Source organism: Pelodiscus sinensis, chromosome 6 (assembly GCF_052426305.1).
Source record: "Pelodiscus sinensis isolate ZL-2025 chromosome 6, ASM5242630v1, whole genome shotgun sequence".
Lineage (NCBI taxonomy): Eukaryota > Metazoa > Chordata > Testudines > Trionychidae > Pelodiscus > Pelodiscus sinensis.
In genome coordinates, this window is record NC_143057.1 from 19,487,087 (window position 1) to 19,548,034 (window position 60,948).

The 60,948-nt window shown below is 44.0% G+C and overlaps 3 protein-coding genes across 6 annotated transcripts; all 3 read left to right on the top strand.

Annotated features, from left to right (window-relative positions):
• The first annotated feature begins 7,919 nt into the window (after nucleotides 1–7,919).
• LOC102450893 (interferon epsilon) lies at nucleotides 7,920–9,319 on the top strand. The gene is made up of 2 exons (XM_006129996.4): nucleotides 7,920–8,602; nucleotides 8,942–9,319. The coding sequence occupies exon 1, from the start codon at nucleotides 8,032–8,034 to the stop codon at nucleotides 8,599–8,601; it is 570 nt and encodes a 189-aa protein (XP_006130058.2). The 5' UTR covers nucleotides 7,920–8,031; the 3' UTR covers nucleotide 8,602; nucleotides 8,942–9,319.
• Nucleotides 9,320–24,235: 14,916 nt separating this feature from the next.
• LOC102451131 (interferon kappa) lies at nucleotides 24,236–25,073 on the top strand. Its single transcript, XM_006129997.3, has one exon. It carries the CDS (start codon nucleotides 24,306–24,308, stop codon nucleotides 24,867–24,869), a length of 564 nt encoding a protein of 187 aa, XP_006130059.3. The 5' UTR covers nucleotides 24,236–24,305; the 3' UTR covers nucleotides 24,870–25,073.
• A 13,758-nt stretch (nucleotides 25,074–38,831) lies between these two features.
• On the top strand, nucleotides 38,832–59,277 carry HACD4 (3-hydroxyacyl-CoA dehydratase 4). 4 transcript variants are annotated; one of them, XM_075931488.2, is made up of 8 exons: nucleotides 38,843–38,945; nucleotides 42,837–42,936; nucleotides 45,207–45,310; nucleotides 50,158–50,285; nucleotides 55,013–55,125; nucleotides 55,557–55,663; nucleotides 56,377–56,508; nucleotides 57,076–59,277. In XM_075931488.2, the coding sequence occupies exons 3-8, from the start codon at nucleotides 45,214–45,216 to the stop codon at nucleotides 57,156–57,158; spliced, it is 660 nt and encodes a 219-aa protein (XP_075787603.1). In that variant the 5' UTR covers nucleotides 38,843–38,945; nucleotides 42,837–42,936; nucleotides 45,207–45,213; the 3' UTR covers nucleotides 57,159–59,277. The 4 variants fall into 4 exon arrangements, with proteins under 4 accessions (XP_014432472.1, XP_075787603.1, XP_075787601.1 ...); XM_075931486.2 differs by having other exon boundaries at nucleotides 38,853–38,945; nucleotides 42,494–42,936; XM_075931487.2 differs by lacking the exon at nucleotides 38,843–38,945 and adding an exon at nucleotides 38,965–39,408 and having other exon boundaries at nucleotides 42,515–42,936.
• Nucleotides 59,278–60,948: the final 1,671 nt, after the last annotated feature.

Genomic DNA, 60,948 nt, shown 5'->3' on the forward strand with positions numbered 1-60,948 from the left:
GGGTTCCATCAGAGTACAGTTCTGTGACATAGCATGGACTGATTCGGACTGTATTCATTCTGTTTACCTTTATATTCACGCTGTTTGCCTTGTGGGGTGTATGTGATTCTGCTGTCCTATGTTGTTCTGTAATAACTCTATGTGTGTGTGCATGCCTCAGTTTCCCTGGGCACGCCACACTATCTGGACCAGCAGGGGAAGGCTGGTCATGACTCACTATGGCAAAATGTTCAGTCTCTCATGTCCTGAGAGGCAGGTGACAGTAAATAACACCTTGGGCCCAGGAAAGGGAGCAAAGGGAGAGACAGGGCTGTCAACAGTCTGGGGACTAGGGTCTGGGGGGATGGGTCAGCTGGTTTAGGATGAGAGTGGGAGCTTAGATCAGGACAGCGGGGAACAGGGCCTGGAGACCCTGCTCCCCAAGAGAAATGGATCCTGGGCTACGCTGTGTCCCTGTGAACCAATAACCCTTCTATTCTACCTGCTGGCTGAGAGTCACATCTGACTGCAGATGGAGGTGAAGGGCCCGGCAACTCCCCCACACCCCATGACGAGCTCCCCCTGGGATTTCCATTAAACAATAATCAGTGGGGGGCTGGTGGAAGGGACATATAGTCCATAGGATTCACCCTCAGCACAGTCCAGCCTACTCCCACTCCCCTCACCTTCATATTTCTAATTCCACGCAGAACAAGAAAAGAAGGGAATGGTGCTGGTAGGCAGCTGCTGACTCCATCTGCCCATGTGCATGCATCCTTGACCCCTTCTGGTACTGGTACTGGCACTGGCACAATGCCTCCTCCAAGTGTGGCTCCGAGGCCTTTATAACTAATGTTCCCGTGAAACTACCCTACCCTACCTCTATGCTAGCTCTCTTTTAATACAGAGATTGATTGAGAGAGATTTCTCTTTACATGCTTGACTATTACATGCTGTTACTCTGGGTATGTCTACACTGCATGCTTATTTCGGAATAAGCTATTTCAGAAGAAAAACTCTGAAATAGTTTATTTTGAAACAGCGTCTACGCAGCAAATACCAATCGAAACAGCGCTGAGCTATTTCGAAAGAGCGTCCACACGCATTGGTGCTTCAATCGCATTTAAAGCCCCACCGAAGCAGTCCAGGCAGGGCATCAGGACAGCACTCACTTCCTGTTGCTCCTTCCTGAGGCTTGTGCTTAAAGGGACCTCCCTGTATAGCTGTGTCTCAGGCTTCTCTCTTTTGCCTGACTCCCTGAGGGACAGCAAAGCCTTTTTACTGCCTGATGTGGCAGGGTAGGGTGTTCAGCTGGGGAGCACAGAGCGGTGTTCCTGAGCCCTGACACCACCCCTGCTACACACCCTGGGCCAGAGGGCCAGCAGGGGTTACCCAGGGGCAGAGCTGGTTCCTGCATTGGGAGAGCAGGATAAGGGACCTCTCTGAAGGTAGGGAGGTGAGGTGAGGTGAGATGAGGTGGGGTGGGTTCGGTTCTAGAGTGGCTTCTGCTGTGGAGCTGGACTTGCTGGAAAGCAGTCGCCAGCTCCTGGGTTTCACGATGCACCTCCAATTGCAGTTTTTACATGCTGCTCTCATGGTCCTGCAGAATCTAGACCCATAGCTCCCTCCGGGGCACATCCTCACCTCTCTCTGCATGCTGCTCATGCAGCACAGCCCCTCTCACCCTCCCCCGTGCACCACAGCTTCCGGCACCTGGACACCAGTTCTGACTGGTAAGATCAGATTGTCAGGGAGCAGTGGGCAGCACTGGTGTGTGTGTGTGTGTGTGTGTGTGTGTGTGTGTGTGTGTGTGTGTGTGTGTGTGTGTGTGTGTGTGTGTGTGTGTGTGTGTGTGTGTGTGTGTGTGTGTGTGTTGCTGATCCCATCCCCCTTAGTGATGGCTTGTAGTGGGAGGGTGTCCCAACTTGGAGTTGCAAGTAAAGCAGGCCTCTCCAGAAATCCTGTGAGCAGGAGCACCAGGGTTCTCTGAGGCAGCCTCATAGGGGCAAGTTGAGTGGGGCACTTGCCTTGGGTGCATAGCTGTCTTTGTTTGTGCCTCGCGTCACGTCAGCACCCCCGCTGCCCTAATTTTCTTGCCTCAGGCACAAAATTAGCTAGTTACAACTCTGTGTCTAGGGAAAGTAATGGAGCTCACCTGATGGGCCTTTCCCAGTTTAATCCGATCCCTGGGCAACATCCTGAGTGTGGTACTGGCTCCAGAGACTGGCTGAGCTCCTGGCTGGAGGGCATGGTGGTGTCAGTGACCTGCTCCTTCTCCTCCTCTCCCTCCCCAGCTGCAGGGCTGCCCTCCGGGAGGGTGATGATGGGCATCTCCAGCCCAGAGTCCACAACAATGGTGGTAGTGGTGGGGAAGTGACTGACTCGCCTCCCAGGATGTGGTGAAGCTGGTAAAGGAGGGGCAGGTCTGGGGTGCTGCCCCTGAGCAAGAGCTGTGTTCCCTGACCTTTGTGTTGGTCTGCCTGAGCTCCTTGACCTTCATAGAATCATAAGACTGGAAGGGACCTCGAGAAGTCATCGAGTCCAGCCCCCTGCCCTCAAGGCAGGTCCAAGCTCCGTCTACACCATCCCTGACAGATGTCTATCTAACCTGTTCTTAAATATCTCCAGAGAGGGAGACTCCACCACCTCCCTTGGCAATTTATTCCACTATTTGACCACCCTGACAGTTAGGAATTTTTTCCTAATGTCCAATCTAAACCTCCCCTGCTGCACTTTAAGCCCATTACTCCTTGTCCTGTCCTCAGAAACCAAGAGGAACAAATTTTCTCCTTCCTCCTTGTGACACCCTTTTAGATATTTGAAAACCGCTATCATGTCCCTCCTTAATCTTCTTTTTTCCAAACTAAACAAGCCCAGTTCATGAAGCCTGGCTTCATAGGTCATGTTCTCTAAACCTTTAATCATTCTTGTCGCTCTTCTCTGTACCCTTTCCAATTTCTCCACATCTTTCTTGAAATGTGGCGCCCAGAACTGGACACAGTACTCCAGCTGAGGCCTAACTAGTGCAGAGTAGAGCGGCAGAATGACGTCACGAGTTTTGCTTACAACACACCTGTTGATACAACCTAGAATCATATTTGCTTTTTTTGCAACAGCATCACACTGTTGACTCATATTCAACTTGTGGTCCACTATGACCCCTAGATCCCTTTCCGCCATGCTCCTTCCTAGACAGTCACTTCCCATCTTGTATGTATGGAACTGATTGTTCCTTCCTAAGTGGAGCACTTTGCATTTCTCTTTATTAAACCTCATCCTGTTTACCTCTGACCATTTCTCGAACTTGCTAAGGTCATTTTGAATTATGTCCCTGTCCTCCAAAGAAGTTGCAACCCCACCCAGTTTGGTATCATCTGCAAACTTAATAAGAGTACTCTCTATCCCAATATCTACATCATTGATGAAGATATTGAACAGTACGGGTCCCAAAACAGACCCTTGCGGAACTCCACTTGTTATCCCTTTCCAGCAGGATTTAGCACCAACAACTCTCTGACTACGGTTATCCAGCCAATTATGCACCCACCTTATTGTGGCCCTATCTAAGTTATATTTGCCTAGTTTATCAATAAGAATATCATGCGAGACCGTATCAAATGCCTTACTAAAGTCTAGGTATATGACATCCACCGCTTATCCCTTATCCACAAGGCTCGTTATCCTATCAATTCATGCACACCTGGTCCTGGGTGTACCTTCATGCACATCTGGCCCCTCTGACCCAGGTTGTCGGCCATCCAGTCATAGAGCTCAGCATGCCTACATTTGATGTGGAGATCCTGGAGGACAGTTTGCCTCCTCTCCCCAAATCTCATTGAGATCCAGGATCTCCACACCAGTCCAGGAAGGTGCCCTCCACTTCTGACCCCGGGCAGGAGCTTGGGAGCTGCCTGCAGCACTGCCTACAGTGGAGGGCTCAGGAGGCATGCTGGGGTTTGCCATGGCAGCAGGGAAGGCAGAGAGGGATGCTGCTGTGTGGCACAGGGCCTGTGTTGTGCCACAAGCCCTTTCCCCTGTGGCTGTAAGGGCTGTAGGGGAAGAAGAACTATAGAGTTCTGATGAGTATGGACAGAGTGGCCACCAGGGCACCTGTGGGAAGCCCTGAAGGCCAGTTTTTTGAAAATAAACTATCTGCCCCCTCTACACACTCTATTTTGGAATAACTATTTCAGAATAGGCGTTATTCCTCACAGAATGAGGGTTACAGAATTTGGACTAAGACTCCCATTATTTCAAAATTATTTCAAAATAATGGGCTTGCTGCGTAAATGCTCACTTTGTTATTTCGAAACAACATGAGCTAGTTCAAAATAATGCTGCTGTGTAGATGCGCCCTAAGAATTTGTTAATATTGATCCTTCTTAATTGGTTTCTCTCTTTTCATCTTCCTCTTTCAGGGCCTGATCCTGCTATGAAAGGTTATGCTCCCAGAAGTCTCACTGAGGATTGTGAAACAGGGTGCATAAATTTATGACAGGACTGGAAATATGATATTTTAGATGCACACTCCAATGCTTTCATGTCTTGAAGGACACATTGTCAAAGAGTGATGGCCTCAGATTTAGATTACATGAAAAGAATGTGCATTTTGCTCCCATGGGAGGGTTTTAACCCAAACCAATATAATTATACATATGGTCATGAGGTTGCTTCCTTTTTCATTTCAGTGAAAATCGTTTTCTCTTTTGCATTAAAATAACCTAACCACTCTCCTACAGTGTTGGAAACTCCAAAGTATCAATCTCAAGCTGAGACATATGAAGAAGAAAGTGAAGCTAACCAAAGGAATTAAATTTGATTGACTAGACCAGTTTACTTTACCAGTCCTCACTAAGCAAAATGAAGACGTTTAAAACAAATGATAAAAAGTGTAAATGGTGCCAAGTCAATTAGATTTTTAAAATAATGTCCTTTTTAATAATATAGGTTATTAATAAGAAGGTAAAAGTAAACATTTTATGATGAAAACCTGCTTCTAATCAAAATAGAAAATTCACCCATTGGTGTGGGTCTTCCTTTTACAAACCTGCACACACTTTTAGTGAGATTTTACTCTGAAAACTAAATATTTTTAAACGAAAAGCATCACTATTGGTTCAATCATTAGTGTATCTGACTCCATCTCCAACACATTCAATTTTCCACTAGAAAATATGTTTAACATCCATCAATGAAAAACAGTAGTGAGCTGCTCCACCCCTTTGCTCCTGTAGAAGCTGAATATCTGCAAGACTACTAGGAATAAAAGTTTAATTTTGGTCACTACAGTTCACATAATGTTGACAATTATCATTATTTGTAGCACTGCAATTACATGAAACTGGCCAAGTCTGCACTGTTGTAACTTGTAATTATCCCTGTAATTGTACAGCTAAAGGAAAACAGTTAGCTGTACAATTAAAAGAGGGTCTTAAATTCAGAAACTTGACTAGTTAAACCATGGCGAAGAAGAAAAGAAAATATTACTGACAAATCTAAAGACTGCCAGAGGCTCAAAGACAAGTGCACAGGAGCAGGTTGAGAATAGGTGTTCTATAGAATATATCATGAACATTATCTGGAAAGAGGAATTCTGTTTCTCCTGCTACTTCTACACTGCAAGGTTTTTGCCCAAAACCCATAGAGCATCCACACCTCAAATGCACTTTTGTGCAAGTAAATCAACAGTAAAACGGCAGAAGAGAGGGCTTTTTCTGGCATAGGTAAACCTCCTTTTATGAGGCATAACTCCTTTTTGTGCTACAGCTATTGTGCAAAAAGGCAAGTGTGGATGCCCCAGAGGGGTTTCTTGTGCAAGAAAGCACTATGGGAAAAAGCACAGGTGTTCTGATGGCCATTCTGTGAATGGCCATTGGAGCTTTCTTGCAGAAGACAGTCCATGCAGTGTGGGTGCTCTCTTGCTCAAAAACACCTCGCTTTTGCAATGTGCTTTGATGTGTGGCTATAAAGCTTCTTGCGCAAGAAGCATGTAGTGTAGACATAGCCTTGGACTTGCTGTTATTATGCTAGGGCATGTCTACACAGCAGGGCTAAAGCCAAAATAAACTACTTAACTTCAGCTAAGTCAATTGCATAGCTTAAGTTCAAATAGCTTATTTCAGCTTTTGGTACTGTCTACACAGCAGGAAGTCAAAGGAAACAGAGGTGTTAGTGCCATTATACAAGGCATTGGTGAGACCCCATTTGGAATACTGTGTGCAGTTCTGGTCTCCCATATTTAAGAAGGATGAATTCAAACTGGAACAGGTACAAAGAAGGGCCACTAGGATGATCCGAGGAATGGAAAACCTGTCTTATGAAAGGAGACTCAAGGAGCTTGGCTTGTTTACTTTAACCAAAAGAAGGCTGAGGGGAGACATGATTGCACTCTTCAAATATATTAGAGGGATAAATACCAGGGAGGGAGAGGAATTATTTAAGTTTAATACCAATGTGGACACAAGAACAAATGGATATAAGCTGGCTAGTAGGAAGTTTAGACTTGAGATTAGACGAAGGTTTCTAACCATTAGAGGAGTGAGGTTCTGGAATGGCCTTCCAAGGGAAGTAGTGGGGGCAAAAGATCTATCTGGTTTCAAGATTAAACTAGATGGGTTTATGAAGGGGGTGGTTTGATGAGATAACATGATCTTGGTAACTAATTGACCATTCATTATCAGTAGGAAATAGGTCAATGGAGGGATGATAGGAGTTACTATAGAGAATTTTCTGGGTGTCTGGCTGGTGAGTCTTGCCCACGTGCTCAGGGTTTAGCTGATCGCCATATTTGGGGTCGGGAAGGAATTTTCCTCCAGGGTAGATTGGCAGAGGCCCTGGAGGTTTTTCGCCTTCCTCTGTAGCATGGGGTACAGATCACAGCTGGAGGATTCTCTGCATCTTGGGGTCTTCAAAGTATTTGAAGGCTTCAATATCTGAGATATAGGTGAGAGGATTATTCTAGGAGGGGTGGGTGAGATTTTGTGGCCTGCGCTGTGCAGGGGGTCAGACTGGATGATCATAATGGTCCCTTCTGACCTTAAAGTCTATGAGTCTATGAGGAAGAACACTCTTCCTTTGACTTCCTTACTCCTCATGAAATGAGGGTTACAGGAGTCAGAATAAGAAGTCCTCCAGGTCAACATTATTTTGACATTAAGTCAAAATAACTGCTTGTAGTGTAGATGGGGACTATGTTATTTCAGAATAACACTGTTGTATAGCCATACACCTACAGAAGGGGTGTGTCTATGAGCTCTGTGCTGGCATCTACTTGAAATATCTGAATATACTGTCAGTTATTATTAATTTGCATTGCTGTGATGTTCAGGGTTCTAAGCAGAAAACAGTTCTTGCCTGGAAGAAGAAGAAAAAAAAAAAAGCTAAAAAAGACAAGACATAGCATACAACAGATGAGTCAAAGGGGATGGGTAGAAAAAAGGAATAATATTAAAAACACATTTTTATACCACATTTATACATAATCCTCCTGAGTCATTCTGGCCAGCAAAGGACTAGTCTTCATGAGCTGGCCCAAAACCTCTCCAAGAGTGTTTACCCTTCCATTATTCATTTATGTACTCATTAAACTACTTTGATTAGTAAACATTTAAGGGGATTCTGAATTAAGATTAGGAGGAGCTAGGAACACAGATGGCCCTTTTATAAGGGACTTTCATGTGTTAGCACAGCTCAGCTGATCTATTTTCAGTATAGGAAATGTTTCGGATCAAATGGAAATTTGCTTTGTCAATAACAAGTAATACCACACAATAGTCAAATCATTATGCTTTTAATAATTTGATCACTTTTTTTAAAAAAGGAAAGAAATACTGAAAAGTTCAAACTAACAGAGAACTATTAAAAAGCAGAAAAGTGAAAATAAAATTCCTAATTAGTGAATGAGAATCTTCAGATACAGAAAGTGATAAAAGAAAATTACAGAATACTTAAATTCAGAGACATGGGTGAAAAAACAACAGCACATCAGACTACGAAAGACTTGCACAATCTCTAATCTTCACCCAGAAACAGGGAATCTAAGACAACATCAGCATGAGTATCCTGAGTTTCCTGCATATTTGCCTTGTCCTGCACATCTCCACCAAAATCTCATTTGTGGACTGTAACATGTTTCTCTTCCAGCAAAACAAAGTGAACCAAGATAGCTTAAAACTTCTGGAGAAAATGGGAGGACAATTTCCTGTGCAATGTCTAAATGAAAAATCAAACTTTATATCCCTCCAGAATTTGTTCAGCTCCACAGAATTCCAGAAGGAGAATGCCATGATGGTAATCCAGGAGATCCTCCAACAGAGCTTCACTATCTTCCGCAAAATTCAAATTCAGACTGACTGGGATAGGAGTTCCATAGCTGCATTCCAAAATGGACTTTATCAGCAAATAGAGCTGCTGAAGACATGGTTTGATGGAGAAAAAAAGATGGAGACAACCTACCCTCAAAATGAAGACCTCACAAGGCTGAAAGTGAAGAAATATTTCCATGTGATAGACACTTTCCTGGAAAAAAGGCAATACAGCCGGTGTGCCTGTGAGATAATCCGCGAGGAAATGAGGAGATGTTTTCTGTTTATTGACCAACTCACAAAAAGACTTAAAAACTAAGGTATCATACAAAACACTTTTTCTAAAGTAACTAAAAAAATAGTTTAGGGGAAAACAAGTAAACATGCTGTGCTTTCATTTTCTAAAATTATTCTATAAGTTCTGTTGTATCCTTTATTCTATAGGTTCAGTTGTGTCCTTTATCTGATATTCATCACATAAAATAGAACCAAGGATAGGACTTTATTTAATAGGCTTATGAAATGGACAGGGGAATAAAAACTGGCCTACTTTAATCAAACACCAATCAAGATCAGGACTCACATATACTTATCATTTTCTAAATATTTCACTATTGAAGTATTGTCTATGTTTGATCCAGTTTCCTTTTCCATTGCAGCTGCTGATGGTGGACACTTTTACTACTGAAACAAGAAAATCTGCTGAATAAAACTGGACTCTACGCTGGAATCTTTTCGGTCTCCACTGCTTTTTCTAGTAGTTACTTTTACAAAGTTAAAAGTTTGTACCTTGAATTAAACAACAAGATGTATTTTAATATAGTAATGTTTTGCTCACTTTTTAAATGCAAAAAGTAGGATGCCTTTAATGGCTTTAATTTATTTTCTTTCTATACTGTGAAAATATTTTCAGATTTATCATAAATATTTTATTATATAAATATATATTTTCATAATTTGTCCACAGATCAATGTTTATTTATATGTGTACTTATTGCCTTATTCATATTTATAAATAAAATTACTTTATTCAAACTATAATCTACTACAGAAATTATTTGAATTAATGACATAAAAATGATGATATCTTAAAATACTTACATATTTACCATAACAATTACCTCAGAACTGGTTTGCTTTAAGTTCACAACAATTCCTTACCAATTGTGTGGTAATCAACCTTTCCAAATGGTATTAATGAAGACAGACTTGCTCTGTTAGTTAATCTCAGGAATTCTCAACCATTTTCACAGTATGGAAGAGGGCTTTTCAAAGTATTGAGCTGTTTTGTGTACTATGAACCAGCTTCCCTGTCATTGGTGACTATATTCACAGAAATCATAAAAATGTGGGCATGAAGGGAACCTTGATAGATCAGCTAGTTCAGTCCCTGCACTGAGCCAAGATTATTACCAGATCATCCCTGGCAGGTGTTTATTTAATCTGTTCTTAAAAACCTAAGAAGACAGATTCCACAACTTCCCTAGGGCCATGTAGAGTGTAAGTTCCACGCAGGTGTGGAAATAAGGCACTGCCTTGAGTGATGAGAATTACACTGACCTAAGCACCAGGATAATTACTGCTGCTCATGGTGGCTGGAGTAATTAAGCTGAAGGGAGATCTGTCTTGTTTGGCAGCTTGTTTGGTGTTTGGCTGCTTAGAGCAGTGGTCACCAACCTTTTTACACCCAAGATTACTTTTTAAATGTCAGGGTAAGCCCGGATCTACCCCATCCCTTCTCCGAGACCCCACCCCTTCCTTGAGGCTCCGCCCTCTCCAAACCTTTCTGCAGATTACCCGTTGCTAATGGAAACTCACTGTTAATTACATAACTATGCCAGAGCCATTTTGCTAGGGCTGCAGCTGGGGAGAACAGTTTAATTTAAATTATTAAACAGATTAAGCATTTTAACTTCCTTGTGTTAGTTTATTAAACGTCTTTCTAAATAAAGTAAAATATAATGTCCGACAAAAGGTTTCAATGTTTTCTTTATTTATGGCAGGGGTGGGGAACCTTTTTGGGGTCAGGAGCCACTGACCCACAGAAAAATCAGTTGGGGACCACACAAATGAGAAGCAAAAAAAAACTCCTCCAAACCCCCAGCCCTCAGTGATGTGGCCTCCAACTGAGACACCTCACTCCTCTGGCACTCCAGCCCCCACAGGATATGGGGAAGGCACAGGGAGGATTGAGGTTCAGGGCTTCCCATAGGGCAGATTCACTTTTCTGGGGTGCCAGAGTTAGTGGATTTTGTGGTCCCCCTTAAGCTCTGGGGTGGGAACAAAAATGAGGGTTTCAATGTGCGGGACAGAGCTGCCAGTGAGTGCAATAGGGATAAAGGATCTGGGTGGGAAGTGGGTGCAGGAAAGGGGTGAGGAGGACAGGGTCTGGAAGGGAGTTTGCAGCAGGAAAGGGAGTTGGGAGGGTTGAGGGAGTAATGCACAACAGGTGAGAGGGTAAGAATGCAGCCAAATACCTAGCTGGGGAAGGAGGCAAAGTGGGCAGTAAAGAAAAGTTCAGCATCTGCAAATTGTATCCCCCCCTCACATCTTCCCTCTGCTCCAGTTCACTCCCCTCAGCCCCATGATCCCCTCCCAGCCTGATCCCCTGCATCGCCCCGTGCCCCTCAGTGCAATCCCTGGCCCCTCCCATGCTTCCCTCACATCCCTCTACCCCGAGCACACTCACTGGCAAGACAGCAGCGCTAGGACTCACGGCCTCACTGGAGTAGTGCTGGGGCAAGGAGAGGCAGGGCTGCGGGGGGGAAGCAGAGTCTCTTCCCGACTCGGCCCAGACCTTTGCCTGCAGGCAGTGGCTCTGGAGCTTGGGATGGGGCAGGCAGAGCCCGGGGCTGCCCAGAGCTGGCTCCAGCCTGGCCAGGTGCAGCGAGCTGCTGGGGAAGGGACCCTCCAACCCCGCACACAGCCCACAGGGAACAACACGGCGTAACCTGGGCCCCAGTGCCACCCCCTCCTGGAGTAGGAGGCAAGAGCTGGGGATGCACACGTGTGCACACACATACACCTCCCTCCCAGCCAGCAAGTTAACACAGAGGTGCTGCCGGGCAACTGCACCTCTTTGATCCAGCCCAGCTGGAGCGCCGCGTAGCCTTGGCAGATTGAACACCATGACCAGCTGGCTGCAGCGATTGACTCTTAAGGGTGCTGCAATTGACTGGTCAATTGCAATTGAGGGGTTGGTGACCACTGGCTTAGAGCATTGTACTAGCAGTGCTAACAGCAAGGCAGCTGTGCCACTGTATATTCTGTATAGTGTAGCAATAGCTTAAGGCTACATCTACACTGCAGGCTTCTTGCACAAGAACTGTTTTTCACAAGAGTTCTTGTGCAAAAGGTCTTGTGCAAGAGCATGTCCACACTGCCATGTGTTTTTGCACAAGAGATGTGCTTTTGCGCTAAAGCATCCATGGCAGTGTGGATGCTCTCTTGCGCAAGGAAGCTCTGATGGCCATTTTAGCCATAGGGGTTTCTTGCGCAAGAAACCTCTGTTGCCAGTCCACACTGCCCTCTTGTGCAATAGGGCTTATTCCTCATGGGGTGAGGAATAACTCTTGCACAAGAAACCCTCTTTTCTGCTGCTTTACTGTAAATTTACTTGCGCAAGAACATGCGTGCAGTGTGGACGCTCTGCAAGCTTTTGAGCAAGAACAGCCATTCTTGCGCAAAAAGCCTGCAGTGCAGACGTAGCCTAAGTGATTCGTTCCAGTGCTTAACAACCCCTTACAGTTAGAAAGATTTTCCTCACATCCAATCTAAATCTGGATGCTGCACTTTAAGTTCATTACTTCTCTTTGCACAGAGGACAGGATAATTTATCACCTCTCTCTTTATAGTAACTGTAATGGGGTCTGTCCCACTAACCCCATGGGTCCCACTTTCCTCTCCCTGTCTCCCGGCCACGGCCCCTTGGTCAGTGCAGCTGTCGCCTCTTTTGGCTCAATTGCCCCACACAGGGGCTGAGGGGGGCCCGGGCCTGCCCTCTCTCCAGGCCCCAGCCCAGGCCCCTAAGGTGGGGGTGTCTTTTCTGTAGCCACCCACCTGGCCGACGGGGCTACCGCCGCAACTCGTCAGCCCGCAAGCGGTTCTCCGTCTGCCCGCCCCGGTCTTCCTCCTCAACCCCGTGCTCCCCGGCTCGCCTGCAGCTCTCCACTGCTTTGGTCCGCCTTCCTTCCTTCCCCCGCGATCCTTGCCCCATTTGCTTTACCCTTCTTCTGGCTGCCACCCCTTCCCCTGCGCTGGCGTCCAGCGTCGTCTTTCCTTCCCCGCCCCCGTCAAGCCCGACTGACCCGCTTCTCCTGGCGCATGCATCGGCGTTGCGGCTCCCGGAGCCCAGGACGCATGCGCAGCCCACTGACAGGCTGACACTCGCCGGCTCCACTTCTGCCGCCAGCTTTTCCCCGCCGCGGGAAGGGGTGGAAGCGGCTTGCCCCTGCCCATGCGTGGGGGGGGCCTTTTGGGCTCCATGACCCCGTCACAATAACCTTTTATGTACTTACAGACTCTTCCTCCTCCCTCCCCCCTCACTGATCTTGCTCTTCTCCAGACTAAACAAACCCAGTTTTATCTAACTGACCTGAGAGGTCATGTTTTCTAGACCAGAAGTTCCCAAACTTTTTGACACGGGGGACCAATAAATCCATTCACGAGCTTTAGGAGGACTGGAAACATTAATTTACATATTTGCATATTCATTAAGCAAATGATTACTATGCAAATAAGCTGTTTCTGGTCCTCCCAAAGCCCCCAGTGCCAGCTTTAGAAAAGCTTTTGATACGGTCTCCCACAATATTCTTGGCAGCAAGTTAAGGGAATATGGATTGGATCAATGGACTGTAAGATGGACAGAAAGCTGGCTAGATCAGGGTTTCCCAAACTTTTTACTTTAGTTGGAAACCCGTTTTTTTTCCGTACTGTTTTTTGCAGCCCAAAAATCTAAACGCACATAAAAAAAGAATGAAAAATGAATAAATTTTCAGTGTTTCACCCAGCTGCATTGTCCACCCAGCCTGGGCCAGGGCTTGGGGGACCTGGCTCCAAACGGGCATTCTGGGAGGCAGGAGCAGATTGGGGGTAGGGTATCTGGATACGACGGAGGGTGCAAGGAGGGGACTTGGGTAGGAGTTGGACCTCCCTGGTCTGGCACCCCCTGGACCTGACTGGTCCCAGATGAGGGATTTTTTGGATCAGGGGGGTCATTTCAGGGCTCTTGGTTCCCGTCTTAGTCTCCTTTGCACCTCCCTCCCCTGCAACCCAACTGAGCTGCCCACTCCCGCTGGTTCCCTGCACCTCCCCCAAAACCATCCCCCACAATCCAAGGGAGTGCAGCACCAGTTCCCTGCAGCCCCTCACAGCTCGTCTGAGCTGCCCTTCTGTTCCTTATGCCTTCCCTCATCCACCTCAGCCCAGTCGAGCCCCGCACTGGTTCCCTGCATGCCTCCCCCGCAGCACAGCTGAGCCCCATTTCCCTGCATCTCCCCCCAAGCCCCGCAGAACTGCTGAGCCCAGCTCTGATTTCCTGTCCCTCCCTCCCTCCCCTTGAGTCTAGCCCCGGGTTCCCAGTACCTCCCTCCTCCTGCAACCAAACTGAGCTCCGCACCTCTTCCCCCCCCCCCAGCTCAGCCTAGCACCCCGCACCTCTTCACTCTCGCAGCCCAGCTGGGCTCTGTTTCTCTGCACCTTCCCCCAAATGGCGCAGACATGCTGAGCCCAGCGCTGACTCCCTGCCCCTCCCTCCCCTTGAGTCCAGCGCTGGGCTCCTGGCACCTCCATCCTCCTGCAGCCCAGGTGAGCCCAGTGCCCCGCACCTCTCCCCCCCCCGCCACAGCCCAGCCTGGCGCCCCCCTAGCATGGTGCCAGGGGGCAACTACCTCCTCTACTCCCCCCGCACTACGCCTCTTCCAGGAGCCTGAAACATCCAGCTGCATCCCTGCCCAGGGCTTGTGGGACCCAGCGCCGCACGGGCACTCAGGGAGCCCAGAACTCCCCACCAGCCACGCTGAGGCCTGGTATTTTTTTCCCATAGACCAGTGCTGGGCTGCGGCCCATAGTTTGGGAAACACTGTTCTAGACCTTTAATCATTTTTGCTGCTCTCCTGAGGGCTTTCTGCAATTTCTCCACATTTTTCCTGAAGCAAGGTACCCAGGACTGAACACAAACTGGATTGAGTCCTTGTCAGTGCTGAGCAAAGTGAAACAATTTCTTTCATGTCTTGCATCCAACAGTACAGCTAATACATACCAGAATGATGCTTTTTTGAGGGAAGAGGGCTATTGTTTGCTCATAGTTTGTGATTCATTATTTTCTTCCTAACTGGTCTTTTCCCATTTTGTATTTGTGCATTTGCAAGTGAGCAGGCTACTTCTGTGTCTGTTCATTGTTACTATTCTTATTTATTTTAAAAAGTAGATTGCCTTTACTTTGATATTTTAGCCTTTTCTGTTAGTATTTATACTTCCTAATGTGTTTGTTTCTCTTAATCATCCTCTATTGCAACTTGATCCATTCACATGATAAACAACCAGAATACCTACTAATGGAAGATTTCGGTGCACAGCCAATTGCTGTGACTCATATTTTTCATGAACATAAGCAGATTTATTTTCTTTAAAGAGACACTAATTTAGGACCAACTTTAGTTTCTGATAAAAGAAAATGCACTGGAAGCCCGGGGGATATACCCTAACGAATATGAATAGAAAGGTTGTCATGGTTTCATGCCTTTTTGCCTCTGAACCCTGCAATGATGTAAACTCCAAGACATTGGCCTGGCATTAAAGCGTGAAAATCAGAAAGTGAAACGTGACCGCAGAAAGCAGATTAAAAAACAGACGAGTCCCATTTCCCTGTCCAGACCAAGTAAAATTCAAAGTGTTGAAACAGGCAGAAACATTAGCACCCCTAGGACAGTATAAATGGTTAAAATCAGAATAATTAATTAAAGTCTCTTAATTTTAAGGTTGTAGGGTAATAGTGATAATGTATTTAAAAACACAATATTGTTTTATAATAATTTCCTTTTAAACATACTGTAATAGGCCCTGTGTTTAGACAGGCAAAAGATGTGTGTCTCAGTTGTGTTAGCTGTGCACGATTTAGCTTAACATGATTTAAAAACCCAGTCAAGACACAGACTAACATTTGAAGTTGTTTTAGCTGTTTGTTTGTTTGTTTGTTTGTTTGTTTGTTTGTTTGTTTAAATGTAATGGGAGACTCTGCTAATACAACACCAACTAATGCTGTTTCAAATGCTCCACTCTCCATCTTGAGAGAGCTCTTCAATTATATTAAGCTAACTCTATTGAGATCACAGCTGAAACACATCATTTTGGCAATCAACGTATGTCTTAAAGGACACAAAGTTCGCTCTCCCATCAACATTTATTGATAATTGCGCAATCCATTTATCATTTTTCATCAAAGAGAATTACATAGAACTGACAAGCAGCTTAAGACCTCTGCATTCTCCAAATGTTCTCCAGGTATAGGATTTTTTTTTTTCAGGATTAGTCTTGGATATATGAGCACGTTTTCCAGTATCATCTATAATGCTCACTTGATTCTTCTAGAGAAGTGTTTTCCCACTAGCTTGACTTCTAAAATTACTCAAATGACACAAACAATGTCACGGTGACATAGACAAGAAAGACGACTTCATCATTTTGATTCTATCAGGACATTTTATGACTGTACAGAGAAATGGGATCTGAAATATTTCAACTGTTTTCACCACACAATATCATAACTATACCAGAAGGAATTTTCTTTTGTGGTAGCAGATATTCTTACCTGCCTTACAGTAACATCATATGATAGATAGTTCTGAATTATCTGAAGAATAGGGTAGCACAAATAGAAACAGTTACGAGGTATTGACAATTTTTTGTCACATAACTCAAGAAAGAAAAAGAAGCAATTCACCAGAAAACAGAGTCACAGTTCTTCAATGGGACAACCAGCATTTATTTCTAATGGGGACAGAAATGGACATATTGAATTTTAGAATTGTGATGTTTTGGCAATAAATATACTTAATTGTTGAGTTGTTAAAATGCATATATTATCTTTCTTGACTAGTGACTCATACAGCTATCCCTAAATGATGCTTTTGAATGTTTTTCAACAGTAGCAAGTATTTTATTACGAACAGATATTGCATGATGTGTTTTGACCTAATATTTTAATACTGGTTGAAACTCTCTTAACTGGGATTCTCTGGCTTGGCAACTTCCATGGTCCGGCAATGATGTTGCAGGACCAGAGATTCCTGGTGACGGGTCAGTGGCAAGGATCCCTGGGGGGGGGACAGCAGGACAGTGGGCTGCAGGGACCCTCCAGTGCGTGGCAGCAGGTCTGTCCAGAGGAGCTGGGAGACACTTTGTGGCTGCCCAGCGGGATCCGTGACACATGGCTGCCTGGTGGTCTCGGAGGCCCAGCACAGTGCGTGTGGCTGCCCGGTGGGACACACAGCCAGGGCAGCAATTGCTGCTCAGCAGGGTCAGCAGGGCTAGCTGGAGGTGAGGAGCTCGCTGGGAGGCCAGTAGGCCAGGCAGGGGAGGGTCCAGAAATGACCTCTCCTGGTCTGGCAAAATCCCTCATCCGGGACTAGTCAGATCCTGAGGGTGCTGGACCAGGGAGGTCTAACCTGTAGGGTCTGGATGAGAACAAAGATGAATCCCTTTTAAACAATCTACAATCAAGATGACATTCCAGTCAGGAACCAGAAACCTGAGAGAATATTCTATCCCTTTTTAAAATCTGCACTATATGTAAGGTGATAGCTTCTATTGAGGCTTTGAAGTTATTGGTTTTATTTAGCTTTATATGCTTTAGTCAAATCATTTATTACAGAACTATTTGAGGTAAAATTAATGAGGTAAAAGAAGGATTAGGATTTGTGTTCTCAAGCATCTTTTAGAACATATTTATCAGGGAACTTTGGGAAATTGACTATCTGAGCTTTGAAATATTTCCTCTTTTTTATTTCATCTTGTGATATTTCTATTGCTGAATCAATGGAAACAGTGGAATGAAACTGATGTGGGTACTGGAAGCCCTTGTTTTTCAGTTGCTTCCTTCCATAATTATTTGTATTAAGTTAAAATTTTATACCTTGAATTACACAGCTCTGCCATCCTGGTACGAAAGCACTACCTGATTGTATTGCTTTGTTTAATTTATTAAAATTAAATAAGAAGAATATTCGTGAAAATTTGCTAGAAAATAAGTTTCTAAACAGGAGGGCAAAGCAATAAGCTTCATAAAAATAAATCACTTAAAAACACCAAAAAAACAACAAAGGAGTTAATGAAAAATGTAACAGGCTCCAATCTTTACAGTTAGTCACACAGGGTATGTCTACACTACCCCGCTAGTTCGAACTAGCGGGGTAATGTAGGCATACCGCACTTGCAAATGAAGCCTGGGATTTGAATTTCCCGGGGTTCATTTGCATAAGCCGGGCGCCGCCATTTTTAAATCCCGGCTAGTTCGAACCCCGTGCCGCGCGGCTACACGCGGCACGGAGTAGCTAGTTCGGGCTAGGCTTCTAATCCGAACTAGCTGTATTCCTCGTGGAATGAGGAGTACAGCTAGTTCGGATTAGGAAGCCTAATCCGAACTAGCTACTCCGTGCCGCGTGTAGCCGCGCGGCACGGGGTTCGAACTATCCGGGATTTAAAAATGGCGGCGCCCGGCTTAAGCAAATGAACCCCGGGAAATTCAAATCCCGGGCTTCATTTGCAAGTGCGGTATGCCTACATTACCCTCCTAGTTCGAATTAGGAGGGTAGTGTAGACATACCCAAAGACATCTTTGGCGATTGTGTGTTTGCTGAAACTATGCTGCTTTTCCCCACTGAAATCTCATCTCCAGACTGAAAGGTTTCATTTCCAGCAAGATGATGTGAACTCAGATTGCTCACACGTTCTGAATATTTTAAAATGGATGGTATTTTTTTCAATAATATAAAACAGAACGACAAACTGCATGTTCCTTCAAGAGGTTTTATAGCTTGAATAGTCCCAGAAAGAGACTATGAAAGATGCAACCCAAATTTCTGAGTTCATCTGGCAACATCTAGAGGAAAAAATCTCTCACAAGCCGCCTCAAATGGGAGTTCACAGCAGACATTCCAAAATGGACCAAATCCAGTAAACTGACCAGCTGTGGACACATTTGAATGAAAAGATTGAGAAGGAGATAACTTATTTAAGACGCAAGGGCTTCCAGTTTACCAGGAAAAAAATATTTCCAAAGAATCAAGTATTTCCAAAATAGAAGCAATACAGAGCCTGCTCCTGAGTCAGCGACAATTTGAATGGAAATATGGAATTTTCTATTTATTGACACATTCACAGAGAAGCTTAAAACTAAGACAAACAAACATTTTGTTTAGATATAAACTAGAGTGCGGCGCCCCCTGTTCGCTACATTCACCAACCCCCTTTTTCGCTGGGGAAGGCCCAGAGCCGAGGTCACTTGGCCCCAGCTTTTCCCTCTTCCTCCCCCCCAATATCAGGGAGGGTCAGAGGCCACCCCACCCTGGGGAAGGCCCGGCCCCAAGGCTGCCCCACTCGACCCCAGCTCTTGGGCCCTGCCAGCTTCCAGGAGGGGCTGGGCCAAGGTTCTTCCTTTCCCCCCACACCAAGGAGGGCCCTAGGCTACCTCAGGCCCAGCTCTTCCTGCCTTCCCCCGGCCACTGGGGAGGGCCTGGCCCCAAGACCACCCGGCCCCTTGCCCCTCCCAGCTCTTTGCATTTTCTCCCCAGCAGCCGGGGAGGAAAGCCAAGGTGAGGTGGTGCCTAGGTCTCCCCGACCAGTTGCTGGGAGAGTGGGATGTGGGCCAACGCCATGCTGGGCCCAGCTCTCCCCCAGCTGCTGGGAGGGGACAGACCCAAGCCGTGCCAGGCCCAACTTTCTACACTGGGCCAAATTTCAGAAAAGCTTCCTCTTTTGGAAGAGCCCTTCTGCTAATGGGAGGAGGAAGACAGAGCTTCCGAAAAAGCACGTCTGCTCTTCCACACAAAAAAGCGGAAGAGGACATGCGTTCCCTGGACGCGGTACAGTTTTTCCGGGTTACCTCTGGTATCCCAGAAAAAAACCATAATCTAGATGTATCATGAGTAGCCAAATTTCTACTTGCACAAAACTGAACACTTTTGCCTACCCCTCCTCTGAGATCCTGCCTCGTCCCGTCTCAGCAGCCCCCTCTCACTCACTTCATTCTCTCCGTTACTTGCGCTCTCCACCGCCACTCACTTGTTCATTTTCACTAGGCTGGAGCTAGTGGTGCGGGGTGTGAGCTAGGGGTGAAGGCTCTGGTGTGGGGCTGAGGATAAGGATTTGGGGTGCAGGAGGAGGCAACTGGATGGAACTGAGGAGTTCAGTGTGCAGAAGGGGAACAGGGCTGGGGCATGAAGTTGGGGTGCAGGGGTGGGTAAGGCTCCGGCTATGAAGTGCAGGCTCTGGGGTGGGGCTGGTGATGAGGGGTTTGGGATGTAGGAGTGTGCTTTATGCTGGGATTGAAGGGTTTGTTGCTCGGGGGGGGATTCAGGGCTAGGGCAGGGGGCTGTGGTGGGGAGAGGGCTCAGGGGTGCTAGCTCCAGGCTTGTGGCGCTTATCTCAAGCAGCTCCAGGAAGAAGTGGCACATCCCCCATCCAGCTCCCCGGAAGAGGTGAGGCTACGTGTGCTAACCCCATCCTACGGTGTCGCCCTCACAGCTCTTATTGGCTGCAGTTCCCATCTATTGCGAGCTGCAAATAGAGCTATTGCGAGCTGCAGTTCCCATCTATTGCGAGTTGCTGAGCCCCCGGCTGCCTCTATGCATAGAAGCCAGAGGGAGGACATGTCGCTGCTTCCAGGAGCTATGCAGTGCCAATTAGCACTGCTGTGCTGCTGACCAGACTTTTAATGACCCAGTCAGCACCTCCACCAGGGTCCCTGAACACCTGGCAACCCTGCTTTATGTTTAAAAAAAGGGGGGGTTTTGATTATTGAAAAGGGCCACGTTGGCTTTTTTTTTTTCTTCCTGACATTGCATTTCTTAATTGATTGTAAGGGTTTTTCTTTTAATCAGCACATAGCACCTGAGCCCCGGCCACTAATCAGGGTCAGTGGTAATATTTCAAGTATTACAAGCCCCTGAGAGCTTCACATGTTTGTAAAAGGTTGCCAAAAATATTTTCGTTGCCTCCATCCTCAAAATGTAGCAAAATGTATACTCCCCCTTCCCACTCAAAAAAGTAAAAATACTTGCATTAGCCTATAGCCCAAGGCAGTACACTTCAGTCCTGGACAAGTGACAGTATGAAAGATAGATTTGATCCAACAGATCAGGCCCAGAACCTTGGTCAACGGATGTGTGTGGGGGTGGGGTGGAGTGGGGTGGGTGAGAGCTTTTGTGGTTTTTAGGTAGCTGATGATTTTGAGGCCCTTCATTTCTGGATGCCCAGCTTGACATTAAAAGTACCCAACCTTTAGGGCCTGTGTGGGGGGAAATTTCTGCTTAGAAGCTTTACACCAGGAAATGGAGATTCTAATTTTTCAAACGGGGCACCAAACATTTGCTTCTAACACTGGTGGGACTAAGAATAAAAAGATTCTAGAAGTGTTCATTTTTACTAAGTATGAACTTTCAGTAAGGCTTGCAGGCTTCAGAATTGATAAGCCATGTTTTTCTGTGTCATCTATGCAGTTTTGCCACTCTCTGGAGGCACAGATCCCTTTTCATTTATATGCACACTTGCATGCCTATCACCAGCACCCTGGAGTTTGAGGTATGTGTATACCCTTCTCTGAGTGGTGGGAGTGAGGCTGTACCCTTGTCCCCTTCACTGCATTCCTCTCTGTCCCAACTCAAACCTCCTCCCCCCCATCCCCTGCCATTGCACCCCTTCCTGTCCCACCTCCCCCCCCCCATACTTCTTACTGCATCCCTCCTTGTCCCACCCCCTCACCCATACCCATTACTGCCTCCCTCCCCATCCCACTCCATCTGACCTCCATCCCTCTGAATACATCCCTCCCTCATCCCAGCCTGCTCTCCACACCTACCCATCCCCACACTGTTCCCCATATAGCTCTCTCTCACCCATCCTCTCCATCTCCCAGAGCCACCATCCCCATGTCTCTCACCCCCACACCTCTGCATCCCATTCACCTCCCTGCACTGAAAGGGCCCTGCTCCACCCCCACTTGAGCCCTGGCTCCCCACTCCTTCACACCCACATTCCACCCTTTCCTCCAAGCCCCCTCTGCCAAGAGATATGACCCAAGGGATTAGCGGTGGGCCTGGCAGCAGGCACCACACACACTCCTCAGTGGTTGCTGGAAGTGGAGTGACCAGGTCCCAGTCATCTCCACTCTGCCTTCTCCCAGCCATGTTGCACGAGGGAGGAGTTGGGGGGCGGGGTGGAACTGCCCTGTGCAATCATCGATGGAAAGAAACAGAGCAGCACGGTGGGGAGCCAGCTGAGCAGAGCAGGCTGGGGCTGGGTCACTCTGCTTCCCACTCCTGACTATAAATGCAGGGGCAGGCATTACCCCTGATGACTGTGGCAGCCCCCATGCTAATCCCCCGAGCCACCCCGGATCCAAAGGGTGCCCTAAAGCATGGGGGCGGGGAGGTTGCCCCAAACCATCCTATGGATGGGACCACTCTGATACACTCCAATTATACACCCTTGTGCCCCCCTCATCCTCATGGTTCTGTAGCCTTCTGCCTCCCCCTGCATTCCCATCCGCCCACATACACTCCCTCCTCTCTCCTTCACTGCCCCCTGGCACCTTCATCCTGCCTGCAACCTTGAACTCTTTTACTCCCCATCCTCCCTCCTCCAGACTACCCTCCTCCCAACTGGGTGATTTAGGCAGCCCCTGGAAAACTGTATGAAAAAATGGCTTGGTGTAAGAAGATGCATGCATGCATAGTATGTGTGTTTTGTTTAGGGAGGTGCTTGTATTTTCGCATGTGTTTATAGCTGTGTGAATAAAAGCTACAGCCCAACTCTTTGACTTTTATTCCTTTTGCTGTCTTGTGCACAAAAAAATGGATGAGATCAAATGTGTGTATTCATTTCATAATACGTTTTTAAAGGAGAAGGGAACTCTAAAAGAAATGTATTATTTCTTAAAAAGTGAATGTTGTTGACTAGTAATTGCAGAAGAGCCAAGGTATCATACATTTCTCAGCACATTTGTTTAGCTATATTATAAATCCTTTGTTGCATACTCTTTCTTTTTATGTGCATACCCAGCACTTAGCAGCCTGGAGCCCTGATTTTAGTTAAGGTCTCTAGGCACTAATAAACAATGATAATTATAAATGATGTACAAGCATATGTATATATTACTGCATTCTAAATGAATTCATGTGTGTATCTTCAGGTGGGACTTTGTTTCTACAGATTTACTTATAAAGGTATCTGGACAGATGCATTTCTGAAGTTGTGGTCTATGGATTTGAATATGGATTTCAGGAGTAGGCTTTTAATGGACCCATTTCAGCTGTGAGAATGTCGTTCTAATTCCATACATAAAATTACAATAATTTTAGTGAACCAAACATGGAACTGGTTACAAAAAAAACTACAAAAGGGGAAGGAAAAGAATCATGAAAACCCTCAGGAAATTTCATTTTTTAAAATGATCCTTTTGGACTATTTTGCTGCCAGCTCCATTGAACTGTAGCAAATAAACTTAGCTTATGCCTGTTTGGGCCTTGCAGTGAAAATGAGCACATAAGCAAGGGTCAGAGAGAGCAAGCAATGGGAGGAGAAGATTGAGTGGGGTGGGGTCTCAGGAGGGGTAAGAGAGGGCCATCAAGGAAGGGGTGGGCAGTCGGCAGGGCAAGGGTGTTTGGATTCCTGGAATTAGAAAGTTAGCAACCCTCCTTATAACCACTTTCCAAGATTACAATCCTGCAGCAGCTTCACCCACAAACCAAAATTAACAATTTCTACCAGACACTCTGTACAGTGCAAAATCTACATACATCTTTCTAACATAAAATAAAATAATATAGACCACTAAAGATCTGTGTTACACATCTTTTGTAAAATCCTGGCCTCAGACACCAGGCTGTACATTGATTCAAAATATACTGAGGGCCTACTCCAAAGGGGCCTAAGCGGGCAAAATTCCTCAGAAGTCAACAGGAATTTACCTGCAAAAACAGGCCTTCAGATAAGACTGTCTGTTCTTGCATATTAAGCTATTAGGTGTTCTTTGAAAGTCTGAGGGGCTTCTCTCTCAAGCCAGTCTAACTCTGTTTAGCTAGTGAGAGGTGACCAGAATCTAACACAGGAGAAAATAGAAAGGAAGAAAAACAGCAGAAGAAACCTAAAATTGAGATTCTATCCAGATCTTGATCTGTCAAGATCCTAATATCAATGACATTACCACAAGATTAGTCTATACGTTTTAAACTGCATCTTTCTGCTTTTCTATTCCCACATCCTCATCAGATTAAATATAGGAAAGGAGAAAGGAAAGATACAGATGGGGGAACTGAGGCAGAGACTACTTAACTGGATTTCAGGCAGAGTAAGTCTTGCTAAATAGGGTATTAAACATTTTCATGTCCCAAGAGGGAAATAATAATCTTATAAGTGTATTTAAATAAGCTCTTCTTGTGTTAAAATATGAAGACCTAATGACATTTCAATAGTGATCTGGCAGTCCAATAGAGAATTGGCACGTGTATGATGGACTAGATGACCTAATGGGTGAAACCATAGTTGAATTTTCTGATCAAAAGAAAAAGGGAAGTGGCACAAGACAATGAAGTCGTTAAGCGTGAAGTGAAAGTGGTAAGTGATACATTTCAAAAACACAAGGGAAAATCCTTGGAAACCAAAAATGATGAAAGAAAACTTCTTTCACAGAATAATTAACTTCATAGCTATGGAAGAAAAATTCAGGAATCTACAAAAGATCTTCTTGACATCCAAGTGTCTCTGTCTGGGTTTATACTCAATCAAGCAGTGTGAGACATCATCATTATTATGGCCACTTTTTGTTTGCTGCAAATTAGCTTTATGTTGCTGTGCACCACCAACATCTCAGCTCTGGATTGTAATATTCTTCCCCTCCTGCACAACAAAATGATCCAGGGACATTTACATGTTCTGAACAAAATGGGTCAACAATTTCCCGAGCAATGTCAAAGTGAGAAAATGCACTTCCAGTTCCCTGAGCAGTTTCTAAAGCTTAGAAAGAAAGAGAATGCCAAAGTAGCGATCCATGAGATCCTGCTACAGATCTTCTATATTTTTACCAAACATCTAACCTTAGTCGCCTGGGATGGAAGATCTCTTGAAAGATTCCAAAATGGAGTTAATCAGCAAATTGAACATCTGGATGCATGTTTGACAGAGAAGATAGAGAAGAAACAACCCTACTCAAGGAGTGAGGAAATCATTAGACTGAAACTGAAAAAGCACTTCCAAAAGTTAGATAACTTTCTAAAAGACAAACACTACAGCCTGTGTTCCTGGGAGATCATCCGCTTGGAAATTAGGAGATATCTTCATTTTATTGTCAAAGTTACCAGAAGGCTGAGAAACTAAGGTATAAACATTTTGACCTGAGAATTGGAATCAGAAAAAATATTTTAAACTATCTAACTATACTGTGAAAATACTTCTAGTTAAATTTTACTGGTTTTCTGTTACTACTTTTATGTTGCCAATCAGGTATTTTTGCATATAAATTATTGCAAAGAAATATTTTTAAAAAATGTATTAAACAATAAAGAAATAATTGAAAACTGACCACAAAATAACCCACTTAATTTTCAGTAAGTATGAGTGCATAGGACAGTGGTAATTTTGTGGCAATTAAAATTTCTGCCATAGTGTTCTCTTCTGAGAAAAGTGTGCCATTAATTTTGGTTCCCATATCACCTATACAGATGAGCTCTTTTAATTCTGAAGGAACCACTCAGGCATGACTTTTTCAGGAATCCTGCAAGTCAAGTATATAAATAATATAATGGTACTTTTCTTCTATTTTTAAATTGTTTTTGTTTAAAATAATTCATTGCTCTTTCAAGATATGCTCTTTCAAATAATGTATCTGATATTGTGTCTAATTAATTCCAGTATTTGATTTGTTCATGTAGTTCAGCTTATAACATGGTGCACATCTACACTACAAGACTTTATTTTGAAATAATATCAAACTGGAGGACTTAATCTGACTCATGTTAACCCTCATTTCGCGAGGAGTAAGGGAGGTCCAAGGAAGCGTGTTCGTCCTTCGACTTCCTGCTGTGTAGACAGCACCAAAAGCCAAATTAAGCTATTATTTCAATTTAAGCTACACAATTGAGTAGTTTAATTCAACTTTAGCCCTGATGTGTAGATATGCCCAAAGAACTTGTCTGTAGAGGGAAAAGACCAAAAGGGTTATTACAGAAGACACTATTCTGCAATACAGGCAGTCCCCGGGTTACGTACAAGATAGGGACTGTAGGTTTGTTCTTAAGTTGAATCTGTATGTAAGTCGGAACTGGCATCCAGATTCAGCCGCTGCTGAAACTGATCAGTTTCAACAGCGGCTGAATCTGGACGCCAGTTCTGACTTACATACAGATTCAGCTTAAGAACCCCAGGCATCCCCAAGTCAGCTGCTGCTGAAACTGATCAGCGGCTGATTCCATGAAGCTGCCCGCGTGTTCCGCCGCTTTGCTCCCCGTCCCCCTGGTCTGCAGACCAGGGAGACGGGGAGCAAAGCAGAGCAAAGCCAAGGAGCACGCAGGCAGCGGACAGCCCAGACGCATCTGGGCTGTCCGCTGACTGCGTGCTCCGCCGCTTTGCTTCCTCTCCCTGGTCTGCTGGAGACCAGGGAGACGGGCCCCGTTCGTAACTCGGGGACTGCCTGTAGTTCCCTATAAGCGGACATTCTTATTCTAGCATATTAGTGTCTATCCTGGCAGCTATTCCAGAATATCTATTATGTTTTCAATGCAGACACTGACTTACATTCCCTGTGTGGACTCACCTTAAGACCCTCTTAGCCAACAACACATCTTAGTGCTCTAAATATATATATATATTATCATGAGCTTTCATGGGCAAAACCTATTTCTTCAGATGAGTTGATATATTGAGATCTTAGTGCTCTGTGTTTTGAGATATTCAAGCTGGCTGCTGAAATCTCAACACAACAACACTACTCACAATATTTTATTATTACTTATTTTTTTTGTCCATTACACTTTGTTTGGAAGTGCAAGAGTTAGTCCTTGGTACTCCAACATATTTTACACACAAGCCACGTGGGCCTGAATACAATAATTACAAGGTAAATGAGTTCTTCAAAATGCTAAACTTTCCAGGGGTGATCACAGTTTTCACTCAGTAAGCTGATGTGTGTTACTCAGGGAAAAGCACATCTTCAGCAATTCAAGAAATCAAGATGCAAAGTTGTAGTGGTAAGATTCAATCTGATAAGTTCGACTGTAACAAGGAAGACAGTGATACTCCACAATTACAAAGGGTGCATCTACACTGCACCGTTTTTCCAGAATAATGGCCGTTATTCTGGAAAAACAATACCAGCAATTGCGTTATTTTGCCAGAAAGTCAAAATAACGGACGGCTTTTTTGATGGCGGTAAACCTCATTCCATGAGGAATAAGCCCTTTGCCAAATGAGCTCTTTTGGAAGAGGGTGCGTGTGGATGAGGAATCGGGAGTTTTGTCAAAAAAAGAGGCCTCCGGGAAATCCCACAGTTGCCTTGCTGGTGAGTCCATCCACACTTATTGCAACTTTATAGTTCCTGTTCCCCAGCAGCTCTTAAAGCTGCAGACACAGGGGACAGGGCTTGTGGCAAGAAGCTGGCCTTCAGAGCTGCCAGTCACAATGCAGCTGCTAGTGCCTGACATCTGGGCTGCATATCCCAGTCACAAGCCCCCCCGAGCTCTCTGCCCATCCCAGTGAGCATGCACAGGGCTCCCAAAAGCCTGCCAGGGGCTGCAAGAGGCATGCACCATCCTGGTCTGGGATGGAGATCCTGACCCACCTTGAGGTATGGGGTAACGAGGAGAACCTCCAGGATCTCCACTCCAGACGCAGGAACAGGGACATATACGGCCGAATGGCTGAGAGCCTGGACACAAAGGGCTATACTGTGCTTGAGCAGTGAAGTGAGAGAGCTCCGGCAGGCCTACGCCAGAGCAAGGGAGCGCAGCTCGTGCTCCAGGGCAGGACACCACTCCTGCCCCTATTTTGATTACCTGAACCAGAGCAGCCCCTTTTCCGCCCCTAGTGGTGGGCTCAGGGCTGGAGACTCCCGTTATCACCCGCCCAGGGCTCCCAGCCCAAGAGGAGAAGGAAGAGGAGGAGGAGGAAATGGCCAGTGCAATAATCACCATCACCCTGGAGCCAGTATCCCATGCCCTGGGTGTGTCCAGGCATCCTCTGAGGCCGGGGAGGGAGCAGCAGGTGAGTAGTCTAATTTTTCACACACACAGGGTGAGGGTGGCAGGCACTGAGGGGCTGAGTGTGATCATCTATCAGCCTTCTTGGCCTGTCCATCACACTGCAGTCCACGCATGTGGATGCACATGCAGCAGCAATTTGTGCCATGCAGCCCCAGGAGACTGCACCGGAACACCCCTGAGTTCCTGCTCACAGGCTCTGCGGAGGCCGGCCACACGGCAGACCCCCACTTCTGAAAGGAGACTTGAGACAAGGGCACGCACACATACAGACTCTGGAGTGCCGCACACGGGCATGTCTGCGCACACATGCTCCTGGGGACACCACTGCTGCAAGGCACAGGGGTATGTGCGGCACCAATGGAAGCCCAGGCTGCTCAATTGGTCCTCAGTGTGGTCAGCCATTTCCCTTGTCTGCTGTCCGTGGGATGTGTGTGTGGGGGGGAGGGAGGTGGGAAGCATGGGCCCCTGGAGATCTCTGGACCCCTGTAAGGCAGGACCCACTATCCAGGCCACACATGACCTTGCTACCAGGACATCACCATCCTTTGTCCCAGGAACTGTTGCTCTCAGCTCACAGATGAGGGCAAGGCCTCAGGGACAGTGTCTCCAGGGATGACCGACCACTTCTCTTTATTCTCCCCAGTTGGACCAGCCGTGACTGCGGGGCAATCGACATCAGCTGAGTCAGCCACCTGACCTCAGAGGGAGCTGCAGGTACTGAAGGGTCCAGGAAGACCTGATGAGGGAGCACGTCTCCATCCGCTGGGACATGAAGCAGACACTAGCCCAGAAGGTTCAGGATGACTTGCAGTGGTGGGTCCAGATGTGGACTGAGCAGCAGGGCTGCAACATGTGTGCAACCATCCAGGAGCTCCTGACCTACCCTGCACTAGTCCCAGTGCCTGCTCTCACTTCCTATGCCTGACCTGGCTCCAGGCCCCCCTCCTGCCTATCCCCCTATCCTCCCTGGACTCCTCCACCCCTGAGGTCCCCAAGGTCCCCGCCCACGAGGTGGAGGAAGCACCTAAGCCACGAGCCACTCCCAGCCCCAGCCCTGAGCCTCTTCTCCCCCCTCCAAGGTTCTCAGCCCCTTTCCCTCATCCCATTTCCAGGTTCTCAGGCCCCCTCTTCCCCAGTTACTTCTACCCCAAATAAATAACCAAACAGTTCTTTTTTTTCAAAACCAAACAGTTTTTTTGATTGTGTCTGCCAGGAAGAGGAGTGGAGGGGGGAAGGGAGGGGTTGTTGTAGGAAAAGCAGAGAGAGGCAAGGCACAGGCCTCTAGTGGGGAGGCCCTGGAGAGAGTTACTGGGGTCCTTGAGAGAAACTCTCCCTCAGGGTCTCCTGGATGCGCACACCCACCTGATGGTCATAGTGAAGGGGAGCAGGGGGGGGGCAGTTGGCCCTGGGCACCATGCTAGGAGGGCACCGGGCTGGGGTGGGACTGGAGCACACACAGCACAGGCCCACGTGACACAAAGCAGCAAGCCGGGAGCTGGGCCATATGCTGCCTCCCTACACACTGTGAGCCGAAGCAGCCAGGCCAGGTGGCAGGAGTGGCCATTTTAAAGGTAGGATTCCCTTCCCCGTCCTGTACCTCCAGTGCCTGGCTCTGCGGGATGGGGATTTGCTTGGGGAGATGCTGGAGGTTCCTGGCCAGGGCCAGGCCACAACATTTTAGCACCTGAGGCGGGGAGCTCAAATGATGCCCCCATGCTCCCTCGCTTAGGCCAAAACTTCAAAAGGTCTCAATTCTGCCTTCTCCCTGTTCTACTCCTCTCAGGGTACTGCTCTGCTACCTACACATGCACCAGCAGGAGACACAATTTTCTACACTTTGGGTCCTAGTAGCACCCTTCCCCCACAGTCCAGCACCTGAGGTGGCCTCCTCAGTTTGCCTCATGGCCAGCCCTGTTCCTGGCTCTGGGAGAGGGGTGGGAGCATTGGGATGGGGTGGCTGGGGTGCCTGGCTCTGGGGCAGGGGTGGTTGCATTGGGATGGGGTGGCTGGCTCTGGGGGAGGGGTGGTTGCATTGGGATGGGGTGGCTGGGGTGCCTGGCTCTGGGGGAGGGGTGGGTGCATTAGGGGTACTTATAATTTTTTTAAAAAGGTACTTTATAACAAAAGGAAAAACTTAAAAAACAATAGTCTAGTAGCAGTTTAAAGAGTAAGAAAACATGTAGATGATATCATGAGCTTTTGAGGGCAAAACCCACTTCTGCCCATGACAGGTCATGAAACCATCTACATGTTTTGGTCCTCTTTAAAGTGCTACCTACTAACTGTTCTTTTTTACATTTTTTGTTTTACAGACTAACTTGGCTACCTCCCCCAAAGCTTATTAAAAAAGGATGCGAAACGCTGCTCTGTACCATTTCTTTTGGCCTCCCTGTTTCCTTTCTCCTTTGGTGAGTTGGGCAGGTAGCAGTTTTGGTAAAAATATATCAGACGTGCACACAGTGCCTGCTCTGCCTCAGCTGGTGCTGGATAATCAGGGCCTCAATTCTAAAGGAGTTGGCATTCCTGAGGTGATAGATCCCCCCACGTTTTGTTGCGGATTTTCCAAAGAAAATGCTGGTGTTTTCTATAGGTCACCCACATCTCCCAGTCCTAGCAGAGACTTGGGATTAACATGGCTTTCTCAACTAAAAGTCTTATACATGTTCGGATGTTGTGATTGTGAACACCTGCGAGGCAGTCTGCCAAAGGCAAGGCTGGCCTTGAATCTTGATATCTATGGCTTCAGTTGAATGGCTTGTGTGAAATTTGAAAGAGCAGCTCAGAGGGACCTTTCTCCTTTAGTTACGGACAGAATCTCATGGCAGCCTGAAGGAAAAAGTCCTCATGGCAGACAGAAAGCCACGGTTACAGTATATCCTCAGCCTTAGGCTACTTATTGCTTCAAGTGCCTTCAAGAAAGTGAGGGTGATTCTTGTATTGTGTGTTAGTTTTATTTAAAAGTTTTTCTGAGTGTTATTTTAACAGGTAAATTAATCTCTTCAATTCATAACTCTTATGTAATTTATCACTATGTGATCGTATGAAAAACAATTAGGTTAACTAGGTAAGTAACTAGGCAGTTAGGAATCATTACAGATAATTACAGATTGCTCACAATAAATCTGATACGCTCAAAATCTTTTTTACCTTTTATTCATTATAGCAACAAGTTACTCGTTTGCTATAACGGTGGTTTTAAATGCTTGATTGAAATAGTGATGAAATTCATATTTAGGTTGTATAATATTTATTTCTCTTGTGCTTTATAAAACTTACATATTGTAAGAATTTGACATTTTTTATGTAAAAGACATAACATGACAGGACATGAACAAATTAAAGAGAAAAAATTATTTAACGGAATGTAAACCACAAAAACTATAATTTATATTTGTCTGTAGTTAGTAAAACAAGTACTTCATTAAACAATAAATATGCTAAGGGTGGATTATTTACAGTGTAGTGAGGAGGGTACAGGGTCAGGAGTTGCTCCCGGGTGCCATGCTAGTGGGTGCCAATTTAGTCCTTTTCCACTCCCCCATTATCCCTCTGCTCGCCTGCTCCTCCTCTGCCCACCGCCGCTGACTGAAGCTGCCTCCTCCCTCCCTCTCTGCCCCCAGCCTGACCCTCCTTCACCGCTTCCAGAGGTTTAGTGCATATGGGGCCTGGCCCCAAACTGGAGGGGGTGCGGTAGGATGCAATACAAGGTCCCCGCCTCCCTCAGGGTCGGGCTCAGCCATGCATCAGGTTCGGGGCCCCTCCACATGGGCTCAGCCATGCGGGGACGGGGGGGGGGGGCTCAAATTTTGCCTTCACACCCTCGCTATGCCTCTGTGTGCACAGCTGCTCAAAGGCCCCTGCCTCCCAGCTGGTCTCTGCCCCCGATCCCAAAAGAAACTCCTCCCCCTTCCTCTACACGCTGTTGTGGAGCACACAAACAGATATCACCTGGGGGATGTTCTGCTCACTCACATCCAGGCGGGTCACCTGAGCCATGTCTTCAAGTGCCTGAAGGTGTCTACATGCAGGCCCTGGAAAGGTAGCCATTGAACCAGTCCTCACTGGGGTCCAGATGTCCAGTGTATGGCTTCATCAGCCATGGCGTGAGGGGGTAGGCCGCATCTCCCACAATGCACAGTGGCATTTCAACATCCCTGACCCGGATGTGCTCGGGGAAAAAAGTGCCAGTCTCCAGCTTCTGGTAGAGGCTGGAGTGGGGGCTGTGATGCGATCGTTGCTTGGCCATCTCAGCCTGGCCCTCACGCTGCAGTCCATGTACGTGGATGCACGTGCAGCAGCAGTCTGCACCATGCAGCCCCAGGAGGCAGCCCCCCGAGCACCGCTGGACTCCTGCTCCCAGCCTCTGGGGAGGCCAGACACACTTCTGACCCCCGGGGGGGATGCTGTTCCACCATCAGCCACCGCTGGAAGGAGCTGGGGACAAGGGCGCACAGATGCCCGCACACAGACTGAGGAGTGCCGCACATGGGCATGCCTGCCTGCTCGAGGTACCGCCAGCTCTCAGGGACAGCTCTGCCAGGCACAGGTACGTATGCAGCCCCGATGTAAGCTAGGCTGCTCAAGGCCCCTTTCCCAGCTATGGTATCTCAGTGTGGCTGGACACTTCCCTTGCCTGCTTGTCCGTGGGACGGTGGAGGGGAGTGGAAAGCTTGGTTCCCTGGGGACCTCTTGGCCCCTGTGAGGCAGGGCCCGCTGTCCCGGCCACAGATGACCTTACTCCTGGGACATCCCCGTCCCCTGGCCTGAGGACTGTTGCTTGCAGCTCACAGATGAAGGCAAGGCCTCAAGGACAATGTCTGCATGGATGACTGACCACCTCTCTTTATTCTCCCCAGCCGGACCAGCCATGACTGGGGGGTGATCACCAACAGCTGAGCCAGCTGTCCAAACTTGGGGGAGTCACAGGCGCCGAAGTATGCACGAGGACCTTATGAGGAAGCACATGTCCATGCTCCAGGACATGCAGCAGACCCTGGCCCAGAAGGTCCAGGACGACGCCCAATGGTGGGCCCAACTGTGGATCGAGCTGGTGCAGCAGGGCCATAATATCTGTGCCACCATCTGGGAGATGATGGCATACCTGGTACCCGTCCGAGTCACTGCTCCTGCCCCCCGCAATGCCTTCCCCCCTGCGGTGCCTGTCCCCACTCCAGCCCTGCCTCTTGCTTATTCCCCTGTTCTCCCTGCCCTCCCCCCTGAGGTCACCAAGGTCCTTGGAGCCCAGGTGGAACTTCCAGCTGCACCATGTGCCACTCTGAGCCTTTCCTCCCTTCTCATATCCAGGTTCTCAGCCCCCCTCCTCCCCAGTTACATTTATTGAAAAAAAACACAAATTATTGTTTTTAGTGAGTGTACAGGGAAGGGGGAATGGAGGAGTTGTTGTGGGAAAGGCAGAGAGGGGCAAGACACAGGACCTTAGCGGGGAGAGTTACTCAGGTCTTTAAGAGAAACTCTCTCTCAAGGCATCCCAGATGTGTACCCCCATCTGATGGGTCTGCTGGATGGCAGCTGTGCCCATCCCTCCTAGCCAGACTCTGCCCCCCATCCTGGTAGGAAGCCCTCCCCTTTTCTCTCCCCAATGTTGTAGAGAACACAAGCTGAGACCACCTAGGGGATGCTGTGCTCCCCCATATCGAGATGGGTCAGGAGGCACCTGACCCTCACCTTCAAGTGGCCAAAGGTGCATTCAGCCTGAATGTGGTCCCTGCCAAGGCAGGCATTGAAACTGTACCTGTTCGGGTCCATTATATCCAGGTTTTACAGATTGGCTCACTGGTTCTCAGTCTTCCCACTCCACAGCATATTGCAGAACTCCTACTTGCTTCCTCCTAGTCTTTCTCCACTAACTCTACAGAATCCTAATTTGGGTGCCCCCATCCTCTGGCAGTGTGCTGGGAGGAAGATAGCTTCCACCCCTGCCCTCTCGTGGCGGGCTCATGAGCCAGCTGCCTTTCTTCTGGTAGCACATCAGCCCCTGCTGGGCAAAAAGTGTAATTGCAGGAAACCTGAGCCTAGCTTAGCGGGCTGCATGGAAAAGTAACAGTGATAAAAGAAATAATAAAAGGGAAAAGTCGGGGAGCTTCTGTCATTCCTTAGTTTTCTCTAGGGACTGAATTGACATCTTGTGAGTTCAGCTGGTTAAAAAGAATCCAGTGTTTTAAGAACTTCTTACTAGGTTAAGTATTATGATAACCTTCTTAGAATACAGGCAGTCCCCGGGTTACATGGATCCGACTTATATCGGATCCCTACTTACAAATGGGGGAGGCAACCCCACACTAGCTGCTTCCCCCCAGCAGACCAGGGAGACACAGAGCGGCTTTTCTCAGCAGACACCTCAGCTTGAGAATAAAAGGACTGAGGGAAGTGAGGTGTGGGAGAATAAAACTGAGCTCTGGAGAAATGTTTGGCTGGAGTTTCCCCTACAATATGTACCAGTTCCGACTTACATACAAATTCAACTTAAGAACAAACCTACAGTCCCTATCTTGTACGTAACCCGGGGACTGCCTGTACGCCCATAGGAGCGGTCACCATTTCTAGTGCGGAGAAGGCTCCAAAAGGCTGATTTCTACTGCTAGTTCAACTCATCCTGTTGAAAGCAAGAAATCTTGGTACAAACAGGTTCCGATGCAGGAGGCTCTTATATATTAGGGTTCCCACTGGTTTAACTCAACTGTGATGAAGTAATAGTCACATCTGTGATGAAGAAATAGTCTTGGTGGATTACCCCAGAGTATGACAAACTTCAGAGTAAAAGTGAGAGTCGTGTGACAAAAAACAAAGGGCTGTTGGAGGAATTATGCTAGAAATTTTAAGAGACAAGGCAGAGCTGGGAAGGCAAATCCCTTCCAGTTTTGGATCATTTAGCAACATCCAAGAAGAAAAATTAATAAAAATGAAACAGATGTTGCAGTAAACTGCAAAGGAAAAAAACTCCAAATTAGTGCCATTAGTAAAATCCAAATTAGTGCCATTCTGGAACCTCTGTACAAGCAGACCTCTTTGATATCGCTGGTAAGAGAGGTACCAAATTGCACTTTGACTATGGCCATAGTGCAACCCCCATGATCATACATTCTGCCTGGATGTAATAATGTTGCTGCTTTTGTAACAACCATGCAAATAGCTCTAAAGAAGAATGTTTATTGGTCCTTGACAAGCATTTGAGGGTAGAGGATGTGATGATTTCTCCATTTAAGACAAAATTGTGCTATGCATGGTTTTGAGGGTTAGTTCAGCGCTGGAGCAGTTAGGACAGCTCAACACTATTAAAACATTAACTCTGCATATATGTGCATGTTGGATGTACTTCCTCAAGATGATGTTTACTGTATTCCTTTGTTTCTGGGTGCAATTTAGGATGATAAAGGGATTGGAGCCTCAAGTCCTCAAATCCCTTTTCTTCTTCCTCCATGTTACTGTGATAGTGGAGATCATCCAAGACATGAGCTTATAACCTCCAGGTTTAATTGCTGGTAGAAGACTAAGGAGTGGGACCTGTAGCAAGGTGTTCTTCATTAAGGGACTGTAAATCGTCCATAGAATTCAATTTGTGCCTTTGTTTGCTGGAACCTAAATTTATTGGCCTCCACAGCTAATTTGTGTGCTGGGGGGGGGGGGGGGGGGAGGGCAACATTCTTAAAACATAGATGCCTAAAGCTAGGTTCCTATATCCATATTTGAGTTTCCAAATAAAAGTTGCCTGACATCTCTCTCTCTTTTTATTAGGGCTGTTTTTTATGGAGTATTTATGCATGAGCGCAGAGTGGGAGATGGGACCCTTTTAGACAAATTTTTTTTCCCCCCATTAGGTTTAACAGTGTAATTGGCCAAATAACTAGCAATCTCAATATTCTCTAACAAAATAAAGGTCTGAGTTCCAGAAAGGCTGAGCACTTGCAGCTACAACTGAAGCCAGGGCGGTGGTTGGTTGATTAATATTCAATAGTGGTAGAGGATAATATTTCAGGGGTCATTTATTCATATAGAGTTCATGTGCCTAAGCAATGAATGGAGCACAGTTTTTGCATTTATGTATCAGAAAGTGAGAATCAAAGCGCAATCTTTGGATCGGAACATCCTTTCCCATTGAAAGAGCTACAGGACATGGTGACAATGCAGGACCTCTGAAAAAAAATCAGGTCATAAATTTTCATTATTGGTGTCATTAAATTCATCTTCCTCTTGTTTCTTATAAAATGGTTTAGTCAGGATTCTTTTTTCCACACTGCCACTTAGAAGCAAGACTGGATTTTCTTGTGTAAGTTATTTGCTTTAGCTTTTACTATTAGCTGTGTTCCTTAAAATATCTTATCTTGGCAGGTCAGAGGCTGCATAGCTTCCTTTGTACTATAACTTGAATACTGACTGTTTATAGTTTGTCTTCCTTGATGGGGAATATTTGGAAATTATGGTCTAACAAAAACGTTTCTTCAATTACTAAAAATACTTAGAATATTTTCTAGTGGTTCACTGTAAAAAAAATACCTTACATCTTCTTTTATGTTATTTACTTTCCTTTTACAGTGCTTTCCATTCAGGCGCCTTCACAATTTGGTACAGCCCTGAACTCCTTATTTGGATAAAATTGCCACTGGATCTTTATAGACTTTACACCATTGGTTTAGTGATGACAGTGAATCCTGTTGCAACTTCACATATATATTCAAGAGGATTTGCTATAATGAAAAAGACATATCTAGGCATCAGCTGGGAAGTCTTGGTAAGAATTAAGGAATTAAAAAAATAGAGAGGATACTATTGAAAGGGACAGGCACTGGTGGTTTTTTTTGTTGTTGAAATTTCTCCATTTTGTAAAAATAAAACTTGTCTTTTTCCCATTATAATTGATATTGAAATGAACTCTAGAAATTTATATTAGATTCAGATTCTAAAACAGCAATATAAAACAATAATTTACAGGTGTCACCAGGGATGTTCTCAGAGTAATCTGCTTTTATTTACAAAAGGGGAATGCAGCCTTCTTTTCTACAACACAGGATAAACCAATAACAGCAGGCAGTTCCCTTGCTCAGAAATCATCAAGATTGCTGCTTTATTGAGTTCTTTGCTTTAGAAAAATGATGGGGAACCTAGGCATGAGTGGGTCACACGAGTGGCCCTCCATCTCAGTGGGCAACAAGATTGTTGTAACCAAGACAGTATGCCAGCATAACATGGTTGCATACCTCGAATTTGCAAGGTGTGTCAATTGAACGATAGGAGAACTTTGACTGGATGCAGAGGAAGCATACAGCTCTTACAGTCAATATAGTGTGCCATCAGCACGCACCTCACTTCACATAACCTGGCCTTAACGTGTGTGCCACTTTAGTAATACCAGTAGACCCAAAAAAAACCCCAAAAAAACCCTATGCAGATGGAAATCAGCAGAATCAGGCAACCCTGCACGCGGGCAACAGTCAACAAAATGCCTCGTGGCAAAACATAGAACCATGATAGGTCACATGTGGCTCGGTCTCTTCTCAACTTCTCCTACCTTTCTTCTGCCACAAACAGAAGTGCCACTTGCTAAGTCCTATGCACCTATGAACTCGTGTGACTTCTAACCATGGCAGGAGACTCTCAACATGTTCCAGGATCAAGCTCTAAGTTAAAATGTTCATCTCAAAACAAACTTTTTGGTTTTTTACTCTGGGTTAAAAGGTGCTATTAGCTGCAATGAAGTGAATGTTGGATCCAAAGACAGTCATAGACCTCATTAAAGCTAATGGATGTGCCAAATGGTTTCACTCTGACCTGAAATATAGAGTGTTTTCTTGGGCAGTAGCCCCCCACCCCCTTTTTTTTTTTTAAACATCTTGTTCTACAGAGCATATAAGAGACCATGTGGACTGAGCTTTTTTCCCTGATTGCAAAAGCAGGATCTAGGATATTGGTTTGTACCCTGTGTTAACCTCTGTCCACCCTCTGAGTGGACAAAGGCAAGTCAGTAGCTGTACTCTCATCCCCCATATTTGAATTACAATTTAATTGAATATCCTCTTGTACTGTGAGATGTTCCTTCCTTCCCTTCTCTTGGCCATTCATCAGTTTGTGTATTTTTGTCATGTTTCCCTTCTGATTTGTCTCCTCAGTTTCAGAACTTCCAGTTTCTCTACATATGTGAGATTTTCCACATCCCTAACCACTCCTGTAACTTCTTGCTTATCCAGCTCTAATTCTGCAATATTTATAAGTGGATAAATTAGCTAAAACATTACAAAAACACAGAGTAAACATGGTAATAAGCTACAAATTAAATTAAATCAAATAGGATGAAATATGTATAATATGGATATCATACCTTCTGCAATGCATCTTGTTGGCCTCTAAAGTGATAAGTAATATAATCTAATGGGACACATGTCATTCTCTCAATTACTCCATCACTACAGATTGCTTTGTCCTGTGTCTCATTGCGTGTGTCCTTGTTGTTGGTATTTGGATATATTTTGTCATGTCTATTTAATATCTTCTAAATTATTTTAAATGCAAATCCCAGTCCCTGGATTAAATACATGAAATTCAGCCATCAGATCTTGTTATACAGGATTGCATCTGGCCAAACATCCAAACATATTCACAAATCCAAACTATAGGCATAAAAACTGCAGTCTCTATTTTCAGCAGAGTAACAGAAACTGCAATATGTAGCATAGTTATTTGTTTAGAATCACTTAGAATCTCAGGAAAATTAAATACCAACAGTATATCTTATCTTTTGAATTGATGGATAGTTATTTAATTGGATTCTTTATTCTGGGGAAAACTATACTGTGATAATCTGCATGTAATTCATGCTTACTTTCTGCTGGCCTTTGAAAATGCCCTCCTGACTAACCACAAAAACTACTGGAACTCTTCCGAGGAGCTATTCATAATAAGGGCAAAAAAACAAAACAAAAACAAAAAAAACCCCAAACAGGCCTGGGCTAGTGCCTGCAGAAGTTTGATAAAATGAACGAGGATCCCTTGAGTTAGTGGTTCCTTCCTTTCTACTAGGAAAGTATCTACTTCTCTGTACTGCTGCTTGCAGTGACGTTCTTTGGACTGGGGAGGAGGGGAAGGCGGGGCTCTCGCCTAGTAAACAGCTGTTGCAGCTGTGAAGAGAGGGAGACAGACTCTGCAGCAGTGACCCATCTGCGCCACAACTAGTAACTCTTGATCAAAGGTAAAAAAACAAGCCATTCAAACTGTTCAACTGCAGAGAAGAGGGGAAGGCAAAGGGGGCTGGGATGTTGTGCAGGAGGGAAAACTCACTTTTGTGCTGATTCTCAATTGTTGTTACCCTCCTTCTGAGCTGTAAAGCTTGTGGTGGGCGGGGGGAGGAAATGCTGAACTAGGAGCTCAGACCAATGTGACTTAAAGGAAACAAGGGCAGCAGAGGTGGTTTTCTCATAGGTTTTCATTAAAAAAAATCCTCACTCTGGTTTCAATGAGCTGTTGCTTCATCACGTGTCTATTTCATTGGGTGACAAGCCTCCCCTTGGGGGCACTGAGGAACTGCATAGGAGATAGCTTTAAGAAGATCTTTAAGCTGTTATGAGAGGCTCCCTTTGAAGAGGAAGCAGCCATGGCCTCAGTCTCTGCCCTAGGGCAACCACAGCTACCTACGTTCAGAGTTCTCACTAGCTGTATCCTTTGAATGTACTACTGTATTTAGAATCGTAATAGAGAGGAGAGACAAGGCAGAACTGGGAAGAAATATCAACTCAGTATCTTAGATGCCTGTATACAGATGCAAGAAGCGTGGGTAATAAGCAGGAAGAACTAGAAGTGCTAATAAATAAACACAACTATGACATAGTTGGTATCACAGAGACACGGTGGGATAATACGCATGATTGGAATATTGGTATAGAAGGGTACAGCTCAGAAAGGCTAGGTGGGGAACAAAAGGGAGGAGGTGTTGCCTTATATCAGTGGTCCCCAACCATCTGAGGCTGCCAGGCACCAAGGGGCATGGCTGTTCGCCTGCCGGGCCCCAGAGGGCGGGGACACTTGCATGCCCGGGGCCGGTGTCCCCCCGCCAAACGCTGCGCGCCCGGGGCCAGTGCCCCCCCCAAAGCACCGCGCACCCAGAGTGCAGGTGGCTAATTTGCGGCGCTCCCGGGGCCAGCACTCACCGTGCGCCATGCGCTCGGGTCCGGCTCCGGCACCATGCATGCACCACGTGCCCAGGGCCAGGACAGCCCCGAGCACTTGGCGGGTGCACACAAATGGCCCCGCGGGCGCCATGGTGCCTGTGGGCACCATGTTGGGGACCACTGCCTTATATATTAAAAATGTACACACTTGGACTGAGGTGGAGATAGATACAGGAACCAGATGTGTTGAGAGTCTCTGGGTTAGGTTTAAAAGGGGTAAAAAACAAGAGTGATGTGTTGATAGGGGTATATTATAAACCACCTACCCAGGTAGAAGAGGTGGATGAAGATTTTTTTAAACAAATACCAAATCATCCAAAGCACAGAATTTGTGGTGGTGATGAGGGACTTTCAACTATGCAGACATATGTTGGGGAACTAACACAGTAGAGCATAGATTATCCAATCATTTTTGGACTGCATAGAAGACAATTTTTTATTTCAGAAGGTTGAAAAAGCTACTGGGGGGGGGGGGTTGTTCTAGATTTGATTTTAATAAATAGGGAGGAACTGGTTGAGAATTTGAAAGTAGAAGGCAGCATGGGTGAAAGTGATCATGAAATCCTAGAGTTCATGATTCTAAGGAATGGTAAAAAGGAGAACAGCAAAATAGAGACAATGGATTTCAGAAAGGCAGATATTAGTAAACTCAGAAAGCTGGTAGGTAAGATTCCATGGGAAGCAAGACTAAGGAAAAACAACTGAAGAGAGTTGGCAGTTTTTCAAAGGGACATTATTAAGGATCCAAAAGCAAACTATTCCACTGTGTAGGAAAGATAGAAAGTATGGCAAGAGACTACCTTGACTTAACCAGGAGATATTTCATGATCTAAAAATCAAAAAGGGGTCATATAAAAAGTGGAAACTAGGTTAAATTACAAAGGATGAATATTAGCAAACAATACAGGTATGCAGGGGCAAGATTAGAAAGGCAAAGACACAAAACAAGCTCAAACTATCTAGAGACATAAAGGGTAACAAGAAGACATTCTATAAATATATTAGAAGCAAGAGGAAGACCAAGGACAGGGTAGGCCCATTGCTCATTGAAGAGGGAGAAACAATAACAGGAAACTTGGAAATGGCAGAGGTGCTTAAAGACTTTTTTGTTTTGGACTTCACCAAGAAGTCTGATGAAGGAATGCCTAACATAGTGAATGCTGGTGGGAATGGGGTGGGTTTAAAAGATAAAATTAAAAAACAAGTTAAAAATTACTTAGAAAAAAGTTAATGTCTGCAAGTCACCAGAGCCTGATGAAATGCATCCTAGAATACCTTCTCTATCAGCTCCTTGAGCATCTGAGCTTTTAGCGATCATTATTGAAAAATCATGGAAATTACTGTTTCTCCCTCTTCAGGAGAGATTCCAGAAAACTGAAAAAAGGCAAATATAGTGCTCATCTATAAAAAGGGAAATAAGAACAACCCAGGAAACTACAGCGCAGTCAGTTTAACTTCTGTGCAGGAAAGATAATGGAGCAAGTAATTAAGGAAATCATCTGCAAACATCTGGAAGAAAATAAGGTGATAGGTAACAGCCAGCATGAATTTGTAAAGAACAAATCATGTCAAAGCAATCTGATATCTTATCAAAGAAAGCTAACAAGGCTTGTGGATAAGGAAGAAACGATGAATGTGCATACCTAGACTTTAGTAACGGTGTGTCTATACTGCAGAACTTAATTCAAAATAAGCTATGCAAATTGAGCATCTTATTTTGAAATAGCTTATTATTAATATATGCTTTATGCCTGTATATTTTAGCAGGAACTAGGACACCACTGGTTTGCAAGTTATTTGTGCTGAGGGAAAACAGATCCAATATCTAATGCAATCTCTCAATTTCCGAGACCTGGAAGAGTGCAAGAAAAAAAAGCAAATTTTTTCTTCTGAACAAGTTGGAATCCATCTTCTCACTGGGTCACGACATCATAGAAATCTCAATGTATTTATGCAAATTAACAATTATCAAGGTATAAAAATCGCAACTAAAACACTGCCCATAATAAACTCGGTAGGTTGGGTTTGTTGCAAATTGCCTAGTGAAGTCTCTATATTCAATTCTCAAAACAGGCAAGTTATTGAAATACAATAAAATTCTCATAGAACCTTCTATTTGATCTTCAAAGTACTTGACAAAATTAAGAGATTTTTTCTTAGAACACCCCTGCATATCATTTCTATTTTACAGACAGTGAAACACAGGCAGTGTGAGATTTTGTGACAGAGGCAGAAATAGAACAGCTATCTCCAGGCTTCCCTTCCTGTGCTTTATCTAGTAGGCCATGCTCTCTCTCTCAGGCTGATCCTATGGCACTATCTAATGTTGATGGATTCCTTCTGTGAGCAAAAAAAAAAGGCAAGAAATCTGATTAAAGCCACCCACTTTTTACATTGACCCTTTAAGTGGAAACAGATGATAGTGGAGTAATGTGTTACCTCTCAGAACATTTCTTTTGCTCCTCAGGAATAAAAAGGTGCTGCAACTCATGGATAAGAAATGTCTTGGTAAAGCAATTAGACTTTCAAATATATTTATCATTACATTTAAGTGATCTTTCTTCCTTGACAGATATCCCCTCTTTCCTCAAAGGCCCTGCATGGCAGAGACCTTCCAGAGGGTAAGAGGTCTAGATAAGACTCCTTTTGGAGCTACTCAAAGGGACTTCTTGTTTAGTCCCAGAAGTCCACATGGAATAATGAAAAGTACTTCCAACAACCAGCCTAAGAATGCTTCTTACACAACAATGTTCTCAGCCACTATTGACCTGGTGTATGAAAATCCCCGACTCCAATGTGCTCCCACATAAGACAACGTGGAATGCCATCCTTAGGTCAAGCCTTCACTTAAATAATTTTAAGCTTTTATTTTGGGGTGCTGCAATTAATGACTAACATTTCTCTATTGATTCCAGTTACAACATAGTGCCTTGTGCACTTATCCGGCTCATCAGGATGAGTTTTAAACCAAGATGACAAGTATACTGATCAAACATTGGAGAACACTAGTGCATAGTTAGTATTTATAAACATCCTCTTAGTTACCATTTGTTCTCACATAAGTGTTTTAAGACTTTACAGGATTTGTAGGCTCAGAAGAATACCCCAAAATTCTTGGAATCATTTCAAAATATATTGAGGACAAGGAGACGAATGTTACAAATTATACATATAAGAGAGAATATCAAAGAATATAAACAATGCAAAGCCCAGGTACTAGAATCAATATGGCTACGTCTACATTACAAGTTTTTGCGGCAAAAAATATGCTAATGAGGGACTCAGTTGCATGAGTCACGATCATCATTTGCATATTTTCTGCGGATCCATTTTTGTGCCGGGGCTTTTGCGCATAAATCCCTTTTCCCACAAGGTCCTTACCTCCTTTTTTGGAGCATACTGATCTTCTGGAAAAGGGGTTATTTGTGCAAAAAGAAAACATCCACACTGCTTGTTTTTGCACAAAAACCCCAGCACAAAAATGTATCGGCAGAAAATATGCAAATGAGATCACAACTGATGCAAACGAGTCCCTCATTAGCACATTTTTTGCTGAGAAAACTCGTAGTGTAGATGTAGCCTACGTGATTGTACTAAGCAGTGGAGAATTTTGCCAGAACTTCTCCAAATATCTAACAACATGTTCACACTTTTCCTATTGTTATAATATATGGATCCAATTACTGGTTATCAATGATAATTGACAGAGCAATGCCTCTTTTCTGCTTTTAATTTACTATTTTTCCATTTTAGGAATTTATATTTTTTCTTTGTTCAGTAAGATGCACAACAGAGATGGTTGTTGGTCACTGTTCAGTCCTGAGGTTTTTGGAGTGGTATCTATATATTTCTATTGGCTCTGTCATTATTAAACTGTATTGGACTTTTCCATCATGCATCTGTACAAACGTATCTTATATAGGCTGCATTGGGCTAATACTGGAGCACCTCAGGGTAATGGAAAATAGAAATAATACCTTCAATTTTTCTTCCTTCCTTCCTTGAGTGGTTATGTCAGAGAGGAAGAAAGACATTACCAATGGAAAAATGTGTCAGATGAACTTGAATTTAATTTTGAATTAGGTCATTCGGTGTCTGGGTCATCCTAAGACCTTGCAAAAGCAAATCCCACAATCTAGGTCTAGCTTCTGTGCGAGTTCAGCCTCCCATACTCACAAATCTGCCACTGTTGGCTACATGATTCTAATAAAATGTAACTGTTGTGAAAGGTCTTGGTGATGATCAGAGGGGAGAACTTCTAGGAAATCAGGGCCAATCCCAAGTATATAGGAAGATCAGTGGGCAGAAAGCCTGGAGAAAAGAACACTGGAGTGACATTCTCATAGGGTATGTCTACACTGCCACCCTAGTTCGAACTAGGGTGGCTAATGTAGGCAATCGAAGTTGCAAATGAGGCTAATTCGAACTACCTACTCCGTGCCGCGTGTAGCCACGGGCACGAAGTCCGCACGAACGGGGATTTAAAAATGGCGGCGCCCGGCAAGATGCAAATGAAGCCCGGGATATTTAAATCCCGGGCTTCATTTGCAACTTCGATTCCCTACATTAGCCACCCTAGTTCGAACTAGGGTGGCAGTGTAGACATACCCATAGTGACCTTTTGGGCTTATTCATTGTATACTAGTTGGAGCTTTTTCTGGCTATGAGGATTAATTCCGAGATATGAGTTATAAGTGTCAGGCCTGAAGGACGTGAATGATTACCACGGCCTTGAGCTGTAGTAGGTCTCCCCCATCATGAGCTAGTCCTGTAGTTAGTGCACTAACTATGGATGGGGGATACAGACTTTGTGTGTTCTTAGGAAAATATCAAGGCTATGTCTACATTAGCACTTTCATTTATAAAATTTGTGTTGGTCGGGGACTTTTTCACAGCACCACATCAGTGGGAGATTCTTGGCTGCTGTCATAACTACGGCCACTCATTGGTAGAGGTTTAATTACACTAATAGGAGAACTCTCCAGTCGATATAGAGCAGCTACCCAGGAAACAGTGTAGATATAGCCTTAGCCTCTCTGTATCTCAATTCCTCATATGTAAAATGGAAATAACAGAATTTTCCTATGTCACTAGAATGCTGTGAGGATAAATGCATGAAAAGTTGAGGTACTCAGAGACAGAAGTGATGGCAGCCATAAAAGCACTTCAGATTGATTTGTGTTAAATTCATGAACCGTGAGGATGGAGCACAATACAACAAATAGCAGCATCATACAAAGTAATGCATTGTGGGTTTATTTATTTAACTATTTTTACCTTTACAGCTGTACCATGAACACTTATCTCTTCACCTATTATTTAATCCAATTCTGTGGACATTCCTGGATATTTACAAATATGATTATCAGGTTCTTGTCTTTTGGGAAAGGTAAGGCCATTCATTTTATATGGCTTCATTATTTTACTTTAAAATCCCTAATTGGGCATAAACTTCCAACAAACTTAGGACTCTGTGTTAAGTTATAATTTCAGTAAGATTGATGGAATATTACATCATTCAATGTAGATGAGCATTGGATAGGCTGAACAAAACAATATCAATATAGCTACACTATATTTATAGTTTTGCTGCAATGTTGTGGGGTTTTTTTTTTTTTTAAGAACCTTTAATATCAAGCAGTATTTGATCCATCTTACCTTAATATTTTGGAAGATAAGACTTCTATTTGCCTCTATGTTGGGATGAAATTGAGGGACATAGAAAATGACTGGACTTCAGAGTTCAAAAGGAAATGAAAGAGTGGTAATATAAAGGATAATGTCTTCCACAAACTATAAAAATCCAGATAGCAGATATTTTGTGAAACGCCTTATGTCAGGGACACAGATATTGTTACAAAACCCTTACTTAACCTTGGTGGGTCCTGGCCTTTGTGGTGGATTGCTTGCTTCAAAGGCTCACAGCAGCTCTCAATTTAGACACCATTCCTAGAGCATCAGCTTGCTTTTTGTTGAGTTCCTCTCATCATTGGCCAGCATGAATAACAGAGAGAAACAAAACTCCACAGTCTCAGTGGACCCTCCAAATGATACAGGGCTGGATGAACCCCTTTCTTTCCCCCAACCTGTCCTGTCGCTGAGTGGAAATGGGAAGTGAGTGGTGGTGGGAACTTTCTACTCCTAGTTCCAGCCCAGGACCCTGTGAATGCAGCTGTCTGTAAATGTCTCCAACATCAGCTGCATGACAGCTACAAACCCCCGGGCTACTTCCCCAGCACCTTCCTTATCTCAAATTCTTTTTCCTGGTACTCACTTGTGCTTGCTCCTCATAGATCCTTCACAGCTTCTTCTGGCTCCTCACGCACTGAACTAACTGCAGAGGAGCTCTTTTCAACCAGTCTCAGCTGGCTCTGAATTGGCCTCAAGTGTTCCAACTAACCTGGTTCACTTGTCTCTGGAAGCCCTCTTAACTGACTGATTCCAGGTGCTTAATTGCCCTGATTGATTCTGGCAAGTTCCTGCTGGATCCGGACTAGCCCCTGTTAGTTCACCGTGGGAACAGAGACTTACACAATCTAAAGCTAATATACTTCCCTTCAATCACTTTCTTGTACCCCTCTGACCTGACCCTGTCACAGTATATAGCTCAAATCCAAAAGCTTTCTCTATTGCTGAGGAATGTTTTTTAAACCAGATATCCAGGTCCTGCACAGATTTTGGGTACGTCTAGACTACATGCCTCTGTCGCCAGAGGCATGTAGATTAGGCTACCAGACATAGTAAAATGAAGCGGCGATTTAAATAATCGCCGCTTCATTTAAATTTACATGGCTGCCGCGCTGAGCCGACAAACAGCTGATCAGCTGTTGGTCGGCTCAGAGCAATAGTCTGGACGCGCGGGTGTCGACATCAAAGGTATTTGTCGACTACCCAGGTAAACCTCATCCCAGGAGGTTTACCTGGGTGGTCGACAAATACCTTTGATGTCGACACCCGCGCGTCCAGACTATCGCGCTGAGCTGACAAACAGCTGATCAGCTGTTTGTCAGCTCAGCGTGGCAGCCATGTAAATTTAAATGAAGTGGCGATTATTTAAACCGCCGCTTCATTTTACTATGTCTGGTAGCCTAATCTACATGCCTCTGGCGACAGTGTTTGTTGCATACACTTCACTAAAAAAGGTACGTGAGAGGTAGACTCTCTCATACTAGCCTCAATATCCCCACTATGTCCACCACTCCCCAGACATCCTTTTTCTGCTTGTCTCATGCAGCTTCAAAATGTTGCTGGCATGAGGCCATCTGACCAGGATGGTGACAGAGACTGTGAAATGTTAAGGGAGAGTAGAGAGGCTACAAAAATAAAAAACTCAATAATGTGGGATTTCAATTATCCCCATATTGACTGGGTACATGCCACTTCAGGACAGGATACAAACATAAAAGTTTCTTGACACCTTAAATGACTGCTTCTTGGAGCAGCAGGTTCTGGAATCCACAATGGGAGAGTCAATTCTTCATTTAGTTCCAAGTGGGGCACAGGATCTGATCTAGAGGTGAATATAGCTGGACTGCTTGGAAAGAGTGACCATAATATAATTAAATTTAACATCCTTACGGCAGGAAAAAACACCACAGCCTCCTAGCACTGTGGCATTTAATTTCGGAAAGGGGAACTACACACAAATGAGGAGGTTAGTTAAACAGAAATTAAACAATGCAAAAAGTGAAATCCCTGCAAGCTGCATGGAAACTTTTCAAAGACACCATAATAGAGGCCCAACTTAAATGTATCCTCCAAATTAAAAGAAAAACCAAAACAGTAAGAGAACCAAAAAAAGGAAGGAAAAAAAGGCATTGTTTAAAAAGTGGAAGTTAAATCCTAGCAAGGAAAATAGAAAAGAGCATAAACTATGGCAAATGAAGGCCAAAAAGGAATTTGAAGTACAATCTCAAAAAGTAATAGAATTTTGTAAAGTACATCAGAAGCAGGAATCCTGCTAAACAACCAGTGGGGCCACTGGACGGTTGAGATGCTAAAGGAGCACTCAGTGGGTATGTCTACATAGCAGGGCTAAAGTTGAATCAAGCTGTCAATTGCGCAGCTGAAGCTGAAATAGCTTAATTCGGCTTTTGGCGCTGTCTACACAGTAGGAAGTTGAAGGGAGAACACTCTTCCTTCAGCTTCCCTTATTCCTCATGAAATGAGGGTTACCATGAGTCTGAGTAAGAAGTCCTCCAGCTCAACATTGTTTTGAAATAAAGGCTTGTAGAGTAGATGTGCACTATGTTATTTTGGAATAACTTCAGTTATTCCAGAATAATGTTTCTGTGTAGACATACCCAAAGACAATAAGAATATGCAGAGAAATGAAATGAATTCTTTGCATCAGTCTTCACAGCAGAGGATGTGAGGGAGATTCCCAAACCTGACCTATACTTTTCAAGTGACAAATCTCAGAAACTGTCCCAGACTGAGGTGTCTTTAGTAACTGGTTTTGACAATCCAAATAGTAATGTCAGGACCAAATGGAATTCACCCAAGAGAGCTGAAAGAACTCAAATGTGAAATTGCAGAACTACTAACTGTGTTTTGTAACCTATCATTTAAATCATCTTCCATATCAAATGACAGGAAGAGAACTAATGTGACACTTCTCATTTTTAAAAAGGGGGTCTAGTGGTGATCCTGACAATTACAGCCAGTAAATATAACTTCTGTACCAGGCAAATTGGTTGACACTACAGTAAAGAACATAATTGTCAGGCACATAGATGAACATAATTTATTGGGGAAGAGTGAGCATGGTTTCTGTAAAAGGAAATCATGCTTCACCAATCTATTAGAATTCTTTGAGGGGGCCAACACGCATATGGACATGGGAATTCAGTGGATATAGTATATTTACATTCCAGAAACACTTTGACAAAAGTCTCTTATCGAAGGCTTTTAAGCAGAGTTGTTATAGGATAAGAGGGAAGCTCATCTCATGGATCAATAACTGGTTAAGAGCTAGGAAACAAAGGGTAAAAATAAATGGTCAGTTTTCACAATGAAAGGAGGTTACTAGAGGTGTCCTCCAGGGCTTCATACTGGGACTGATTCTATTCAACATATTAATAAATTATCTGGAGGAAAGAGGTAAACAGTGAAGTGGAAAAATTTGCAGGTGGTACAAACTGCTCAAGATAGTTAAGACAAAAGCAGACTGCAAACAGCTTCAAAAGGATCTCACAAAAGTTGGTGACTGGACTACAAAATGGCAGGTGAAGTTTAAGGTTGAAAAATGCAAAGTAATGCATATTGGAAAATAGAATCACAGCCATAAGTTTAATGTGATGGGGACTAAACTGTATGTTACCATTCAAGAGAGAGATCTTGGAATCATTATGGATTGCTCTCTGAAAACATACACTCAGTGTAATGACAGTAAAAAAAGGAAGCAAACAGAATTTTAGGAATCATCAAGAAAGTAATATAGAATTAGACAAATAATATCTTATTGCCTCTATGCAAATCCATGGTACACCTACACCTTAAATACTGTGTCCAAATATGGTTGCCTCATCTCAAAAAAAGTATCTTGGCATTGGAAAAATTTCAGAAAAAGGCAACAAAATGAACAAGGGCATGGAACAGCTGCCATATGAGGAGATTAATAAGACTGGGACTTTTCTTCTTGGAAAAAAAGATGATTAAGGGGCATATGACAGAAGTCTATAAAAGCATTATCGGCATGGAAAAAGTGAACAAAGAAGAGTTATTACTGTAACTCTTCCCCATAACACAAGAACTAGGGGTCATCAAATGAAATTAATAGATAGCAAGTTTAAAACAAACAAAAGAAAATATGTCTTCACACAACACACAGTCAACCTGTAGAACTCCTTTCCAGAGGATATTATGAAGTCCAAGACCATAACAGGCTTAAAAAATGAGCCAGATAAATTCATGGAGATTAGTTCCATCAGTGACTATTAGCCAGGAGGGGCAGGAATAGTGTCCCTAGCATCTGTCAGAAGCTGGGAATGGGCGGGAGGGGATGTATCACTTATTATCTGCTCTGTTCATTCCCTCTGAAATGTGGCTCTTGGCATTTGCCACTGTCGGCAGACAGGACACTGGGCTAGATGGACCTTTCGTCTGACCTAGTCTGGCTGATCGTATGTGAACTTTACTTTTTGACATGTCAGTGGTCATGTCCAAGGCTTGGTAAAGAAAGAGTTAAGAGATTTAAGTAATGGCACTATGTTTTCTTCTCCCCTGTGGTTGTAGATTCTTTGGCCGATACCTTCTATTCTATAGGGCTCATAATGCGCCTTTGTCAGTCGTTGTCCATATTAGAGCTCCTGCACATTCTAGTTGGCATTGAAGAAAACAGTTTTCTCCCAAGGTTTTTACAGGTAAGTCAATTTATACTGTACAGAAAATCCTTGGCTCTTTGTCATTTGAAATACACACTTTAACCTGACCTGTAGTGAGTGACTAGGAGATACTTACAGGGCAGAGTGCCCCAGCATGATCCCCAATGTAACTTTTAGCAATTCTAACTCACTTCCTTTCCCTCACCCTATAGTTAAGGGTGTGTTCATCAGTATCAAATCCCCGAATATATAGTGGAAAAAGAGACAAATATAAAGCAACCTCATAAAAGGATGACCAGTAGAGGTGAATCAGGGGAAGACTCCCTTCACAGGCAATTGTGTGTGCTTTCTAGAGCAGTGTAGGAAACTGGCTAATGCCAAGGGGTTGACGTCTCCTCACGTCTTTCCTGGAAGATGTGTATACCTCCAATTGACTTCAATGAGAGAACATTGTATTCACGGTATTAAATAGCTTGCGTACCAGGCCTTCTCTAAGGCTTTGGGGACACTAGTAGGAGGTACTGTCTCAGGAGAAAAAGGATCTGGGCCATGAGGAGATAGGGCACAAGCTTCACATTTAGGGACTTCCAGTGGCTCTACTTTCTATCTGCTGGGCTCAGCCTGCCCCCTCCTAACCAGTGCTTTAAGTCAGGAAGGAACAATGGGGATTCAGCACATGCCCAACCACAGGTGTGGAGGAAAGGCAATTGGAATGCAAAGTGGTGGTTGAGAAATCTTCAGGCACTGTTGAAATGCTGGAAAAGGAGGCAGGTTTGCAGGTGTTCCCTGAGGGGGAAGATCTCTTATAGAAAGGAGTGGGCATGGGGAGAGGAACAATGTAGGGACAAACAATGTTCTGATCTTCCAAAACAATAATGTAAATCTGATCAAATGCTGGGCTGGGAAGTAAAAAAAGAGCAGAGGTTCCATGCTTATACTGAAAGTTCAGTGGATTAAAGTTCATAAAGAATTAGTCCAATCACATGTCTAGACCCGATATCAACTGACATAAAGCTCCCATGATTGTGACATTTTATAGGGTTTTGTGTGCATACCTTTTGTTGTGGGAGCAGACACACAACACAAGAGACAGAAGCTATGGGCTTTGGCAGAGAATGAGAGAATTCTGTTACATTCTCCCCAGCACTCTCTTGTCGTCTACTTTGGAATTTATGTAAACATAGAGTTCTTGGTTTTCCTGTTTAGGAACTAAAGGGCAAGAATGCCACATAGGTGAATATTGAGAAAACTGACGCTCCTGTCAGTGGTGCAAAGTAGGGATGTTAGATAGCATGTAACTGAATAGTTGTGTAGCCACATCAAATTTTAGCAGTTAGACGATTATTTGACAGTCTCCGGAGGCACAGCTGGCAGCCATTGCATTCCCAGCCCCTCTTCTGGGGAGCCCCCTGCCATCCCATGCTGCTGCTTCTCTCTCAGAAGCAGTAGCACGTGGTGGGAGGCAAGAGCTGGTCCATGAGGAGATGCGGTTTAAAAACTGGCTTCCCGTGCAGACTGGCTCCTGCCTGTTGCCCTGTGCTGCTACCTCTGATACAGGTCTGAGCTCCCCATAGACAGAGGCTGCTTTGGCATGGAGCAACCCCTGTCTATGGGGAGCTCATACCCCCTGCGGATAGGACCTGCTGCCACGGAGCAACCTCTCTCTGTGGAAGGCCCAGGCTTGCTGTGGACAGATGTTGCTCCGTGGAATGCTGGAGCTGCCTCTGCCTGCAGAGAGCTCAGACCACCAGCTAACAGAGGCTGCTGCCACAGGGCAGCCTCTGTCCATGGCAAGCTTGGGCCTGCCATGCACAGAGGTTGCTCCACTGCAACCTCTCCTCCCCTCCACCATTGCTGCCTCTTTCAGCTAGCTGCTAAGCCTAAGACTTTTACTGCACAGAGGTCAGTCTTGACTGAGCTCACACATTCTCTGGTACTGACAGTAAATTCCATTCATAATAAAAGTCTATGGAAGTTCAGAGCACAAGAGCCCATTTGAAGACATGATTCTATGACAATACTATTGCTCTAGATAAACCATGTTGGGTGGTAGTCATGGAAGAAATAACTGAACTGGGAGAGGTGCTAGAGCCCCTGTAGACAGAGCCAGATGCTGCCTTTCACAGCACTCCTTTCCTTCTCAGGGAGAAGACTAATTATAGAAGAACTACAGGCAGTCCCCGGGTTACGTCAGTCCGACTTAAGTCGGACCCCTACTTACGAATGGGGGGGGCGCATCTAGTGCGGGGTACTTCCCCCACTGTCGCCGCCTCTGGCGGCACGGGGGGCACTTCCCCCCAGCAGACCAGGGAGATGCGGAGCTAGCGCTCCCCCCAGCAGACCAGGGAGACGCGGAGCGGCTTTTCTCGCCGCAGAGGACACGGGTGGCAGGACCGCCGAGACGCGCCGCGGTCCCGCCGCCCGTGTCCTCCGCGGCAAGAAAAGTGTGCCCCCCCCCCCCAGCAGACCAGGCTTTTCTCGCCGACGCCTGGGGTAGAGCAGCTGGGGGGCTGCCGGGCTGGTCCCACAGTGCAGAGGTGCAGGAGGAATAATGGTAGTTCGAATTAGGAGCTTTAATTCGAACTACCTAGTCCGTGCCGTGTCTAGCCACGGGCAGGTAGTTCGAACTACGGAGCATTTAAAAATGGCGGCGCCCGGGAATATGCAAATGAAGCCCGGGATATTTAAATCCTGGGCTTCATTTGTAAGTTCAAATGCCTACATTAGCCACCCTAGTTCGAACTAGGGTGGCAGTGTAGACATACCCTCATGCATTTAGATAATCCTCCAGAGGCTTCCTATAATTGTTCCCAGTTGTCCAGAAGGACAGACAAATTACTCCACAATTCTCTCTAAAAGAATCAGGGTGGCTCACAGTGTTTTACAGATAGAACAGTCAGGCTGTGTCTAGACTGGCCACTTTTTCTGGAAAAGCAGCTGCTTTTCTGGAAAAACTTGTCAGCCGTCTACACTGGCCGCTTGAATTTCCACAAAAGCACTGACGATCTCATGTAAGATTGTCAGTGTTTTTGCGGAAATACTATGCTGCTCCCGTTCGGGCAAAAGTCTTTTTCCGAAAAACTTTTGCGCAAAAGGGTCAGTGTAGACAGCAGAAATTTGTTTTCCGCAAAAAAGCCCCGATTGCAAAAATGGCGATCGGGGCTTTTTTGCGGAAAAGCGCGTCTAGTTTGGCCACGGACGCTTTTCCGCAAAAAGTGCTTTTGCGGAAAAGCATCCTGCCAATCTAGACACTTTTCCAAAAATGCTTTTAACTGAAAACTTTTCCGTTAAAAGCATTTCCAGAAAATCATGCCAGTCTAGACGTAGCCTCAAGGTGAATTTTAAGGAGAGATTTGAGGATGACATTGGGGATCTAGAATATTTACAGGAAGGGATTGTCGTGTCTATTTTGTCTGGAATCAGTCTGATTTAATGCTGTCTTGCTCACTCATAAGATGGTCAAATTGTATTGTGGAAACGAGCTCATGTACACAACTGAGTGGATGCTGTGATAGGATGGGAGAGAAAGAAAAGTCCACTTTGATGTTAATGTACTTAATAAGGATGAATGAAAAATGAAACCATGCTATTTGTGTTTTGTGATATGACTGCACATACTTCCTTTCTCCTTATTGAGGACATGAAAAGACATGGGTTTTAGTGGATTTTTTTTTTAAAGTATCAGAGCAAATACTTTACCATTGTCAATTAGGAATTGTAAAAGCAGGCAGAAAGAAAGAACAGGAAGCCACATACAAACTCATTTACACAAAAAGAAACACAATGTTTTCTTTTCTTTTAAATAAACACAAACACACACACACTCTCTCTTCCTTCCCAATTTACTGTGGTACTAACACTGCCAATTGTTCTTTGCTGACAGATCCCTAAGACTGAGAGGAACCATGCTGACTTGAGCAGCATTATTGCTGGTGGCTTTTTAGTTTAGTAATTTCTGATGCTGCTTTGTAGTTCCTTTAATATTTGCTCACTGGCTGAGACTGGAGTATGAGTCACATCTCTATAAGAAATTACTTCCAGTGCTCACATCTGAAGGGGGAGATGTAGTCAGAGAGCAAAAATTAAAATTTGTGGAATCATTAAAATTTTTCAAGATGAGGAACTGGATCCATCGAGGAGGTCTGTGTTCAGTTTCTAGTGACTAATACCGGGAACAGGAAACCCGCCCTTGCACCACTATGATGAATAATAAGCTGATGTGTGGACATTTTCCTTTATGACACAGATGTGGACGAGCTTTGTTGTTCATTAAAATTACAGTCTGTGTCCAAAAAGTTTCATAAAGGAAATGGTAAATGATTAAAAAAAAAGTGCTATAAAGATATAGATAACTTCATTATATTATAGTTCTGCAGTGTTCACTTCATGACTTCATAGTGACTTTAAATCTATAAGAATAAACAGAACAGATTATGTGAGCCAGTTGGTGCGAAATCTGTATAACTATTTTGGTTTACATTAGCTACAAATTTTTCCCTTTATTTTAAATATTGTTAATGCAAATATAATCCAGAGTGGATTAAATGTCAGATTTTTGGGAGAGTCACATAGGCCTTCAGGATTTTTGGTATTGCTAAAGGCATAAATGCATCCAAGGAAGGAAAGAAGGCCAGAAGCAAGGAGGGATGGATGGAAGGGGATGCTGGATTTAATGTTATGACATTCTTGTTGCTGAAGTGAGGCAGAAATCAGAGATACACAAACCATACATATGATTAGGTCATTTTTACTGTAATTTTTTTCAGATAAGTGAGAGAATCATCATTTTATTTGTTGTCATCACCAGTCAAGAAGAAGTTCAAGGGAAATATATTGTGTGTGTTTTATTTTTCCTTTGGAATTTACTGGATGTGGTCAGGTAAGAAATCAAAGTAACTTCATAAAAATAAAGTAAGCAACTCTAACCTTTACATTGTTCTGTTTTTGAATGCAATTATGTAACCAAACCCCCCATACATATATAATTTATGCTGTAATAATAGCAAGATTGCACTTAAGTATTTGTGGAAAAAATTGAAAATACTATGTATTTTATTAATTTTACAATGCATATATTTGTAACAAAAATAATTATATAATATGAGCACTATACAGTACTGTGTATTGTGTTGTAATTGAAATCAATATTGAAAATGTAGAAAAACATCCACAAATATTCAATACATTTCAATTGGCATTCTATTGTTTTAACAGTTTGATTGTGAGTACTTTTTGAGTAAGATGTTTATTCATTCCTATTTTATTTGAGTTTGAAAAATAAACACAAGTTCCCCTCATTTTTATTTCCAGATACACTTACTGCATGTTATCAGTGACAGGAACATACTATGACGCTCTGACATGGCTAAACTACACACTATGGATTCCATTATATCCCCTGTCAGTTCTGGCTAAAGGTAAAAGGCCAGGAATAGGCATGAAGCAAATTACTTATTTACTGAATGTCACTCAGTTGGGTTTAACCATTTTGATGATCAGTGTTTTTGAAAAATAAGACATGTTTAATCCCTTTATTCTTATCTACATGCTTTTTCAGCCATCTTTCCCTGTTTCTTTTCGCTTGCTTTTTGTTTCTTGATTTCCAAAGGCCTTTCTTTCTCCTGGAAAATTAACAACTTGTTAACATAAGGAAAGCCACAGGACATCAACCAAAGATGCTGACAGTTCTACAATTCTTAGTGTACCTTAGCTACAGGCACCCAGCAGGGGAGGGCGACAGACAAAGCTGGCAATGCATTACTGCAGCTTTCTCCTTCTTGAAATTGATGCATCAAACCATTGCAGCATATAGTAGCTTACTGTACCTACACTAGTGTGTGCAGTTATACCTGTAGCTGGAATGTCCAGGGGAAATGAGAACCAAGTAAATATTTGCTAATCCTAGTTATCCATGATTATCAGTCCCAAGAAAATGAATTAAAAGTAAAGCTCTGTATGCCTCCCGAGGACACTCTTTTATACAGATTACATTTCACAAGGCAGTAGATTGCACAAGACCCACATTCATGCCTTAAAAGTAGTTTTCTTGGAGATGGTTTTCCCTTTCTTGGAGATGATCTTTCACTTAGTCTTTTCCTATATCTCAAACTTTAAAAATATTATTTTGCAGCATTTGCCATCTATGAATCACTGCCTTATTTTGAATCCTTCGGCACATACTCCACCAGGCTGCCATTTCCATTTGCCTTATCGATCTACTTCCCGTACATACTAAAAACGTACCTGGCAATGCTGTTTGTAGGTAAGATTTTCACCTCTTATGAACAGGGTCTTAATGTCTATACTGGAATTCACAAGGCTGGGGAGGTAAAAATTGAATCAATGAAAACTCCTTGTCCTTGTCCTACACAGTTCCTGCATTGATTCCTGCATGCTAAAAGGGAGTTCATTTAGCTCAGAAGTTGGCTGGTTGGAATTTCAGCATCCTGTTTGGAAGTGAATTACCGTACCTGTTTCCAGAGAGAGGGATGGGGAGAAGAACTATTAAGAAAAATAGTTTTTATGTAGCAGATGTGTTTTATGTAGAAGATGTGTTTTAAGGATTCCAGAGGAATGTCTGATACCCTGCATGGTTTAGATTTACTTACTGAGGTCACATATAAAAAATATAGTATGGTTAACTACAAGAATATAGAACCAGAAATGCCTTACTCCCTTTGGGTTTAATAGGCTCCTCCACAGGAGCATTTGGGTCAACTGGACTCTCCTCACTGAGGTTTGCCATTGCAGGTCCAACTGTTCTTTCTGGGTGAATGCTCATGCTTTTGGAGTCTGCTTCCCTGCACTTACATTTTATGTTTCAATTTAGGTATGTGCTTCATCATCAGGTACCTCTGCTCAGAAAGGAAAGCTCACCTAGAAGCCAGCTACATCAAAGAGAAAAGGAGTTAAGTTGATATCTTGTCTTGTAATGAGGAAAATGTTCTAGAACATGCTATGTTATGTGGAAATAATTTAGACCAAGATTTGCAGAAGCAATTGGTGATCTGATGCACCCAGCTTAGAGGATCTTACTTTACAGAGGGCAGGTGCTCTACGCTTTCTGAAAATGAGGTCCTTTGAGGCATCTCACATTGGGAACTCAAACATAAAAGACCACAAACCTCTAGATTCAGGGGGTAGCCGAGTTTGTCTGTACAGGATAAACTTAAAAAACAACAAATAGTCTGGTAGCACTTTATAGACTAACAAAACATGTAATGACCTGCAGTGGGCACAGCTCACTTAAAACTCCAGTCATCTGAAGAAGTGGGATGTGCCCACGAAAGCTCATGATACCATCTACATGTTTTGGAGCTTCATGGGGTAGCCAAGTTAGTCTGTTACAGAAAAAAACAAACGGTCTGGTAGCACTGAAGTGCTACCAGACCGTTTGTTGTTTTTATCTACATGTTTTGTTAGTCTATGAAGTGCTAGCAGATCATTTGTTGTTTTTTAAGTTTATCACAAACCTCTAGTCACTTTTTAAAGTCAGGTTACAAAATGTCAATCACATCGGCATGATGGGTTCCTATAACAGCAATAGCTTGATTCTACATTTTATATTATAGCAAAATGTCAGTGATATTTTCTTTGTATCATTGTTTCACCTGTTAGTCTACGTAAATCAAATGTATGAATATCAAATTTGCTGGGACAAGAATAGATTATGAAGGCGAATCTGGTATTTCTGTATTTTGCCACAGTCTCACAAATAGCAAGGGGTAAAACTATTTACAGCAAACCCATCCTCTTCCACTAGACTTCTCCCCATTTATAACAAATGTAAGTGACAAATTCAGGTACACAGTGTCTATCCACTGCAGGTCCCAGATGACATTTAATGTAAAGCAATAGACGTTACGATTCTAATATATTTCTAGTAGACACTAGCAAAGGATGTTTTTCTTAACTGTGACATTCCGATTTTCTTAGAACAGAGGGTACAGCTACACTGGGGGGCGGAGGGGGGGAGGAGGGTTGTTCGGAAGAGCTATGCAAATAGTGCTCACATTTGCATACCTTCTTCCATTTTTTTTTCCCAGAAGAGGCTTTTCCACCATTTGGCCCCATCTACATGGGGCCAAATGTTCGGGAAAAAGATCCTCTTTAGAAAGCCCCTGTAAACCTCGTTTTACGAGGAATAAGGGGGCTTTTGAAAGACTGTTTTTTTCCTCCATTTGGCCCCGTATAGATGGGGCCAAATGGCAGAAAAGCTTCTTCTGGAAAAAAAAACCCGGAAGAAGGTATGCAAATGTGAGCGCCACACCCAGAAGGAAGAAACAAAATAGTCAGACTCGCTCTTATTCAACTCACCAAAGTGTGGTATACCCAGGCCAGGAAATATTCTGCGTTTAAAAATAAGATAATGGATTATATAAAATATGGGTCAGTCCTAATGGTGTCTCACATGAGAGTTGTCTCATTGACTTCAATGAGGTTATTTATGCAACAAAAATAATTAGGATTTGGTCCTATTCCTAGGGGACAAATTACTTTTCTGACTGCACAAGCAACTTCTAAATAACTGTGGACTCTCTAGTTCCCTTACTGGTTATATTCTACCTTGAACATGAATAAAAGACAGAAAAAATAAAGTGGATTAAAAAGTGAAATAAATATGAAAATTAGGATAAAATTTTCTTACTTATTTTAACTCTCGGGAAAAAAGTGCAACATAAGGTATGCATTTGTCTTAAGAAAACATTCAAACAACAAGTATGTGAAGAGCATTTCAGATTGATAATTTAGTGGCCTTAGGACAACTGCATTGTCAAATATTTCAGCAAGACAAAAGATATGACTCAAGTTCTAGTTTACCCACTCATTTTCAGCAATATTAATCTGAGTCATATTTTGACTTTATTTTGGTAATTTAATCCAATTTATCTGTAGTAAACTGATTAGATTTAAGATGCCCTGGATGGAAAATTGTTGACGGATACATTAGCTTATACTTACAGTTGGGCATTTGTTTGAAACATGGCTCTGAAACTCACAAACAAACTAACCCAACCAAGATCCTGACCCCTCACGCTAGCCTTTGCTTTTTTAAAAAAGGGCATAAAGGGGTTCTAAAATTCCCTTATTTGCCCAAGGCAATGCTAGCTCTGAAGAAAACATCCAGAAAGATATCTATTGAGGGCTCTTCTTACAAGTCCTAGTGGAGGGGTATGTCACGCCAAGCTACTACAGAGATTCTGTACTATATCTAGCACTACAAAGATTCTTGGTAGTTCTGTAGCCCAGAGCTACCCCATAACTTAGATAGCCTGGTAAAATTTGAACAGTCCTAACAAAGCAAGAGGGTATTTTATGAAAACCAAAAAGGAGCACAGTCTATTAATTTTATATTTTTAGCCTGGTATCTAATTTCTGTGATTTCACTAATATGACATGTGCAAGGACAGCCTACTATGCAGGCTAGCCTACAAGCTAAGGGTATGATTCATCTAGGCAAGTACACCTATTTGCCCTAGCTCGATGACAACTAGCAGGAGTAAGCACAACTCACAGTGTAATGTACTGGCAGTAGCAGCAGAGGCACAGATGAGCTGTGCCAAGACCACATCCACAGCCAAGCAAATCAACTACATTTCCACTGCCACTACCTGTGCTACCAGGGCTACATTGCTATTTATGGCTGAACTAGCCTGAGTACATGAGCAGGGGATTCACACTCCTATCCCATAGTGAAGACATAGCCTTAGAGAGATATATTTGTAAGTTACACTAGAGTGGGTGGCATGAAACACTTTGCTTTTGCATCTAGCTATAACTGTGGTGTACGTGGTAACACACAGCACATTTGGTCAGTATATCGCTCAGCACTGGTCAAAAGAGGTAAATACTGTAGCATTGCCTGTATTTAGGAAATAGAGCGAATATTGTAATATTGTTTACTTACAAAAGCAAATGTGATAGCATGATCATTGTTAAAAACTATCTGCTGAAGGATGGTTTATGGGAGGAAAATTACAGCAGATCCCTAAAATTTGTTGAAAAATGCTGATATTTTCCATTCTGTTCTCATGGTACAGTCTGGTCAAAATTTTCAAGTTTAAGATTCTGAATTAAGATGCCTGAAGTCTATGTTTAGGTATCCTAACAAGTGGTTTACTTTTTCTGATGAACTTTTACCCACCCACCAAATGAAGAGATGGAGTTATAGGTATTGACTGCCTTTAAGTCTGAACATAAGCCATCTTTAGGCATTCAACAATTAGTTTTTTGCTGAAATGTATTGATATAAAAATCATGGATCTATAGACCTACTTGGGTTGTTGGTGTCAGTCATTAAGGTTATCATTTAATTCAGTGTTTTTTTACACTGAACCACAAATATATGTAAATTCTCATTACTAACACTGTATTTCAATTTGATACATTCATATATACTCAATGACATTTATTTTTATTCTGTGTAATTATTTACTTATTTTAATTTTAAATGTTAGCAAACCTATTTTCAAAAATCATTGGAAATATGGAAGTTAGTATCAATCCCAGTTTATCCGGATGTGGGCACCTGGAACATGTAAATGGTTTTCAGTTTTACAATATGTATTTCAGTCACTACTGATTCTGCTTCAACACAATGCAAGCTGTCGTTGGCCAAGCGTTCAAAACTCAGATACTATGTTTGCAAAAAGTGCGTTCAGTTAATATCTAAAACTGCTCAAAAAATTAACAGGCTGATTTG

What these genes read in the sequence shown, in the direction of transcription:
- LOC102450893 (XM_006129996.4), top strand. Translation starts at nt 8,032, where the DNA reads ATGAGTATCCTGAGTTTCCTGCATATTTGCCTTGTCCTGCACATCTCC.
- LOC102451131 (XM_006129997.3), top strand. Translation starts at nt 24,306, where the DNA reads ATGGCCACTTTTTGTTTGCTGCAAATTAGCTTTATGTTGCTGTGCACC.
- HACD4 (XM_014576986.4), top strand. Translation starts at nt 45,214, where the DNA reads ATGAACACTTATCTCTTCACCTATTATTTAATCCAATTCTGTGGACAT. An exon ending in GTTCTTGTCTTTTGGGAAAG is followed by an intron (nt 45,311 to 50,157) that starts GTAAGGCCATTC and finishes CTGTGGTTGTAG; the next exon opens with ATTCTTTGGCCGATACCTTC. An exon ending in AATTTACTGGATGTGGTCAG is followed by an intron (nt 55,126 to 55,556) that starts GTAAGAAATCAA and finishes TTTTATTTCCAG; the next exon opens with ATACACTTACTGCATGTTAT.